At 45.1% G+C, this 72089-nt stretch overlaps 1 long non-coding RNA gene across 1 annotated transcript; it reads left to right on the forward strand.

Moving 5' to 3' along the window:
* The first annotated feature begins 13398 nt into the window (after positions 1-13398).
* On the forward strand, positions 13399-38092 carry LOC146350456 (uncharacterized). Its single transcript, XR_014788855.1, has 5 exons — positions 13399-13899; positions 18861-19028; positions 26777-26829; positions 36078-36125; positions 37618-38092. It is a non-coding gene; the product is annotated as an uncharacterized LOC146350456 (long non-coding RNA).
* The last annotated feature ends 33997 nt before the right edge of the window (positions 38093-72089 follow it).

Genomic DNA, 72089 nt, shown 5'->3' on the forward strand with positions numbered 1-72089 from the left:
TGAAGCTCAGTCCTGATAGGATAGAGGTACTGTTGCTCAGGGCGGAAGTGTTCAAGCTGTTTCAATGGGGTTGCATTCACCCTTAGGAATAAGTTTACACACTGGAGTTGCTTATACAGGCAGGCTATATATAAACATACCCAACTTTATTTTAAACATTGTTATGGAAATAGATCTTAGATAATGTGGAGCAGACACATGAAAAGGAAAGGAAAACCAGCATCTGTACTACCTTATATAAATAAAAATTGGGTCTCATTGTACTCTCTAATTTGTGATTTCTTGTGCTTCTCAATGCAAAAGAGAGAGAAAAGACCCACAGCTGAAGCCAAGCTGTGAATCAGAACTTTATCTCCCTTGTAGCTTAGTTCCCAAAGGCAGAGAAACTGCGAGCTTATGAAACCACTGGCATTTTCCTTTCACAGCCTTCAAAAGTTTGTGGAGCTGAGCACCAAATGTCCCTTCCTTTGTTAGAGGTCTTCTAAGTTCATTTCCACTGGTGCTTCATTTTGCTTGTACTAATCTTCATATATCTCCTCATATGTATGTCCATATGCTTCTTGGGTTTTGGTAAAGATACTGAGGGTGCGATCCTATAGTCCTATGCCTGGGAGGGCATTCCAGAGGCCATAGGAGTTTGGGGATGTCCTTCCTCCAGGATGGAGAGAGTGGTCTGCCCTCACAAGCCTCCTACCTGCAGCTGTGGAAAGATCTGCAGCTGCTGTTTCTTCGATGCTGGAGCTTTGACAGAAAAGAGTACAAGAAGGAGGAAAGCTGGGAGAGGCTGTAGATTCACAGAATCCAAAGCCCACCCATTCCCCCAACACAGCCCTGGAACAGGAGAAAACGATGCCAATTCTGGTGCAATAGAACTGGGGAATGCTCCATTGAGAGCAATAGGAGGGAAATGTGTTTAAAAACAAACAAAAATGAATGGCCATAAAACAGGGGTAGGCAACATGGTGCCCATGGCCAGCAATGTACCCCCAGATACCTTCCTTGGTGCCCGCCAAGGTGCCCTACCACTCCCACTTTTTAAAAACAATTAACATGGGCAGCTGGGATTGCTACGAAATAGGTTTCTGTTTGTGCTGAAAATTGTGGGTTCAAAGGAGTTGTTTAGTATGTTGGGGCTCAGACCCCACCTCTGCTTTGTACGCAGTATTTTGGGCAGGTTAGGTGTCCTTTGCCACAGTTCCCACGGAAGCCATTGTGTGGTGATGCCCAGGACAGTTTCTCAAATTGCTAAATATGCCCATGGCCCCAAAAGGTTGCCTAGAAGGACAAATAAAAAAGGAAAAAGACGGTGCCTGCCATCTTCTGTCCTGATGCTGCTAGCCAGCAGGGCATAGGAAAAAGTGGTGCCTCCACTTTGGTTTCTCCCTCTCCCTCCCTCATAGAATTGTTCCATAAGTCTGTTCAGCTAAGTCTGTAAATATTTCAAAATCTGTCAAATTCAGGGTTGCTGTTTTTTACTTCACATGTTAAAAATGTACCTCAAAAATTCAATTTTTGAATTCAGATTTTATCTCAAAACTTCAAAAATAAAACTGGAGTGCTCTAAACATGTTACGCAATCTCCTGATTCTGTGGTTTTAAGTTTCTTGAAATAATTTTATCTGGTCATGTCCCCCATCCAGAAATAAAACCTTCTTTTCTTCCCAGGTGTTCATGGGGTTGGGGGCAGTTGAATTTTCAAGCAGCTATTTGCCATTACTGTTACAGTGGGGTGGTTGCAGGACAGATGAAACCAAGCTACAATTCTTAGGGGAGAATTTATTCTGCACACATGTGCCAATATTATAACTCTCAGAATACATATACATTTTTTTCTGAAGCCTTGCTGAGAAAGTCCATAAATATGAGCCGATTCTGAATTGATCTCTTTGCCTATCAAATAATAAACAACAGTAAACAAACAAACAAACAACACGTTTTTAAAACTTAATATTCTCAGATGTCAAATACAGACATTGAGCTGGATCCATATCCAGTCATGCTTAGAGGAGAACCATTGAAATCAATGGGGCAAGTTACTCAAGCCATTGATTTCAATGTGTCTGTTTTACGCATGACTAAGTTTTGATCCCACCCAATGAATACAGAATATTCAGCAAATGTTTGAATATATACTACATCAAAATTCACAGTGCTGGATTTTAAGAAGAATTTATGGGGCATATTAGTTTCACTTCCTTACATTTAAAGCACTTGGAAACTCTGTAAAAGTGTGCAAATATCCATGCACCTTAGAACTTATATACTCTATTTACCAGTAATTAGTAAATAGAGTATATAGGTGGGAGGAAGGGGGAAAACTCTGAAAATGAAAGAGGGGTGAGGGAGACAGTGGCCAGAATGTGGGACATCCAAAGAGATATTTGTCCACACTTATGCTAGGAAGGTTGGTGCCTGAGGCACTTTTGAGATTTTCAGTCACAAATGGAATAAAATGACCTGGTTTGCATGTAACAACCCAGAGTATGGGTTATTGCCTTACCCAGAGTTTACCCCATGATTTTTCTACCAAATGACTGTGGAAAGCACAGGTTGTTTTTTTCAATTCCTGGGTTGTTTAATTCCCTCTTCCTTCACCCCTCCCTCCCTGTATCCCAAAGGTGGTGCTGTAGTACTGGCATGTAGGTAGCCTTTTTTTTTTTTTTACCACTCTTCCCCTCCACCTCTGTAGGCTGGCAAAACAACCCATGAACGACCCATAGTTCTGGGTTCACATGTAACAACAACCCAGAGTTAAAACAACCCAGAGTTCACAACCCAACAACAACCATGAGTTCTCTTCCTGGGTTGTTCATGGTTAACAACCCATAGTTAACCCATAGTTCCAGGTTTGAATGTAAAGACAACCCAGGATTCAACAACTCATACTCAACCCACGCTCTGAGTTGTCATTACATTCAAACCAGTTCAATGAGTGGTGCAACACATGGTTAATTAAAATTTGTGAACTTCAAGACTTTACCATCAATACATAGCTTTACCAAAGCAGTGGAAATAGGATTTTGCATAGGGGTGTGCACCAACCACAGGCTTTGGTTTGGATCTTAATTTGATGATTCAGAAAACAGCCCAATTTACCTCAGACTGATTCAGAGTTTTCTCAGTTCAACTCAGGCACTCAGTCCAAATCTCAGTTGGGAAATCCAAAGCTTTCTGTCCCCCACTTCTCAGTGAAAATCAACAAATAAATATACCTTTTTTGCACGTTGACAGAATTGGATGAAATCTGCAGGCATAGTAGCCCCTGGTGAGCTGATGAATTATGGCAAACATCAGGCAAATTGGTGCAGGGAGAGAGGTTGCACTAGATGTCTTTAAATTTTGATTATTACTTAAAAAAAAAACTTACTGCCAATAGGGTTTTTTTTTTAAAATTCTTGGGTGAACTGAATTAAAATTGCAGGCATACTTACCACTTCTGAGGGAGAGGGACTCCTGCCAAATTTCAGATGAATAGGTGCAGCAGTTTCTGTGAAAGAGTAGTTGGGTGCGTTCCGAAAGAGGATGTGTATATCCTTCTATGTTCTTTATAAGCCTTTTTTATGAAAATGGCATACAACATAGAGGTGGCCCTAGCTAAGAAACCTGAAAAATTCAGAAGGCTAGGTGCAGTAGGTTTTGTGGAATGGGAGTCTTCAAATTTGGGGGGGGGGGGAGTAATTGTCCCGTGATTTTTTTTGGCAATTTGTATGAAAATGGCATACATCATAGAAGTTTCTCTAGGGATGAAATCTGCAACATTTCAGAAGGATAGCTGCAGTTGCTAGGGGGTTAAGATGAATAAAAAAACAATTTAAGGGTGTGTTTTTTGTTTTCCACTCAATTGCCATCAAAGTCACAGAAAGTGCAATAGACAAGGGGTGGATGATGGTCATGGAGCATACAGTGGCAGAGGCAGAAGGACTTGAATGTCTAGCATTTTCCAAACAAGAATCCAATGCTACACCTTCCCAGATCCTGCAAACTCCATCACACTTCTTTTAATGATCCTGCTCCTCAGAGGGAGAACAAGCAAAGAGCCCTGAGGACTGGACCAGTCCTGCAAGATATTACTTCAACATCCCTCCCCAAAGGCACTGGGATTGGAGAGAAGTGGTAAAACCATCCATGGTGATTAGAAGCTAGAGCTGTCCATCACAAAACTATCCCCCTCACGTCCCTCACCCCCAAGGCATTTTCCTTATATGAGACCTGGGGAGAAATGTATGAATTTTTGCAGACATGTTGTCTGGGTCCTTCCAAATCCAGATCACTAATTAAGCTTCAGGAAGGTTCAGATTTGGATTTGGTTAACTTCAGAGGAGCCCTGCTTCCGTTCGGACATTGCCTGAAGCTTTCCAAATAAGGATTCCATTCAGGATTTGACTGTATCTGAAGCTCACTTTACGTTTCAGCCAAGGATATTACTGTCAGTTTGCTACTGCATGCTTCTAATTCCATTCCTAATTTCGGAAAGGATCTTCTTCGGGAAACAAAAAGATTGTAACAATTTTTATGTGAACATCTTACATTTATTTTCCTTTTTCTGAGTACCCAACTGTCTCTTCATCTTTTCTTAATTAAAATGGTAATGACTAGCCAGCAGACTGCTGCCTTACCAAAAACACAGCCTGTAGGGTTACAACGGAGTTTTCTCAAATAGATCAGGGTGCCAGAGGCTTTGTCTGGATCCAAGAAACATTTCCACTATAGCAGGCTCTGATGGCTGTCATGTGCAGGATTAAGAGCTGGCTCCATTCAAATAACAGACAGCTGTTTGGAGTAAAACTCGTCTCTGTCAGTTTGCCCCAAGAAAAGCAGAGGCAAAGGCAAGGGGAAAATCCTTAGGCCTGTGAATCATTGTATCTTAATCCCTCCCTTGGCAGGAGATAAAACTAGGCCTTTCCAATGCTCTACAATTTCTTGCATTGACCTGGAAAGAGATTTCTCTATTCACTGGGCTGTAAAAATGTGTGTGTATGTGTGTAGATGTCGACATACACATACACGCTCATGCACGCACGCACGCACATGACGTACGAGAACTGTCTCTAACAGAAAATGTGGTTGGCTCTGCCAGGAGCCCAAGAAGAGATTTAGTCTCAGTTTAAATAACTATGTGAAACCAAGATATACAGTAGCTGGGGGGGAGGGGGTGGAGCAGGGGGAAAGACCAGGGCCATTTAAAATCACATAGATAGTTCTTTCTTTGCTTCTGGATGCAGACACTGAGAAATAATGGCAAGGGTTTTCCAAAGGATGGGTGGAGGATGGTGAATCAGATACCCACAAAGAAACTGTCAAAGTAATGGATTTAGTGTAGCCCAACTGCAAAGACTTCTCTTATGTTTTCAGCCTCAAAGCTAAGTTCTCATGGCAGTTTTGCAAATAAAATGGCTGACAACGAGAAGAAAGGGCCAGGAACAGAACGGTCAGAACAGACACACAAGACATGCCAAAGTATCAAACCTGATTATTTGAGATGATCATATCTACATTCCATCTACTCTGATTTACACTAAAGTCACCTTCTCAGAAATGTTGAAGAATACCCCAATATTCATGTCAATATTTATATTAATATGGTCTGGAAGTCTGAACTGCCATAATTGTAGCATAGCCCACAGACCTGGATTTTCCGGAAGGGTATCTTTAGAATTTTAGCTTTCATTTGAAAAGAAGTACATTTCTAGCTCTCATGGCTGATTGGAAAAATTATTATTCCTAGAGAGAAAAAAATAGACTATTGTCCTTGATGATAAGGTTGCAGTAGGTGCAAAACCTCCCGCAACCAGTCCTGGCACGGGAGCCCTTTTCAGACATCTGCCTGTTCTCTGTGTGTTCAAGGAACATGTATAGCATGGGGTCAGTGGCACTGAGGTAGCAGGCCCGGCTCCACTCTCTGTGCGTTCATGTGCGTGTCTGCCACGTGCCTATGCTTCCATGGGAACGTGTAGGCACTTTGCAGATACGTGAACAAGTGTTCTTACAGTAGAGGCAAACCCTGCTGCCCCCTCGCCCACTGAGCATGTGGAGGAGTCACCCATGTTTCTGAAAAGGATTTGGGTGGCCTGGCTGCTGTATTAGGCACAACAGGTTTGACTTTTCCAAGTGCTCCAAAAACAAAACAAAACAACCACCAGTAGCACATCCAGTATATATATATATATATATATATATATATATGTGTGTGTGTGTGTGTATATATGTGTGTGTGTATATATATATATATATATATATATAAATTCTTTTTATAGCTTTTGAAATTTTAATATATATATATAGAGAGAGAGAGACAGACAGACAGAGAGACAGAGAGAGAAACAGACATTTTAAACTGTGAAACTTTTCAGTATGAAACACCAGCTTCAGTCACAAGTAAAAGTATGTTATAATACCACTTATAAGCTGACCCAGAACCAATCAGGAACAGGCCAAACCTCAATGAGGGAACATGGATTAACAATCGACACTTCTATTCAACAGCCAATCAAGCCACATTAAAGAACATCATGGCTTGTTTCATTTCATCCTTTACACTGATGTCCGGTTTCAGCTTATCAATAAACATTGCCTCTTTAATCTTTTTCCTTTGGAGTCTCCGTTCAGCCGATAGCACAGAGATCTTCACTAACATCGTTCTACCAGCATGTTTCTCCCTCATACAAAGGGACCAAGGTCTAGCATGTGTTTCATTATGCTGGATCATAGAATCATAGAATAGTAGGGTTGGAAGGGGCCTACAAGACCAAGGAGTCCAACCCCCTGCTCATTGCAGGAATCCAAGTCAGATCATCCCTGACAGATGGCTGTCCAGCCTCATCTTGAATGTCTCCAGTGTGGGAGAGCCCACCACCTCCTTGGGTAATTGGTTCCATTGTCGTATTGCTCTAACAGTCAGGACGTTTTTCCTGATGTTCAGCCAGAATCTGGCTTCCTGTAACTTGAGCCCATGATTCCGTGTCCTGCACTCTGGGATGATCGAGAAGATATCCTAGCCTTCATCTCTGCGACACCCTTTCAAGTACTTGAAGAGCACTATCATATCTCCCCTCAGCCTTCTCAAGGCTAAATATACCCAGTTCTTTCAGTCTTTCTTCATAGGGCTTTGTTTCCAGTCCCATGATCATCTTCATTGCCCTCCTCTGAACCTTCTCCAGTTTGTCTGCATCCTTCTTAAAGTGCGGTGCCCAGAACTGGACACAGTACTCCAGATGAGGCCTAACCAGTGCTGAGTAGAGGGGAACTAGTACTTCCTGGGATTTGGAAGCTATGCTTCTATTAATGCAGCCCAAAATAGCATTGGCTTTTTTTGCAGCCACATCAAATTGTTGGCTCATATTCAGCTTGTGATCTACAACAGTTCCAAGATCCTTCTCTCTTGTAGTGTTGTTGAGCCAAGTATCCCCCATCTTGTAACTGTGCATTTGGTTTCTTTTTCCTAGGTGCAGAACTTGGCATTTATCCCTATTAAATTTCATTCTGTTATTTTCTGCCCAGCACTCCAGTCTATCAAGATCATTTTGAATTTTGTTTCTGTCTTACAAAGTATTAGCTATCCCGCCCAATTTTGTGTCAACTGCAAATGTGATCAGCATTCCCTGCACCTCCTCCTCCAAGTCATTAATACAAATGTTGAGGAGCACTGGGCCCAGGACTGAGCCCTGCGGTACCCCACTCGTTACCTCTCCCCAGTTGGAGAAGATCCCACTGATAAGCACTCTTTGAGTCCGATTCTGTAGCCAACTGTGGATCCACCGGATCGTTGATTCATCTAGCCCACTTTGAGCTAGTTTGCTCATCCGGATATCATGGGGCACTTTGTCGAAAGCTTTGCTGAAGTCGAGGTATATCAGCCAAGTGCTCTATATATCTTCTTAGAAGTGGTCTTCCAGTTTCCCCATGGTAAAAGGAGTTACATTCCAAACACTCAGTTTTATAAATAGCCCCCTTAACTGTACACTCCCCTTTACCATCCACACGGATAGGGCATTCCTGTGTCCAGCATTTGTTGTCAGACAGCCAAGACTTCACAAGATGTTGTTTCAATGTTGTTGGGGCAGTACAAACAACATTAGCCTTGATATGATGGTGATTAAGAATCTTTTGGGCTTCCAAAACAAATCTACCAGTCACAAATGGGATTTTCATGACAGGCAGCTTGAACTGGTAACCTGTAACCATTAACCTCTGCCAGTTTTACTGCTGTTTGTTTTGATTCCTTACTTAGCATAATTAATTGTAGATACCCCAACAGCAAGCTATGGTTTTCCCAGTAGTAACGTATGGCTGTGAGAGCTGGACTATAAGGAAGGCTTAGCGCCGAAGAATTGATGCCTTCGAACTGTGGTGATGGAGAAGACTCTTACGAGTCCCCTGGACTGCAAGGAGGTCAAAAATCAGTCAATCCTAAAGGAAATCAACCCTGAGTGCTCATTGGAAGGACAGATACTGAAGCTGAAGCTCACATATTTTGGCCACCTAATCCGAAGAGAAAACTCTCTGGAAAAGACCCTGATGCTGGGAAGGACTGAAGGCAAAAGGAGAAGGGGATGGCAGAGGATGAGATGGCTAGATAGCATCACTGATGCAATGAATATGGACTTGAGCATGCTCCGGGAGAGAGCGCAGGACGGGAAGGCCTGGCATGCTATGGTCCATGGGGTCATGAAGAGTCGGACACGACTGAACGACTGAACAACAACAACCCCAACAGCTTTCTTAGTCATGTTCTTTACCACCTGCCTTTTCACTAGCACAGGGTGGGCAGAGTTACAATTCCATAATAGATCCCTTTTCATAGGTTTCCTATACCACCTTATTTCAAACTGCCCATTACAGATCTTTAATTCCACATCCAAAAAGGGAAGCCAACCATCTACATTTGGCAGCTGCTGTGTTAATTTTATACGGCCCACCACGTTCATTGCATCAAACTCTTTATCCACTTCTATGCCTGTACATGCTATAATTATAATAGCATCTATATAACAGTGATACATGATCAATACAGTGTTTTTCAATTGAGTTCATATATTCAATGGCCAATAATGGTGCCAATCAATTTCCCATTGCTAAGCCACATTTCTGTGAAAAATATTCACCACTGAAGCGTAATATATTACACTGTAAACATGTAGCTATCAATCAATCAATAACAATCAAATGGTAATTTTCTTTTAAAAGTTCTATCAGACTGGATCTTGCGCCTTCATTATCCACATTGGTGTTCAGCGGTTCAATGTCAAAGCTCTCCATATGCATTGTGTCCACAAACTCCATCTGATGTAACTCATCTAATAGTTGCTTAGTGTTTTGCAAATGAGCCTGGATTCAATTTAACAGAGGGGTTAACATAGTTGTAATCAGCCAACTCACTTGGTCTGCTGGCCCATCACAGCCAGAAATAATAAGTCTTACTTTAATAATAGGTCTTACTTTAAAAGTCTTCACATCTGTGCTGTTTATCATGCATTTGATCTTATGTGTTTTTGACAGGAAATAGTTAACTAGGCAACAAGGATTATTATTGTCCAACAATTGCTTTAAATTATTATTAACCTTACACCTTTCACAAGGCTTTTCCAAACTGTCCTTTTATTTTCCCCACTCACTCGAAACTCATTCACCAATGCAGGAGTGTATGTAGTGTGGTCAGATAGGTGTAACAAAGCAATTTCTTTATCTAGCTCTTGACTCGTTATAATAAAATGTCCTCCTTTATCACTCACAGATATTTGTCTGGGCGGCGGGGCGGAGATCTTCATGAGAACAGAATGAGAAGCGTGTTGGAGTATTATCCGGATTTTCATGGAATCGGCTTTGGTCCGTCAGAGACACAGGCAGCAAGATAAGCTGAGTGTACCATACCTTTAAAATCTGTTTTTCAGGGGTTGCACAGAGCTTGAAAGGAACATACTCCCGGGTGGGGTGGAGGGAATAGAACTGAATGTCATCAGATTGGCAGGGGCTACTCAACCAATGAGACAGGTTTGTCCACCACCACCCCCGCCCACATGATTCCCGCTTGCTACTACATTATTACGAATGGAGAGCAACTAATTTTCCCCATCTGTGCAGATTTCTCTGAAGACACCAAAATCCCCAGTTCTTGAGTGCAGCATCTGAAGGGTCCCCCTGAGAGCTTCCCCCCACCCCCAATTTCACCCCCATTCCAGCAGTTTGCTACAGTTATTGCTCCCACCCCATTTTTCCCCATGTGCGCAGTTTTGCCTTGAGAAGCCAAATTTCCCGATTCTCCAGTGCAGCATCTGAAGCCTCCCCCCTGAGAGCAGCTCAGCCCTTCAATTTCGCCCCATTCCAGCACTCTGCCCCAGAGTTATTGCTTCCACACACACCCCTTCTCCCTTTCTCCTTCTCTCTGCTCGCAATGAGAAACTCCGATAAACCCAAAAGATCGTGATTGTGATAAAGCGGAGAAGGGACTTTACATGACAACAGAGAATCTACTTGAAACTCCAGAGCATCAAAGAAGCACAGCATCGCGATAGCAAAAGAATGCTTTAGGGTGCGTTACTAAAGTTAGCCCTTGTATAACCCTTTGCAGCACTCTTCTCTTACCCATTCACTATAAGTTGCAATCAGAATAATATAATCAGCTTTCTGAGTTTTGTTTTATGGTTCCATAATAGGAAGTGATAGTAGGAGGGGTTCACATGATCCCTAGCCCTAAAGTTAGCCCTAAAGTTAGCCCTAACCCTTTCAATGCAGAGGAGTGAGATTTATTTCTTACTTCTAAATAAACATGCACAAAAGTGCGGGGGGAATAGATTAAAGATTAAAAGCAAGCTAGCTAAGGTGAATGAGTGTCCCCACTACTGTGGTAACATGAGGGGTGCTGCTGCGCTTCTGGGGATTTTCTCAATAGGAAAAACTACTTCCACTGGGGAAACAAGAAGGAATGAGGTGTCCCATCTCCTTGACCATGTCACTGCCAGGTCACAGAGGCATGCCCAGGATTTGATGCAGGGGGACAAGGGACACTGTGGTGAAACTGCAAGAGAACCACTTTCAGTAAAAAAAAAAAAAAAAAAAGTCATAAAAGGAATTTCAGAAAATGTGGCTTTTCAAGAGGGAAGTGGCTGGTTGGCAGTGGATTGGTGATGACGTCATCTGTCACAAAGGAACTCAGACTGTTCTCATTTTGCACTAAATTGCTCATGAAGACTGCTCCGGGAGTGCTTTTAATTGCCTTAATTATTTCATCTTTTAACAAATTATCTGTCTGAGATGTTTTCTCAGCATCAAATAATTTGTTCATTGTGTCAGCTACCACAATCATGAGATGATCAATATCTCAAGATACTGGGGGTGCCATAGTTCAAACTTTCTGAAAAGAACAGAACTTTTCCAGTTGTTTCTGAGACTGTCTTCCTCAGCAGGAACAACCTCCCTCCATTTCAGCTGATTAGCTAAGCAGTGCAACCCTGTTTGCAGCTCCATTCTAATCTGTGCATTTGCTTTTAAGCTCAAAACAATTGATGGTCCTAAATCAAGTAAGTGCCTGATATTATCTTTCACCACCACATCTCCAACCACTGTACATGGTGCTTCCCCCACTTTACCTTGTGGTTACAGCCTGTTCCAAAGATCTGCTCAGTCTTACAACTCATTGTCCTGTGGGTCAATGCAACCCAGGTCTTTATTATGTGGAACTCACTAACCTCCAGGTGACACAATCCAGCAGGACAGAAGGTTAACCTTTTCTAGTACAGCCACCGTCAGTGAGGGCTGGGTGCATGGGAGGGACAAGGATTTCATTCAAATGTGCTGTGCAAAATGGTGGTGGCCAGGAAATTTTAGACCCTAGACCCTAAATTTTAGACCCTAGACCCTTAGACCCTAGACTTATAGGGGCTCCCTCCAGATGGCCATTTATGTTGCTTCCGTTGTGAAGCACTCAACTAACATTTATCCTCTCCCCTCACCCTCCAAAACATTTCATGTTTTCAAACTGCTTCTACATTTCTGATATCTTATAACAACAATGCAATAAAACTGTTTGCCAACCTGGTAATAATAATTTTAAAAAATACTCAGAGCACGTGCAGCTTTGCATTTTAAAGTCACTTAAGTCATAGCACCATCATGGCTACAGTAATAAAATGGAGCTTGCCTCTGATGCCCACATCACTTGCAGTTCTCTGGGTGGTCATTTGGGGCTCCCCTGGGCTGTGGGGCTCTGGACTTTGGCCCTGCAGCCCAGTCCAACCCTAGCTGCACCACAGGCTATACAAAAGTTACATCCAGATGTGCATACAGCCCCTTCACAGTGATGACAAACATGTGGCCAGCAAGGAGCGGCCGCCATTTGCGTTCCTTATTTTTCACCATCTTAGTCTCCGTAAATATTTATGTAGACTATTACAGTGAAAATAAAGGGGAATGCAAATAGCATAGTGGGCGCTATTTGTGTTCCTTTTTGATTCGCCGTTTTAGCCTACATAAATATTTACGTAGGCTAAAGCAGTGAATCAAAAAGGAATGCAAATAGCACCCACTATGCTATTTGCATTCCCCTTTATTTTCACCGTAATAACAGAAAACAGAACAGAATAACAGAATATTTACGTAGACTAAGACAACGAAAAATAAGGAATGCAAATGGTGGCTGCCGTAGCTGCTGCCATTTGCGTACGCTTTTTTTTTTTTAAACCCAGATGTGATAGGCTACGTAAATATTTACGTAGCCTATCATGTCTATGTAAAAAATAAAAACAAAGACCAGACTGCAAATGGCGGCGGTGGCAGCCGGTTGGAAGACCAGCCGAAGCCGCCGCTGGAGCCGCCGCTGTCCAAAACATCCGCCCCAGGTAAGTCTCGTCCCGGGCGGGGGTCCGCGGGGGGAGGGGGGCGGCAGGCCATTCCGCCATGGATTTCGGGGGGCCGAATGCCAGTGCATTCGGCCTCACTGAGATCCGTGGCGGAATTCTCCACCATCCCTATTTAGAAGTTCTTCTCCAGTTTGGAATGCTAAACAAGATTCTGCAAATGTACAGTCAGCACTCAGCATTTGGACTAATCACCCAAAGCCAGCTGCTCATTTGGCACATGTGCAGAAGTTCTTTAACGGTAACGTCTTGCTCTCAATGACACTCTCTATGAACAATGTGCCCAGACCACCCAACCAAGCAGCCTTTTGTCTGGTGAGACTCTCCTCTATCGGGGTCAACTCTCTTGATCACTTCTTGCAAACATTTTATGTGATTGTTGTCCCTCATCCGGAGCTAAAGCCCTCTTTTTCTGGGGTTTGTTTGTTTCAAGGTTGAATGTCCTAGTGGCTCACTGCCATGGCTGGTGCTTTTTGCAGGGCAGGTGAAACCAAGCTACAACTCTCCGGGGCCAATAAAATAATGTGAATCTATGTGGCACCATCAGCATATATTGCCAACTTCAAGAGCCAGGAAGGAACTCATGGAATACAGATGAGGTTTTTAAGAATGCTTGCCGAGGAAGCTTGCAAATACTGAGCCAATTCTAAGTTGCAGGGTCTCCTTACCAGCCAATTCTTTGGCTGCAGGTTGTGAGCTTTTGGCAAAAAAGGAAGTGGCTAAACAACAGATCTTTTCGAACTGGAGGACTGTAGGCTGAGGGGCCATGGAGGCACAGGGCTGCCAGGTGTGGAGCTCAAGAAGGCATTTTTATTTTCAGGAGTTGCAGAGGAGGGGAAATTCTATCAGGAGTAATTTCTTCCACGGTTGCAGCACTCTTATAGGGAAAAGCCACACCTCGTGGTGAAATTCTCCCTTCCGTGTAACTCATAAAAATACAAAAGCTACCTAAGAGACTAGACATCGAGACTCCATAGGGACAGGCTGGGATAAATTAAAGAAGGCCTGTTCAAGACTTGAGAAGAGACTGGAAAGAAACTGATAATGTCCGGTAAGGCCTTTGGAGGCATTATTATAATTCTTAGTGTTTCTGTAGTGCTTTTCCTTACAAGAGGGAAACCTTTCATATACATTATCTCAAAACCCAGCCCTGTAATGTAGGCCAGTGTTATTTCCTCACGTTATAGATGTAAAAGTGATGCTTTGAGACAGTGGGTTACTAAGGTTGCCCTTAAGTGAGGGGAGATTGCCTCAGCTCACAGCTTTTTCTCTTACTCATGGCACTACATGATTCTTTACCAGCAACAAACCCAGTAATAATAGAATGGCACCAGACGGAAATTTTTTAACTGAAATGGGACTGGGACCTACACTCAGATGCATTCTGCTTTATGCCTAAACATGAAGGAGTTCTAAGCATGGAGCTACCGATGATGAGAAGAGAAAGATACACCAAAATTACACTGCTCATTTCTTAAATTATTTTCCTATCTTATTTTGATTGGAAGCTTTTTCTTCCCAGCCTGCTAAATGACCCTCTGATGGCTTGAAAATCATGCCGAGCGCATTCCTGAGGCTGCTTGAAGGCTGCCTCAAGTGCCTCTGCTGATGCCAGTCTGCTCAGTGGCTGCTCACAGGAAAGGAAGACCTTGTTCTGAAGGGGAGGAAGGTTGTCGAGGAGCCAGAGGGATTTCGTTTGGGATTTCGTTTGAGGGCTTACCACTCTTTCTGGGTGGCCTTCAACTAATCACCCTATAAAAAATATTTCCATTCCCGCATCTGAGAAAATAACACTTCTGTGCTTTGAACAGCAGAACTGAAAACCAATTTAACTGATAACAGGATCTGTTTCACAAACATTGCTGCTGTAGTTTTCAAAATGCTTCGTAATATCCAGCCTTACTGGCTGTAATCAATACCCTTTTGTACCCATATCCACAGGAAGTGATGGCAATGTCAGAAGCATGTTAGAATTCAAACTCTTCCAAACAAGGTAGCTTTCATTCAATCGCATCACATATTTGTCAAAAACAAAATTCTTTATAGTGAAGTCACTATGTATACAATGCTGGAAGAAATGGATGTCCCTTATACGTAAAAAAGGAATGTTCCTTGATAGAGAACACCAGGAAAATTTCCATCAGAGGATGATGGAGCAGAGAGCAGGCTTGTGTATTGCAGGAAACCAACAAGAAGGAAAGGCACAAATTAGGTCAGAAGGTGAGAGAGAAGATATTCCCAAGTGCTTAGAAATGCTTAATAAAAGGCAACCATTCTTTTATAGGGGAGAATGTGTAAAGGGACGCCATTGTGGTTGAGGCGGAACCTACCCATGATGAACCTTGTTTCTGTGGTGGGAGGCAGATCCTCCACCAACAGTCTTGCTGATTGGAACCCACTTACTTTGTCCCTTGTGGGATGTTTTGGCTTATATTGAATAAGTGAGAGGCTGAAATTGGATGGGAAGGAAATCTCTCCCAGTCTCAACCTGAAGTCACAGGGGGCAAGTTTTCCCACCCTGCCCTTCAACTGTGCTCCAGATTACACCCCATTTGCTTCATCCCACAGAGCTCAGTGAGGCCTCAGTGAGAACTCAATTACCTCTTTCAGAATGCCCCTGCCAAGCGTTCCATTTTTAAGCTTCTATTGATTATGAGGGTACAAATGCTGCATCCATCAGTAACTTCAGTTCAAAACCACTTGAACACTCCTTGCTTGTATTCTCTGTTTTCATACAGTAAAAAATGGTTAATTAGTACACTGTTGTCCATATCCATTGTTTATCCTTTGATCATTTCTGCTGTTATCAAGGGATTCAACTGTTTTCTCTAATAAGTGGAAACCATAAACAAGGACCAAAATCTTCTGTAGTCTTTATGCTGCAAAGACAGGCCTTCTTAGTCTTGAGCCTGGATATTTTGCCTGAGGCTGAATCTACACATAGCAGTTATACCATTATCATGCCGTTATCATAACTATTGGTGCCCATTGGTGTCATGTGTACCAGTAGTTATGATAACGGTATGATAACGGTATAACTGCTATGTGTAGATTCAGCCCAATCAGGGCTGCTGATGCAATCTGAGATAATGTTAATTGTGCAATAGCTTCCCTCTGACTACATGGTCGCCTGACTATATAAATGATGTTGGGGGATTGGAAAACTCCAGTCCATTTACCAGCCCCACTCATTCAACTTTTTCTCCCACCCACCACAAAAGTCTGTTCTCTCCGCCACACTGGCATTGCTGGTAATGAAACTGAGCAGAAGGCAGGGTTGGGTTTGCATAAGCAAGCCTGATGCTGGTTTTTCCTCCAATTGCTACAATGGCAACAGCCTCCATGATGAATAATGAGACATAAGAGGGCAAGAAGAGGGGCTTGAAAGGTCTTCTCACACCCTGCCCACCAATCATCCATCATACCACATCTTCCAAACCCTGAGAAGGAGATAAGGAACAATTCACTCTATCCCCATCTCCAGCACAAGAGCTGTGCTCAGGATGGGAGGGAGTGAAGCATCAGAGACCTTTAGGAAGTGGAAGGGGCAAGACTTCTCTGACTTGAGGCAAACATGGACTGTTCAAAAGTTAAAGAGGAGAAGAATCTGAGTTGACAGCTGGGGTACTAATTGGGAATCAGAATGCACTGAGGAGATGGAAACTGGAAACCTTCCCGAAACCAACAGAGTTGCGGTCTTCCACAGTTCTTTCAACTAACAATTGTCCATGAACTTGTGCTAACATAGGATTTAGCAATGGCATGGATGGATGGGGTTTTTCTACAAGTATTGCCAACATGCAATTCTGTAGTAAAGTACACTGAAAACTTGATCATACAATGATAGAAAAACAACATTCCATGATAAGCTGATATCCGCTTCTTATTAAGCAACTCCAAAGCCATTTAACTTAACAAGATGAGCTTTTGACATGGTTCAGACAAACGTGAGTAGGAACACTTCTTTTAAAAGAGTTCACCCTGGCACATAGATAAACAGCAATTGTCCAGTGAAATCAGACAGACTCAAAAGAGTTTGATGCCAGGGCTTCAGGGCAATGCTCCTCTTTTGACCTATTGCGCCCCCACGAGTAAGCATTAGTTTAATCATTGAAAGGGGTTGGGGTAGTTTTCATTACTAGTTTTGGATACCAAATAGATTTCTCAAATTGAGTGAAGTGAAAAAAAATTGGGGAGCCTGTTTTCAATTTAGATCTTGTTTCATTAATTTTCTTGTCATTTAAAGGCAGCCCACAATGACTGCAAGGTTGGAACAAATATGCAAGCAACTAAACATTATAAATCAAGTTGCTAACTTTCAGATGAAATTGGTCCAGCACTCTCAGTGCTATTTGGATACTTGGCAGAATTAGACCCAAACTAGATGGTACAAACAGATGCATGTAACATTCCCTCGATGTACTTTTTCTTGTTATTTCTTACTGAAGTTCATGAGTTCCACATCAAGTCAGCCCTTTCTTCTCCCACCCCCTTATTTCTGTAATTCCTTCTTGCCTAATTAAGAAATCTGGAGATCTCGAAAGCTTGCCCACAGTTTTGTGCACTTTTGCTTGGTCCTAATATAAAGGTATTGCCTGAGAGTGGATTTTGAAATTCAACATTTAAGACACTCAGTCTTGGAGCAACTCGTCTTGATTCCCATTATCCCATTTGAAATAATAGAATTCAGGTATGGATGACCAGAAATGGCCATGTAGATCAGCCCAGCCCCCCCCCGCCCCCCCCTGTATAGCAGCCGGCCCCTGCTCCTCACAGATCACTGCCATGGGCAGAAAGCAGGTGCACTTAAGAACAAGTGCTTGCAGAATAAAAGTTTAAGCAAAACCTGTATACGTCAGGATCTGAACTGTGATTTTGATCCAGTACAGGAATGCCCTATGAAAGCCTGCTTCTGCCCATGGATGCCCCTTGTTGCTGGGCGACTTTCCTGTGAGTGGCAATCAGAGTGCAGACCCTGGAAACAGTATTGATGCTCTAAAACAGAAAAAGCAGAAGCACTCCTTTACTCAATGCATGTCTAGTAGACAACCTACATTGCAATGGGTCCTTTTGTTAACCATTGTCATTGTGTGATGACACTGGAAACTAACTGATAGCTAGCTGAAAATGTTGACAGTATTGTATTGATCCAGTGTGGATCAGTGACCTAATATGTCATGGCAGTTCCAGAGTGTCTGGGTATACCAGAAGTCAGAACAAAGTCTGGCATCTCAGAGCAGCTAGATAAACAGTGTACCAATATAAGCCCGTCTATGGAGCATGTAGTTTTAATCTGAGACAAAGCCAGTGCTTCTGTCTGTTCCATAGACAGTAAGTAATGTGTTCCCACAGTGTTCAGTGCTCTCATGAGATGTGAGAAAATTATTCCCCCCAGTCTTACCACCAACAATCTGATTAATACAGAAATTAACAAATGGCACAAGATCTGTGATGACGAATTCCAAGTACTTGATAAATACTTGAGTCTCTGAAACTTTGCAGTGACACAGTGTCGCTATATCCATGCCCCTTCAGAGAAGATTCAGATGTGTTCTTTGGGGTAGCATGTGAACTCCTCGTGAGCCACATACCCTTATGCAGTCAGGGAATATGGATTTTTTTACAGTGTGGGAGTCATCTCAGCCACATAACTAGAAGAGATGGGATTCCTGCTTGCACCCGGATAAATACTCCTAGAGTAAAAGTAACAACAGAAAGGTAGATCTACCATATCACTTGATTTGCCAGCCTATTTTGTCAAGTAATGAAGTACGGTAAAAGCAAGGTTATCTTACCATGTTCAGGCAATGTAACTGTATAGAATCAGTGCATGGGTAGGGATGGGGGCAATACAGTGCCCTCCCTTGGCACGTGCCAGGCTCCCTGCCCCTCCTAATTTTTTTATTTAAAAATATATTTTATTTATTATTTATTGATTTATTGATTTAATAAATTTCTTAATCGCCCATCTGACCGGTCACCCATTTGACATTTTGCATTCTTTTAAAAAAGGTTTTGAACTGAGAGGCTTGCTACAAAAGTGATGCCAGCCTCCAGTGTCATCTTTATTTTCAAGAATGCCTCTGGATCTCAAGTGGGCCCCAGAGTCATGCTAAGACAATAGAAATGTCAGACAACTTCATTCTGAAGTGCGCCCAGCCACCCAGAACAAAGAAGGAGGTAAGCGGGGAAGTAGGAAACATCCTGGGTGGCCACAGGATGGGGAGCAAGAGGGGGGGTGGCTTGCCTGTGCTGTGCATGTGTGTTTTGCTTGTTTCTTTTTTTTGGGGGGGGTGAGGGAAGCAGGGAGAAAGAGAGATGGCTTTTGTTTACTTGTTTGTGATAATGGTGTATGTTTTGCATAGGGTATGTGTGTGTGTGGTGTATGTTTTGCCTGGGTTGGTCTTGTATGTGTGTTTCTCTGAGGTTATAAATGTGTTGTTATAAGATGGGAGGGAGGGACCCAGGAGGAAGTGGTGAGGCCACTACTGAAAAAAACATTGGTGGACCCAGAAGATCTGAATAATTACAGGCATCTTTGTAATTTGAGGCACAAAGGGATTCTGTGGCATGGAGTGCCTTTTCCTACTTTAGGTTGCTATGCCAGCCATGACTCTACCTGAATAGAGAGAGCCTGGCTTTAATGTTCCATTCCCTGGTAACTTCATATTTAGATGACTACAATTCACTGGATGTGTGGCTGCCCTTGAAGATGGTCCGGAAACTTCAGTTAGTACAAAATACGACAGCTAGGGCACTGACTGGAATTATGGCATTATGGCATTATGACCATATTATACCAGTACTGCATCATCTTCACTGGCTCCCACTTCATTTCTGGGCCCAGTTCCAAGTGCTGACGTTACCCTACAAAGCCTTTCACAGCTTAGGGCACAATATCTGAAGGAGCACCTTTTCCCTTATATTCCTACCCAAGCCCTAAGATCATAGCAGAGGACTTGCTCCGAGTGCTGTCACATGTAGAGGTACGACAGATACTGCCTGGGAACAGGTCCTTTCAGTAGCAGCCCCCAGTTATGGAATACTCTCCCCAAGAGGTCCGCGTGGTGCCTACTTTATTATCTTTTTGGCACCAGAAAAAGACCTTTTTACTTTCTCAGAACTTTGTACTCCTCTGTATCTCCCCTGTTAGGCTGTGTTTTAAGTAGTTTTTTTCTTTGATGTTTTTATTTTAGATATGCTTATAGCAGGGGTGGGCAACCTGGGTGGTCCAGGGGGCAAAAATGCCCTCTGGAGCTCCCCCCACAGGTGGCTGCACTATGCGGGGTGCCACGCAGTCCACAGGGTGCCCCTAAAAAACAGGGGGAAAGAAGCAAAAAACATTTGCTAGTTTGCCATTGGCATTTGGCAGGAAACTGCTCTGTGGTGCTAGAGTCCAGCATTGGGTACATGTAGCTTGTTTCCAAAGTAGATTTAACCCTTTTGGCACTCCGTAGTGGCTCTGGAGTAACAAAAGGGCCAAATGTAGCTTGCAAATGAGCTACATTTGGTCCTTTTGGAACTCCATAGCTGATAAGGATGGCTTTTGGGGGGTAGTAATTAAAAAAAAAAAAATTAGGGGGCAGCAGAGGGTGGCAGGGGCTGCACCAGGGTGGCGGGGCCCTGCGAGCCGTGTATGTTCCACCCCTGGCTTATAGGGTGACTAATAATTATTAATAAAAATATATAAATAAAATTAATACTTTTAAAATGCCTCTGTTTTCCCCACAGGATGGGGATGAATGCAAGTGGGGAGCAGCCTCTAAGAGGGAGGGAGGTGAGAGAGAAACTGGGAGAGATGGAAGGAGAGAGCTAGCAACGTGAGTGGTAGAGTGAGCTGAAGGAAGGCTGGGCATCACAAGGCTGGGAAAGCTCTGTGGCATGAGCCCTTCCCCAGCCCTCAGCAGAGGAGCCAGGCAGGTGCTTCAGAGCCCCTAAGCTCTTTCAAGCTGGTTCTGCTCCCCGTTGTCATGACCCCTGGCCCTCAGGCCTTCCAGGGTGCAGCAGATGATTCTGATGTGGGCGAGGCACAGGCTACTTCGTCAGGGGCAGGACAGTGAGTGCCTTATGCAGGGCCCTCCCAGCCAGCCAGCCAGCCAGCCAGCCTTGCCATCATCCTCTGGCTCAGAGGATCTGTGCCCAGCTGAACTTCCTTCTACCCAGCCTCACAGAAGCCTCAGGCAGGCTACAAAATGAGGTGAGGGCCCTTTAACAATCCCAGCTCTTCCAGGAGGGGCAGGGCTGACTGCACTACAGGTCTTGTTAGCCTACTTAAGGCTTCAGTTAGCTTTAGCTCCCTGCTGAGGCAACATCCTCCTGTTGTCCTAACAGAGGAGAGTTCCAGCCAGCAGGGCCCACTTGGAGCTCTCTGAGGTGTTATTTTCTTCCTGCCTTGATCTGCCTTCCTGCCTTGATCTTGCTACCAGCTTCCCCTGCGAGCCTCAAGGGACCACAGAACAAGAGACATGTGTCTTTTGGGGTGTTTTTGTGTTGAGACTCACTTACATTCCCATGATATAAGGTCCTCAGGTGACAAAGGCCATGGCCTCCTAGAACCCTGGAGCCAGATAGGAACCCATAGTGCCTGCCCTGATGGATAGGGTTGCCCATCCCATACTGAAGGTAAGTCTAAACAGGCTTCGATACCAAGGCAGATTTGAATTAAGACCTCTTAGGTACTGGACCCTTTGACTAAAGATTTAAGGCCAGTTCACCCCCCCACAGCATAGTCATTCTTCCAGAGCGATCACAGGAAAGTCAATACTGAGTTATCAGTTCATATGTAACAGAATGGGGGATGGGGACTGATCTGAGGGTTCTTCTATCAAGCGGCAGCCACCGCCTCGCCAAGGAAATCAGGTTCCCCTCACACACACAAGCCAATAGGCTCCTGAGCAATTGCGGGGCAGTGGTGGAGAGCGGAGGTGGAAAAGATGGATCTGGCCAAATGAAGTTGACCAAAGCTGAGAAATCCATCGCAGCCAGCCTTCCCATGGTGGCCTGTCACTGATGAGCCTTTGAACGGCTAGGCTCACGCCTGCCCCTGCCTGCTGGACTGCGTAGATATACTGAAGCAGGCACCACTGCTCCAACTCATGAGGAAGAGATCTTCCCCCAGCCACACCAAACTGCACAGCGCTGACACAGTTCCAGACATGCGAGCCAGGCATGCCCACAGTCTGGCTGAGGTTTAGAGCAAAAGAATATGTTGCTGTGACATAAAGGACAGGCACTTCTGAGGACCTTATTCCTTCTCAAGTTACTTGAATGAAAAGGTGGTCTGAATGCCTTTGTAACTGACAAATGTTCCATTTCCTGCTATGGCTGCCAACTTGGCACCTCAGTTCCAAGCATAGGACTGTAGTCTATAAACTTTCACACACTTAAGTTGTTGCTTTGGTATGCAGTAAAATATGTTATACAGATGTGTCCACTTTGATGAAATAATAACAAATGCTATGAAACAAAACATACAAAAACACACTTTTGAGTTAAGATTAAAACCATCACGTCTACCCTGGCATCTGCGTTGGACCCTAAGGATGGACTGGTTTCCAGGACTTCATCTGAGTCCACTGCCTCTTCTGAAATTCATCAGAAGCAGAAAGTTGCTTACATGTACCTGAAGAAGGCTGCTTTAAAAACAAGCAGCAGCAGCAGAACACTCTTATATACCAATTAAGCTGGGGAGAGGAGATATGCTGCCACTGTGCTGGTGGAATGACCACCATATGCTGTATCCACCCAGCCAGGAGGGCAGGGGAAAACACCCAGCTCAGACAAACGCAAAATGGCACAAAAGTAAGAGCCACGCCCCCAGCATCCCTGGAAACAACACCAAAGTCCACCAATCAGGGACTGCACTAGCAATTCCGCACACGCAAGGAGGGAGCCAGTGAGCTCACAAGGATGAGGACCTGGCCGCAGCACATTGTCCTGCATCACAAAACATGCAAAAAGACATCACTGCGCCCTGCTCCATCAGCCAAAGAGGCACAGCCACCAACAACCCTGCTGCTGCTAGTATCTAGGCATTCCTTACAGTAGGAGTGGGGAACCTTGAGGCCAGGGGTCAAATCCAGCCTGCCTGGGGTCCAATCCTGCCCTTTGGAGTTCCCCAGATAGCCACCACCACCCTTTCCCCCAACCACTGACTGGTGACTTCCCAGGTTTTGCACAGTCCCTCCACCCCCCCAGTTCTAAAAGGTTGAAATGCCTCTCCTAAGGCAGTAAGAGGTTTGCATGTTTGTTTGTTTCATTTCTATACTGCCCAATAGCTAAAGCATTCTGGGAGGTTCACAAAAATTAACACCAGAAGCTACAGCATAAAACAATATAAAATATGAAAGCTTGTAGCTACAATATAACAGTACAACCAGAAAAAAACCTAGCAGCAATGCAGAGATTTAAAATACAGATTTAAAACAGCAGGGCTAAAAGACTAGAATGCTAAAATGCTGGGAAAATAAAGAAGATCTTCACCTGGCGCTGGAAGGAGTGCAATGTAGGTGGCTGGCGAACCTCTCTAGGGAGCTCATTCCACAATCAGGGTGCCACAGCAGAAAAGGCCCTCTCAGATATGCTGGCAGTAAAAGTTTAAGCTCAGATATGCTGGTATTTTGCCCCCATTTCCTTTGGCCCTGCCCACCACTGGAATGCACCCCCCTCCCCCCAGCCCCTGAAAGCTTCTCTAAAATGGAATTTGGTCACTGGGCTGAAAGCGGTTCACCGCTCCCAGTCAGTTGTTTTGTTTCTAACATTTTTTATTGTGAGCTGTCTTGTGAAGGCTTGTGGAAATACAGTAAATAAATTAAATAAAAATGTTTTGAATATGAATGTAGATTAATCATTGCAGACAACTACGTAAGAAAGGTACCACAGTGAAGTACCATAAGTAAGGTCTGGAAACAATCCAAAGCTTTTGGATTATTTGCTAGATGTCTGCCACACATCCAGAAATTTCCAGTTCAGTCTAGACTGTTTCAAACTCGTGCCTGATCGCTAGGCCCAGGCCAGCACTGGACCCCTGTTGCTGTTTCCTCCACAGAGGAGGCAAGGCCTCCTTCGTAGCACACCAGTCCTCATCAGGCTCGGGCCAAGCCTGAAGCACCAATGTGGTTTGGTGGCACTGTTGATTCATATCTGGGCACCATGCCTCCGTCTTGCTTCCACTGGACTAAAAAAAAAAAATCCACATCCCAAATCTGGGTAATTCCAGATTTCCTTGGCAGCATCTCTAAGTTGTTTGAAAAGTGATGAAAGACTCAGACATATGCAGAAGGAACCAAACTACTTCTTTGCACCGCTTTAGAACACATTTTGAATTTGTTCCTGCAAAATAGCCAGTTTCTTTGTGAATGTACTGTGGGTGGGGGATATCCTCTAGCTGTAGGACTCTGTTTGACCTTAGGTAACTTCAATAGAAATTTGTTCTCTAGAAGGAAGCTAGCTGCTTACCTGCATTTTTGTTGTCAGACTGTGATTTCTAAGCAAAGATGCCACGGGTTACAGTGCTAGCTCTAAAGAAAGTAAATGTATCACCAGAGGAGTGTATACATTTAATAAAACAAATGAATAAATAAGCAAACAATGGCAGTTGGCCTCAGGGTAGTTTACAGTAATAAAAAAATGCAAAACAGTAATACCCTTGTTCCCACCAACCGCATGTCTGCTGGTGGTAGGACATGCAGAATGGCTTCTTCAACTGACTTCAGGGCAGGTAGGATAGAATAGGGGGAGACAGTCCTTAAGACATGGCCCTAAACCATTTAGAGTAGGGTAGGTGTTGAACCTCTTTCAGCCTCAGGCAAATTCCATTTCAGAGAACCTCTCAATCCAGTGGTGGGTGTGGCCAAGGGCAAAACAAGAGGGGCAAAAGTAAAAAAAATTCAACCTTGCAGAAATTCTGCATTTCACCCTTGCAAAATTGGGTGAGACAAGGGGACTGCACAAAAGCCAGACAGCCACCAGGCAATTGGCGGTCAGGAGAAAGGGGATGGGGCCAGGGCGTGGACATCTGGGAACCCCAGCGGGCCTCATTGGGACCCCAGGCAGACCACATTGTTTGAGACCCCGGATTTAGAGCTTTACAGGTAATTACCAGCATTTCTGAATTATGCCCAGAAATAAATCAGCCGGCCAAATGGGCTTTAGCTAGCAATGCAGTGGCATTTTATATCAGCAGTGGTTTCTTTTCAAGGTCAGTTCCACATGCATGAAACACTTTTCAAGGTCAGTTCCACATGCAGTACAATATTGTATTTTTTGTTTATATGGTGCCATCAGTGTGCATGCTGCTTTACAGAGTACAGGAGGATCCCTGTCCCAAAGAGCTGACACTCCAAAATTGGACTTAAAGGAAACAACAGATGAAATCTTAGACTTATTAACCAAGTGGTTAATAATGTATGCATGACACTGTGTATCTAACTTTGTGACCAACTTATGCCTAGTATGTAGTGCAAATTTTAAATACTGACTTTGATCCCATTCAGAGGTTCTAAATATGTCAAATGGCCATCACCAAAGGACTTAGAGGCACATAGACCAAAACATCACTTTGGACTTCCTTTGAATTTGTTACAGTCAAATAAAGAGAGCAGCTTTGGCAAAAGAATTCTGCTTTCTTTCAAGTTAAATAATTTCAAGCGGACGATATCAGACGATGATGCAAAATCATCAGAAAAGATGGAATTTATTTTACTGGGCCAACTAGTTCAGAAGTTTTGCAAGCACAGAAAACTCTTAGAGAAAGTTCACACTGCTCTAAAGCTTATGCAAATGGTAATGTTTCTAGAAACTGGATTGTTTGTTCTAAAAACCCCTAATAGTTTATGAGATGTAGGTGTTTATGAAATAGAATGTTAAACTGTGGACATAGCATGCTTTTTATAAGGATTTTCAGTGGCAAGGGTGCGTCTACCAATGTTTTTTAAAGACCTCAAATTTCTTTTTTAAAGTGATACTTTTTGAGGCTTTCACTCATTCCTGCAAATCATACACACATGAGACCACACATCTAGCCTCAGCAAAAAGGTATGCATGTGACCTGGAGCTTATTGTACCTACCCTGGTGTGAAACGACTTTACAACAGTCCAGCCACGATGTAACTAAGGCATGACTATCCACAGCCCAGTCCACTTGCTCCTGGTGCAGAAGCTCAAGCTGGGCAAAAGCCCCCCTGGCTGCGGCTGCCACCACCTGAGAAACCAGCAGCAGTGTCGGATCCAGAAACAGCCCCAGAATGTGAACATCACTCGTCAAGGGGAGTGCTACCCCATCCAAAACAGGCCGATGCCCTTCTCCTGGATCAGCTGACTTACTGACTAAATGTACTTCTGTTTTGTCTGGATCCATTAATGATCCTAGGCCCTGGTTCAGAAGTTCCTTGGCCTCCTTGGCTAGAGATGGAAAGGAGAGATAGAGGTCAGGGATGAAGGGAGTTGCGATCCAACAATATCTGGAGAGTTGGAGGATTCCCTTCCTTGCCATAGGCCGAGGCACTGAGCAGGAATCCCCTAGTAGCACCTTCTGGAATTCTGGAACACAGTGCCTCTTAGCTCCAGCCCAGAAAGCTGCTCCGCAAGGATACCATGGCTGGTGATATCCACAGAAATAAAGAGGTCAAATGTAATGCCCACCGACAAGATTTCATGACTGTAGTGTTGAATATTATGCTGATGCCCCAGGACAAAAAAGTGGAAATGAAAAAAATGTTCCATGAGAGGACCTGATGGAGGCGCCTTAGAACTTGGGGTGGGGAATAAGTAGGGAGATAAGCACTGGAAGGACATGGGATAGGACCAGGGGGAGATAGGCAAGACATCCCTGTCAAGCTGATAGGTCAGCAGTTCAGAGGATAGAAAATGTATGTGTGTGTTCATTTATTTCATTGATTCATTACATGTTGAACCTTCTCTTCCTTCAGGGAGCTCAGCACTGTGCTATTCCCCCATCTTAGCCTCATAACAACTGAGTAAGGTAGGTAACTTAGGCTGAAAGAGAGTGACCGGTGTAAGGTCCAGTGAATTTCATGGCTGAAAGCAGATTCGATCAACTGGATAAAAGTTTATTCAACTGAAAATGTCGAGATGTGTCTTGCACTCTCACCCATAAATGCATTTGGGGAGGGAAGGGTTAAGAGACTTGTGAGCCCATGAAGCACATTGGGAGCTCTTCTTGGTCACACGCAACCAAAAAAAAGTACCCTTTTTGCCAGGTCCAGGGACCTGGCTTAATTGCACATTGACTTTCAATCTGTGGATCCACGAAAGCATTTGACAGTATTTGCATCCCCTGCGGCTTGCTCAGGACAATTTCCTGCATATGTGTCATTTTCACTGTAGGAATGGAAAACAAGATATCTGTTTAACCCCGATTATAAACAATCTACCACAACAGAATCATAGAATGGGTGAAAGGGAGCCGCATGGTATAGGTGCTTGCTTACGATTTGCGAGTTCTGGCTTTGGCCTCTGTCCAAGTACTTCACAATGGCTTCAACACACTGCTCCTCTGAAACCCCGTCATGAGGATGCCTTTCTTTTGGGATATGTTTTCTCTTTAAATAATTACATACAGAAAAAGAAAGGCTAACAGAAACAGTCTGTGCTGCTTCAGTGGGGGCTTTCCTTTTGCTTTCTTACCAAGAACAACCTATAATTACTTGTTACAAAATGCTTTCCACTGGAAATCATGTAGGCACCAAGCAATCTTCCTTGAGTTGCTGCATTTGTCAACCAAGGTATAAGGAAAGGTTAAACCCAAGACTCTGGCGACTGTAACAAATAAGTAAATAACACTGTGGTTTTCTTTGTGGGGCCAGTAGAGTCAGGATGGCCAGAGTTCTTTCCAAATTAGAGTTCTCAGGGGGGTCTTGAAGGCTTGAGGATATCAGAAATGTAACATTAGCTCTCCATATGGCAACACCAAATAATGCACTCTCCCACATCAGGCAGAAAAGTTTCTCCCTCTTCAGAAACCCCACCATTAAGGCAATCTTGTCTTGAACTTAGGGAGGGAGCCCAACTTGAGGTCTTAACCAGAGAACTTCGATCTACTTTCCTCACTTTTAAAAATAACTGGTAAATATATCCAGAGTTTTCCATGGAAAGACTTCTAAGCAAAGCTGGCCTAGATGAAAAAGAAAATGAAGAATAACTTCATACCATATTTTAGAGAATAACTGCAAAGGAAAATACGTGGGCATACTGTGGGACATTATAGTAATTCTGCTAATCATGCATTTGAGTCAGAATTCACAACTCTAAAAGACACCTCAATAAACCTGTGCTGTCGGGGTTTTCATGTCTCCTTGTAAGGAATTTTAAATGGGAGTTAATGGAGTTACATCATCCAGCTACATTATTCTATTTTTATTTGATGTTTGAACAAACCTTGCTAAGGAGCTTTTTTAAACTACTGGTTACAGATAAACAAATATGTTTTACAGATTGATTAGATTGCACTGTTCCATTTGCCATTTAAATCGCTGAAAAGTCTTTGACCCCCAAACCAATGTGCGATGTTATGTATTGCATCTTCCAGAGACCCAGAAGTCCCTGTGTGGCTGGCATGAAGGTTAGGGATGGTGTCATATCAGGCCCAATAGCTGACATCATTAGTGACAACTCCAGTGCTCTGCCATGATGAAATAGAAATGTAGATTAAAAAAAAAAAATCAGTTCATTGATCCCCCCCCCCCCCACACACACACGTCTGTATCCAGCAGGGCCGCTCCATCTCCACTGGTTCTGTTGTGCTCGTGGGACCCACCACTTGTGCAACGGGGCTTTGGTGCTTCTAAAAATAACCCTGCTCAATTGGGGCACATTAGGATACTGCCCAGAGACTCCATTCAAAACCTTAGCAGCTCTAAGGCAAATATAGCAAATACTAGCACATTATTTCATACAGTATCTTCATCCTCATCTTTGCAAGAGCAACTGGTGCAGCTGGTTAGTATTCTTTCATTCTTCACTCTATTCACTGCTTTTATGGCATGGCATGCTGAGCATGGTATAGCATGGTATACTCCCCCTCCCCCTTGCTCATTTATTTATTACATTTATATCTCACCTTTCCTCCAAGGAACTGAAGGCTGCACACATGCTTCTTCCCCCCTCCCCATTTTATCCTCACAACAATCCTGTCAGGTAACTTAGGCTGAAAGGCAGTGAGCGGCCCAAGGTCATTTGGTGAATTTAATGGCTAAGCGGGGATTTGAAATGGCTCTCCCCAATCCTAGACCAACATGGGGCTCAAGCATGGGGAACCTGTGGCTCTCCAGGAGTTGTTCAGCTACAACTCTCTGACCATTGGCCCTGCTGTCTAGAGCTGATGAAAGTTAGATTCCAGCAACATCTGGTCCTGGAGAGACACCAGTTCCCCATCCCAGCCCTCACCATCACTCCACACACTTGCTATCAGTGTTACCCTCTCACTGCCTCCCTAGTTTTGTCGCTGTAGTTTCTTAACTGCCACTACACGCTACCACTGTACCCACGATGTCTGTGAATACAGGTCTGCGTACAAGGCCTTGAGCAACGGAGTGTTAGCAAAGCAATCCTAACTGCAGATCCTAATTTCAGTGTATGTCCAGATTGTCGCTCTGCACACATGTAGCGTTAAGCCCTATGGAGGCGTTTGCTTGCACCATGAATATAGCTAAAATGGGGGCAGGACATGTATGAGGCCTCAAGCCCTGCCCCCACTCATCCCAGACTCCCCGGCTGTGTTAACACTGAACACATGAAAAGGGGCCTATAAGCACATTCAGCTCAATGCACTTACAAAGCTTCTGCGGTCAGGAACCCTGAGCTCCCACAGTTAGAGGAGGCACTCTGCTTCCTAATGTTCCCCTCCACATAAAGAGTGCAACACGAATTAGGACGACAAGCACACTCCCTGTTCTTACACATTTGCTTTACTCAGTTTTAGAATGTCTGAACAGAGTTATTCTCGCCATCTGCTTTCTGCCCATCGTGCATAATTGCGTAAGTCTTTATCATGCCCTTCCTTAGTTATCCGTTTATATGCTAAAACAATGGGGTGGGAACAGAAAGGGGGAAATAATTCCCAAGTCCATCCACACCCTTCTTTCCTAGCCATGTCTCCCCCTCCTCCTCCCCCTCCTCCTGGCTTTTAAGCAAGAGCATGTGACAGGAGATCTTGGCAGGGAGGGGGAAATAGTGCCCGAACTCTGGGGTGTCCAACATGGTGCCTGTGAGCACCAGTGTGCCTGCGGACACCTCTCTTGTCACTCACCAGGCTCCCTGCCCCTCCAGCTTGTTATTTTATTTTATTATTTTAAAAAAAAATGTTTTGCTTTTTTTTTTACCAGTGGGATGGGATGCTGCAAAGCAAAGAGTTGCCATCCAGTGCCACCTTCATTTTCAAAAATGCCTCTGTGCCCACATAGGCCCCAGAGGCATTCTTAGAAAATAAAAATGGCGGGTGGTTGCAGCCCAATGCTTTGTTTTGAAGGGTGCCCAGAGAGCTAGAATAAAGAAAAAGGTAAGCTAGGGGTCGCACAGAGCATCCTGGGGGGCTAGAGAGGGTGGCAGGCAACGACAGGTGACTAACTAAATGTGTTAGCTTGCATTTGGAGTACTGTGCCTAGTTCTGGGCACCACATTTTGAGCATTTCTACACCAGCCTAAAACCCCGCATTTACAACAGGGTTTTCTGCTTCTGTTTTATATGCAGGATCACAACGGACTCCCTTTACACGCACTTCCTCCCCCCCTTCCCCCTCCTTTCCCCCCTCATCTGCCATATGTCTTCCATATGTTTCAGTGGGCTAGCTCCTCTTCTTGCCGCTTTTCCTTTTTCATGTGGGGAACACAAGCGGGGTAATTTGATAGCTCATTATCTCCGATCTGTTTATAAATGGAATAAAGGTCCTTTAGTGCAGGAGACGCCCTGGAGGTTCACGACGACATCTAAAGGGCCTGCAAACTTCCGTGAGTGAGCAATCTCAATAGCAGGATAAAAGCTCCGTGTGAAGAAGCCCTTTAAGAAGTTCATTGATAAACTGGATTGTGTCCACACTGAGGGGTCTGGAAACCAAGTCCTGTGAGGAACAGTTGAAAAAGCTTAGTATGTTTAGCCTGGAGAAGATAAAATTAAGGAGAAGCGTAAAAGCAGTTTCAAATATCTGAAATGTTGTCATGCCAAAAGATGGATCAGAGTTATTCTTGGGTGTTCCAGAGGGAAGGATTAGAACCAATGCGTGCAATTGCAGAGAAGCAGGTTTCGGCTAAACATTAGGAGAAACATCCTAACAATGAGGGCAGTTTGGCAGTGGAACAGATGGCAGGGAGCGGGGGGCTTTGCTGCTGCAGGTACTTAGGCAGCAGCTGGACAGCCATCTGTCAAGAATGCTGTATCTGCATCCTGCATTGTAGAGCAGCAGGGTGGACTAGATGATCGCCAAGGTCCCTTCCAACTTCATGATTTATGTTTCTGAAGAGCTAGAGAGGGCGTGGTGTGTGTGTGTGTGCACACATGCGCGTGCAGTGTTAGCTGGTATGGGTGTTTTTCTCTGAGCATCACCAGTTTGCCTTCTGTGAAATTAGTATTTTGTTGTGTTTTGTGAGGGCAAATAAATATATGATCTGTTATTTGGGGAGTCAGTCCCCATCTCTGCCTTGTACTCAGTTTCTTGGCCAAGTTACTTGCCTCCAAGCCTCACCGGTTTGCCTCCTGCAAAATGGGTGTCAGAGTGGGAAACTGTGGGCTCAAAAGGGTGGTCTTGTATCTTGAAACTCAGACTCCACCTCTGCCTTGTCCTTAGGTTCATGGCTAAATTACCTTTCTTTTAGTCTCACAAGTTTGCCTTCTGGAAAACTGGTGTTTTGCTATTTTGAGAATGGACAAGCCCCCGTGGCAGCCTTTTTGTGACACTCTATCAAAATTCCAAATGTGTCCAACACCCAAAAAGGTTGGGAACCACTGCCCTAATTCATCTGCTCTCTTCCCAAGCCATGCCCTGGTTTTGACCACTGGAATCTGGATAGCAGAAATCTGTCTAAGTGAAAAATAGATTGGTGGTGGTACTGGCAATCCCAGCTCATGCAGCCTTTGGGCTGCTGATATGAGTGAAGGCTGGAGTTGAGTGAGAGCTTGGCATGGGCATTGTTAGACAGAGGCACACGGGGGCACATGCACCAACTCTTCTGAGTTGTGCCCTGAATCTTTTAAATTGCCCCAATGAATTCTCTGCCTTACTACAACCCTACCTTTTCCCTCTGAGCTCTGTAACCTTGCGGTGTCTAGGATACCTTAGTCCTCATTCCTTTAGCAGACCAATAGGGGGTGCAGCATGAAGGCAACAGCCTTTTAAACTGTAGGAGACACTGCCACCTTTCCTTTCACAGTCTGCTCATTTTTTTCTTTTCTCTCCCTACCTTTCTACACTTACATGCCCACTGCTGGGAGCTTGCTTCCAATGCAAGTTTGAAGGGAGGAAGGGCAGGAAGAGTTCCCTGTGAAAATACTGGTATTTCATACAGCATCTGGTTTTACTGCCTCAAACTAGAACTTTTCACTTCTGCAGAAGCTCAGTGGCTTCAGCACAGCAAACAATTTAATTAGCCTCCGCAAACTTGTTTTTTCCCCTCCACCTTTCACTTCTGCCACAGAGCTACAGGAGCAGGTTATATCAAAATGAGGGTTAGGACTATGTGACATCATGTTCCAGGAAGTGCTGGGATGCCTCATGGTGCTAACAGCAGGCATGGGGCTTTTAAGTAAGTTTTACAGTTTTTAAAAAAGCAAGGAAAAAGCCCTCAGCCACATTAACTCATAAAGTTAATTAAGGTATATACAATCCTCCCACACCCTCCACCCTGCCCCAATTCCTCTGAAATGCTACCATTCTGCAAGAACTCTCTTGAGGAATTCTCTTTCTCTCCCCCTCCATTTCCAATCACCATTGTTCTTTTCCTCTTCTTCACTCCCCTATTCTGGTCTTTCTCTTCTTTATTCCATTCAGAACAAGTCTTGAGGAATTCTTAAAATGAGAGGGTGGTGGGTAAGAAAAGTTGTGAACTATATTTGACTTTATACAAACAGACAAAAGGATTGGGGGGGTTGCTTCTCACACAACTCTTTGGGGGAAATGGGTTCACATAGCTGCAGAGGAAGAAATGGGGGCTATTTTGTTTGTCAATTGCCATTGTCCAGCAAAGGAATAACAAGACTTAAAAGAATAGGAGCTAATTGTGAGGTGGGGTGGGAGAAAGATAAATACTATTCACTTACAAAGTCCTATGTATGTCTACTCAGAAGTCCCATTATGTTCAATCAGGATTACTCCCAGGAAAATGTACATAGGATTGCAGCCCAAGTTACTTTTGCAGAGAGGTTTGCAGCCCGATCCTCTCAATGTTTACTGAGAAATAAGTCCTGAGTTGTGAGCATGGGACTGTAGGCTTAATAAACTTCCCACCGCATTCTGCTCCACTGACTTAGCTATCCTGTCAGCCCAGTCCTATGCATGTTTTGTCATTTTTGTCTTTCCTTTTTGCATGGACTCTTAACTTCAGTGGTGAGGGAAAAGCTCTTGGTACCGGATCAGAGGTACTTTGTCCACAATTTAGTCATAATATTAAAACAGACTCCTTGGCTGAATCCTGGTGAGGTTTTGTCACAAATTGAGTTATGGGGAGCAGGAGAAAATGAGAGCTTCCACATAACAGGAAGGAGGTAGAGGAGTTACAAAAAACAAACCACAAAGTGTCTGTTTTTATAAAGCGTTACGGGGGATGGGAAAATGAGGGACTGTTGTGCAAAGGGGAACAGAATGTATATGATTGGTTTAGAGCTGTGGGCAAATGGCCTCTTGAAATTCTCCTCCCTATTTGTGGCCAGAGAAATGGGTGGGTACCATTTCAGTGAATTTCTCCAAGGGGAGGAGAAATTCTCCATCAGTTTCTCACAACCATTGATAGTGGTTGTAACACAGCTTCTTTCTTTTTACGTAAGGATATTTGTTTTTTGCCCTCCCCTACAAGTGGCAACAGCAGCAATGATGTCCTAGCCCCCATTTTGCACCCTCCACAATGCCCCATACCTAGCATCATTCCGGGGCATTGGGCGGGGGGGAAGATGCCACACACACAAAAAGTGAAGAAAATTTGGAGAAAAATCTGCAAAGTAACCATTTATTTCTACGTGGGTAAGAAAAGAAAAATCTCTGAACTTTTCTGAGAAAAATATCTTCTGAGAAATTTTGGCTCAGCTCTACTTGTCATTTTTCAGGGTTCAACATCCTCCCCAGTACTGACCAACCCAGGATTTAGATAGGCGGTGTGGGGTGGGGGCTTTACTTATGTTGCCTTTGAGGAACATGGCTCATGGAGCTACCACACATGGCAGAGCCTTCTTGATGGTAGCACCCCAACTGTGGAACTTCCTTCTAGTAGGGATTCAGCTGTCCCTACAGCTGTTGTCATTCAGATGCCTATTAAAGTTTTACTATTTGTACAAGCTTTGGGGGTATAGATAAGAGTTTTATCTGTTTTCTGCTGCTGTAGTGATGGTTTTGTTGAATTTTATATTGTGTATTTGTATTTTTAGAGTTATGATTTTAATGGTGTTCATGTGTCGTATTGTTTTATATGGGTTGTTTGCCACCATAGAGCCTTGTGTGGCGCAGAGTGGTAGGTGGCAGTATTGCAACTGAAACTCTCCCCACGACCTGAGTTCAATCCCAGCGGAAGCCGGGTCTCGGGTAGCCGGCTGAGGTTGACTCAGCCTTCCATCCTTCCGAGGTCGGTAAAATGAGTACCCAGCTTGCTGGGGGAAAGGTAGTCATGACTGGGGAAGGCAATGGCAAACCACCCCGCTACAGTCTTCTGTGAAAACGCCAGTGAGAGCGGCGTCCCTTTTTGCCACCATAGGCTCCTTTCATGGAAGGGTAGGATATAAATATAAATAAAGGTGTGGGGAGGAGGAGGCTGTAATTGCTCAGAAGTGTGAGAAAAGCATTCTGCATGTCCTCAGAGGCACTATTTATTTCATATTTTTGCTAACATTGGTAAATACATCTGAAATTTGTGTCATGGGCCTGTGCCTCAGATCTCTTAAGCACCTAGCAATGGTCTTGCACAGCGGCAACCACATGAGCCCCACTTCCCATAAAGATTTGGATGCCACTCACAGTTCTCTGAAGGCGCTCTTCTGCTATTTTCACAGGCGCTGCTTAAACTAGTCCAGCATTCCTGCATCTGTGGTTTGAATGCAAAACCTCCACTGGCTGGAATGCCCTTTCTGCTCAGAAAGGCTTCTCCTCTTGCTTTCCAGCTTACACTTACAGCGGTTTGTAGCAAATACAGTCCAGACGAAAAGGGTGTAGTTAGCATCCCTTGTGACAATGCCCTTAGAGTGCTGTCATGACTAACAGGCTGGGTGCCAACTTTATTCAGGTGCATGGAAATGTTTTCGGCGGCTGTTTTCTGAAGGGCTGGGATGTGCAGCTCCTAATTATTCTTCCTCCCAGCGACCATTGGTGCTGACTAACTCAGTTTACTCCATCCCACTTTGGTAGGCTAGAAGCTGCCCCCTCCCCCATGAGGGCTGATTAGCACTTCATTTGACAAACAGGAAGTCGGGAAGAAAAGCATCACTTTTAGAATTCGGGGCGCAGAATGGGCCGAAGAAAGAGAAAACCTACACACTTCCCTAATTGCTCATTAGGACAAGTAATCTTTGTGAATTCTTCCTCCTGTGTCTTCTTTTGCATGAGACGTTGCCATTGTATGCTAGACAGCTCCAGGGGAGGACAAATGAACTAATTGATTTGAAGTTAGGTTGCCCGAATCAGGCAGATTCTTTTGGAGTAGTGATTAATAATTTATACTCCTTGGCCCAGGGAGCCTGAATAGCTTCTTTTTCATGTAAAACTGGGCCATTTCATTCTCTCCGCCGCATTGTGAGGCAAGGCAAAGGAGGGCCAAGCTCAGGGTTAGGTTCTGAGTAGCAGCACCTGGAATGATGTCTTGTTCAACGACTTTCAGCAGAAGATGATTTGGGGACAACTCGGGAAGCTGCCGCAATGTCCTTTACAGCTTGCCAGTTCACAGCAGAGTCTCCCATTAAATCTGGTGCTCTTAAGAGATGGAAAAGTTGCGCTCCTACACTAGGAATATTAAAAGGAATTTAGACGTGGATTTTAAATGCGTCAAATCTCTCAAACATTTTGTAATTGAGGATTGTCTTTGCAGGAGCTGTGGAAGCAAGACCCCGCTTTTATCAACATAGCCATAGAAAGGGTAACAAATGTCATCATTTATTCTCAGGACTGATGCACCCAATATTGCTGGTTTGGGGGGGGGGTCTATGATTATTTTGCCCCAGTGGTGGTAGGGAGTCCAGGGCTGAGCCTTGAAAAAAGAACCTCTTTCTTTTCATTCAGTGTGAGGGCACTGAATATGCAATATGTGCAAGCAGTAATAAAGAACAGGCTACCACTGAACATGTTTAGAGTATAGTATTTATTTCTTCAGCCATACCTCACCTTAGTCCTGGAATTTGTATTCAATACCAGATCTCAGGGCCAAACTAGATGTTATCGTAAACACATGGCTGGGTTTCAAAAAGCCTTTGCGCACAGAATCCCCACCCTGTATTATCTAGTAAAATTTATCAAAACCTGGGACCCACCTTGAATCTCAACCTGCAATGGATTAGGGATGTACGAAAGTCACTTACCTTTTCGACGGGGTGATTCGCGGTGGGGGAGAGGTGCTCCGCACCTCCCCCCGAAATCCTGATCTGTCTGGCTCCGCTCCGTGGAGATTCCGCAGAGCCGCCAGCCGGGGCCGCCCGCAGCCAGACATCTGGCCGCTGGGCAGCCTTCCGGAAAACCCCCCCACCGCATATGCAAATGGCGGTGGCTATGGCGGCGGCCATTTGCATTCCCTTTTTTCCGCTGTTTTAGCCTATGTAAATATTTACGTAAGCTATTACGGCGAAAAAAAAGGGAATGCAAATGGCGTAGTGGGTGCTATTCACGTTCCTTTTTTTCCGCCGTTTTAGCCTACGTAAATATTTACGTAAGCTATTACAGCGAAAAAAAGGGGAATGCAAATAGCGACCACTACGCTATTTGCGTTCCCTTTTTTTTCACCATAATAGCTTACGTAAATATTTACGTAGGCTAAAACAGCAAAAAAAAGGGAATGCAAATGGCTGCTGTAGCCACTGCCATTTGTGTACGCTGTTTTTTGTTGTTGTTGTTGCCGTGATAGGCTATGTAAGTATTTACGTAGCCTATCACGGCAAAGGCAGCTATGCAAATGGCATGGTGGCCGCCATTTGCGTGGCTGCCTTTGCCATGATAGGCTACGTAAATACTTATGTAGCCTATCACGGCAGCCTGGCCAGATGCAAATGGCAGCCGCTACGGCGGCTGCCATTTGAGTCCGCAGCAGGGGGCCGAGAGGCCAGCTGCCACTGCCGGAACATCTGCCCCAGGTAAGCTTCTTTCCAGGGGGGATTCCGCAGGGGGGCGGGGGGTGGGAGTCTGTTCCACCACGGGTTTCGGGGTGCTGAATGCCAGTGCATTTGGCCTCACTGAAATCCATGGCGGAATTCTCCGCCATCCCTACAATGGATCCACTTTCAAGTTTTTAACCTCTTCTGCAAAACAACACAAGACATTTTCTTCTTAAAATCTGAGGCAGTGATTAGGAGAAGCCAGCATGGATTTGTCAAGAAGAAGTACTCCCAGACTAAATTTCTCTTTTTTTTTCTTTTTTGTAGCCCATTACTAGCACAGAGGACTGTGGGGAAGCTGCAGATGTAATTTGTCTTGATTTCAGCAAAGCCTCTGACAAAGGCTGTCTTCACACCTTTTGATTCATGATCCTTTCCGGGATTTAGACTGGCCCTGTATTCAAGCATCTCTCATACCATGTCCCTCCTCATCATATCTTTTAATGGCTGGGCCGAGCTGCACAGAACAATCAGGACAGAAAGGGGCTGCTGGCTCCATACCCCCTCCCCCAATCATTGGTTCCTGTAACATGACTGATGGCTCTGCCCCATCCCTCCACCCCTCCACAGCAGGAGGGAAGTCGGAAGTGATCTGGATAGCAGGCTATGGGAGCTGATCCCCTCCTTCCTCCGAGGGAGAGAGTCTTCTCGGTGGCCTACCCTGAGGTTGCTGGCGCTGCTAGTCCTCCTCTGCTAAATATGTCAGTGTGTGATGGAATTAAATGCAGTATATTGCTTGCACTACTGAGTTTGAAGGCTATACTGATTTCCAGGTTCCCAACTACAGAAGTAAGAAATCCACAAATGGACTTGTATACAGTCAATGCACCAAGCCATCCCTCGCAGCTCCCTCCCCACCCAGGCGACCGCTTCATGGGGGACACCTTCATTAAACCCAGCTTGCTTTCCCCCCCTCATGCTGTTGTTGCTCTTCCCCCTTATTCTGGCTTCCCAACAACCCTGCAAGGTGGGCTAGGAGAAGAGATAGTGGCTGGCTAGGTGGGAGGGAGTACTATGGAAAACCACCTCAGTATTACTGCCTTATCTACAACAACTCCACACCCCAAAAGGAAACTATTAAAATGACCATTCCAAACTCTGCAAAATGAATTTATTCAGGGGAGGAGAAAAGGCAGTTTCAATACCCATTGAAATCCTAACTGTCAAGCCTTTCTCCTGTGTGGCTGAGAAGGGAGACTTCCCCATCCACCCTGGAAGGAAAAAAGCCCATCAAACTGGTGAGCAAAAGGGAGAAGAAGCAGTCAGTGAAGTCAATGGGAGGGGGAAGTTCTAAGTAAATGCATTGAAGGTGATGCACCCCTATGCATGCCTACTCATAAGCAAGCCACACAGATTTCAATGGCACTTACTCCCAGAAAGGAAAGCCTTACAGCCAATGAGTATACTCAGAAGTAAACATTGCTGTGATCAAGGGGAACTTGGAGCCCGTAGTGGAATGGGAAAGAGGTAAAAACAGACACTGGAAGTGTGGTCAGTGACCTGCCCCCCCTTCCCACCAATTTGTTGTCATGACAATGTTATTCAACACCACCCAGCAACACCCCCTAGCACAAAGCGGACAGAGCACCAAAGGGGAAATACACAGCAGGGAGGAAATGGCGATTTCAGTTGCAAGCACAGAAAATGGCAGGTTTTCCCCATTCTCAGATAACACAGAAAGAGGTAGTGGAAGTTGTGAGACAGCAGCAGGAGAGCAGCATCGTCATCTAAAGCTCCCATGAAAACCAGTGATTAAAGAACAATCTTGCTAAAAAAAACTCAGGTGTGAAAAGAGCCAAAGGATTCCATGATATTTTGGTTAGCAAACTGGTGAAATGCAAGCTACATTATAATACCTGTCAGACATATTCACTGCTGGTTGAAAAATTGTACTCAAAGAGATCTAATCATTAGCCCTATTCAGGCATTCTGCATTTAGGAATAATGAACACATGAGGGGGGAGAGTGAATATGAGCAGTAGCTCCACCCCCACATCACTGTCCTAGGCACCCTCTTCATGTTGATGGTGAACTTCTGCACTGGAGAGCCTTTTGCATCTGAGGGCCAAAGATGTAGCAAGGAGCTACGCATTTTGTTCTTTATTACTCTAGTGTAAGTGCAGGGGCCCAATCCAGATTGGGACCATAGCATGGAGGGTAGGAAGGCTTTAACTTTCCCCCCCCAGATGTGGTGCTGATCCAGATGGGGGGCACACTTGCAACTTATAGGGCCAGATAGTGATCCATTTGCCTGTTGTGAAACTCCTGCTCCATAGAGTTGCGACTGGGACTACCTTTTCAGCACCTGGTTAAAACTTTTTTGTTTGGCCAGTCTTTTTAGCTCGTTAGTTTGAACTTTTATATTTGATTGCTTTTAAAATTGATTTATGTCTAGTATTCCATTTTGTTTTTATTGCATTTTAGGGTGACCACTTTGGAGTCTTGTTTTGTACCATGCCCTGATACCTTTGGATGAAGAGCAGTTTAGGAATCTCTCCTCCTCCTCCTTGCTTGTATGTGGTCTTGAACTAGGGAGCTTCTTTAACAGAATGGAATTTACACCTCAGTGGAAGCCAATGTAAGAATAAGCGGGGGGGGGGGCAACACCCTCACTTCCAAATGAAGCAGTGTCACTACTGCACACTTGAGACAGATTTTTTAGCAGAGCAGCTGAAAATTATATGCCATTTCCAGTCCACCAAGGCTGCCTCCTCTTCAGTCATTTGAGATACATTCCATTCTTTTTCTGTTTGCTTTACATATCCTCATCTTCATTAATCATTCCACACACACACACACACCCTCATGCCCCTTGGCCACTATTCAGATCTGTGAGTTTTAAAATTGCACAGCCCATTCTAATTACCACAGGAGAAATAAGTTTCATTCACTTTATTCTGCTGCTGCCTTTCTACAACAGTTCAGTGCCATTATGGGGAGAATCTAATTAAGCTAATTATGCTCATTGGTTTGTTTAATCAGTGGTTTGGTTTAATTGGGCCTTGCTAATGTGGAACTCTGTAGTTCGTGGTGTGTAATGTGAGAACCAGGAGACCTTGTTGCTCCAACGGTGACATCGTTGCAGAAGCAGGCTGCGTTCTCAGACTAACAAGTGAATTTTAATAAGTGGGTGCCTCAGCCCTCAGTCAAAAGCCCAACGGAAGACTGCTGATGGGGGACAGAGGGCTTCGCTGATAATTAAAGTGGCTAGCCAAAAGGGGAGGATCTCATGCTCGACATTCCTGATGGGATATGGGAGAGGCACAAAATCCTTCATCCCATCCAAATCTCCTGCAGCATCAGAAGTCCTTTTCAGCACCTCCAGATGGCACTTCAGGGTGCAATAGGTTGGGGGAATAGGGAGCTATTTGCTCCTCAAAACATTGCTTAATTTGAATGAAACTACATTTAGTAAATACATAAACAGAAAGATAATGTCTTACATATGGTTCATATGTTCTGGCAGTGCAATCACATGGCGGAGGATGGATTTTTTATTTTATTTTTACAATTTCTTTCTTTAGTTCTTTTTCACAATTCTTATCCAGCTCCTCGGCCCAAGGACTCTCAGAGCAGCCAACAATAATTAAAATCAAAAACTATGTAAAATACAGTAAAAAGGGAACTGGGAGAGAGATGCCAAAGTTAAGACACACAGTCAAAAAAGTATTCACCTGGCGATGAAAAGACATCAGACTTGATCTCAAGTAGGTCTCCTTTGGGAGAGCCTTCCAGAGCCTGGGTGCCACAACAGAGAAGGCCCTTTTCCCCATTCACCACTATTCAGAAGGTGACTAGATGTAGGCTAGATCTACACTACTGCTTTATAGCAGTATTGAAGTGCATTGATAACTGCTGGGGCACATTACACATGCTGTATACTGCTATTGTAGTGTTATTTCCTGCTTTTTATTCCACATTATCCAACATGCCACAACAAATGTCATTGTGCGTCCTACAAGGTATAAATGTGCAAGAGGGATATAGCATTACCATGATGGGATCGTAATGATATGACACAAGGTGTAGATCTGGCCCTAATGTAAGGCCTTTGAAGATCCTCTTACTATCCAGGCAATTTCATGTGGGAGAAGGCAGCCCTAAAGGTACCCTCAGCCCAGGCTATTTAGGGATTCAAAAGTTAAAGCCAGCACTTTGAATTATTCCCAGAAAAGGAAACCAGTACAATTGTCTTAAGAGTGGGATGAGTTCCATTTCCCCAGTCCCAGTCAGCAACGTAGATTCCATGCAGTTTTCATACGGAGCCCCATGTACAAAGCTATACACTAATACCAGTGAGGGAATGACTGGCTAGGCTCTCTCTGTTCAAAATTGGCTGCAGCTGGCAACTAGCCTCAGCTGGTAAAAGGTGCTTCATGCCTTGGATGGCCTTCCAAAGACAGGGCCAAGACAAATAGCATGTCCCACCCAAGCTGGAACTGAACATGGTCCTTTAGGGCAGGGATGGGCAAAAGGTAGGCAGAAGGTAGATCAGGATCCTGGTAGATCTCTGGTGATTTGCAAAAGATTGGCAAGGATTTCTAACTCCCAATTATTTAACAATAGAAACAACTAAATTACCTGCCCTAGATTATACTGATAAAATTAATTAAGTTGGGGGCGGGGTATATGTGTGGAAGAACTGTGACCTTAGGTCAGCTCTGATACACAAAAGCAAATTCCTGACTTTAGAATTCTTTAATTATAAATATGTCTTTTGTATCCTCTAGTTCAGGGGTCCCCAACCCCCGGGCTGGTACCGGTCCGTGGCCTGTTAGGAACCGGGCCACAGTAGGGGTGTGCAAAACCCCCTTACCTTGGGTCCGCGGGGGTCCATGGGGGGGGAGGCGATCCATCCCTCCCCCCAGGAATCCTCGCCTGCCCTGGCCAACTCTGCTCCGCTGTGAGTCCACGGAGCTGCCAGCCGGCTCCAGCTGCTAGCGGACGTCCGGCTGCTGGGACGCAAATGGCGTCCGCATAGCAGACACCATTTGTGTCCCTGTTCTTCAAGTAATAGGCTACCGTACGTAAATAGGCTACGTAATAGTAATAGACTACGTAAATCTTTTTACGGTAATAGGCTACGTAATAGTAATAGGCTACGTAAATCTTTTTCCGCCCACAAAACCACCACCACCCTGGTCCGTGGAAAAATTGTCTTCCACAAGACCGGTCCCTGGTGCAAAAAAGGTTGGGGACCGCTGCTCTAGTTGGTTGATCTTGAGGTTCTAATAAAAAACAAAGTAGTTCCTGCAACCTTGAAGTTTGCCTGCTTTAGGGGGAGTGCAGCTCCATCCAGAACAGGCTGAACAGCACCTCCCAAATAAGATGAATTGCCCACTAAAGGCACAACCCTATCCAGATAGTTGGCAGCCTCCAAACTCGGGGGGGGGGAGCGCGGTTTCCTGGCACCGAAGTCGGAAACCCTGGCTCCGAACTCGTAGCCAGGAAGCCGAACAATCCTATGCCCTCTCCCATAGGGCCATAGGAGTGCTCTCTAGTTGTCCATTCCTGAATTCAGACACTGCTTCAGAATTTCTACAGCTTCATGTGAACTTCATGAAAAAGAGATATAGGTTGTTCTCTGCATAATCTCCAGCAGTGGTGCAAGCTCCTCCCCTCCACCATGCAGATAACCTGCAATGTGCGCTGAGCCCTCTGTGTCAATGACCCATTAATCGCACAGAGACCCAGGCCATATAACCTTCTCCAAGTCTTTTTCTTCGGTTTGGTTTGGTTTCATTTTTTTGTATGGATGCATGAATTGGGTGTTACAACCACAATATGAATAAGATATGCATTGCAATAACAACTTCATAATAGCAACAGTTACCTGGAGGAGTGTCCTTACACAGTTTCCAAACAATATATGCTCCAGGGGAATGAGAGACAATGCATGATTTCATAAAGTGAAAATGTACACTCCCCATTTTAAAACAGAATGTATGGCTTCTGTCATTGTTGATATGGTGCTTGCTGTGTCCTTTCTACCTTCTTTGGCTAGAAAGACTCAGGGGGTGGGGGGGGGGTGTCTTCTGCTTGCTTTAATGAAACTTCCAGAAGAACTGAGACCACAAACTGGGGCTTGCCTGGATCTGTGTCAGGTCTGGGGCATGGGCAGCAGGCATCCTTGTCAAGAACACTGGGTCCAGGAAGGATGGAGGTGGGTGGACAGCAAAGGTTCCCTGGGCAAGGGTCAGAGCTAGGGATGTACGAAAGTCACTTACCTTGAACGAAATTTTATTCACGGTGGGGGGGAGGCGCTCCGTCCCTCCCCTCCGAAATTCTGGCCGGGGGGGGAGGCGCTCCGTCCCTCCACCCCCAAATCCTGGCAGGCCAGGACGCAAATGTAAATAAATCTTTACGTAGCCTATCACGTTTTTTTTTTTTTTTTTAACTGGAAATGGCGGCGGCAGCCGGTCGGAAGATCAGCCGCCACAGCCGCCGCCGCCGCACCGCTGCCAGAGCCGCCGCCGCCAGGAGGATTCACCCAAGGTAAGTCCCATCCTGGGGGGGGGGGCAGACCGTTTCACCACCAATTTCAGGGGGCCGAATGCGCTGGCATTCGGCCTCCCCAAGATTCGTGGCGAAATTCTCTGACATCCCTAGGTCAGACCCAAACAAGGCATGGCAGGGCCAGAGGCGAAAGCAGAGTCCAAACAGGCAGGGGTCAAGAACCAGCAAGGTGTAGCAAAGATCAGGAACAAGCAACTGGAACACAATGCTGCCACCACAATAGTTTGTGTTGCTGTGGCAAGGTTTGAAGGGAAAAGGAAGCTCTTTATAGGGCTCCCTGAGGCTCCCAGCTGGTCTGCTTTGCAGGACCTGGGAGCACCTGCAGGGCCAGGGCCTAATCCTGCAAATACTGAGCCAGGCTGTCTTCTATATCTGGCCCTCAGATGGCGCTGCAGAGCTTCCCAGACTGAACAGATCCTGACAATCTGTTTTCAGGCAGCCCTAAATAATCAAACGGAGAACAGTGGGTCACAGGCACACTCAGGCCTCATCTGCAGGGGCTTTTGCTCCCGTTCTACTCCACCCCCAGATCGAGAGTGTCAGATGACACATGCTGTTCTCCGTAGCTAGCCTGGTGTTTCTTGCCCTTGTTTATTGTTTATTCGGTCAGTCACTTCCAACTCTTCGTGACTTCATGGACCAGCCCACGCCAGAGCTTCCTGTCGGCTGTCGCCACCCCCAGCTCCCCCAAGGTCGAGTCCATCACCTCCAGAATATCATCCATCCATTTTGCCCTCGGTCGGCCCCTCTTCCTTTTGCCTTCCACTTTCCCTAGCATCAGCATCTTCTCTAGGGTATCCTGTCTTCTCATGATGTGGCCAAAGTACTTCAGTTTTGCCTTTAATATCCTTCCCTCAAGTGAGCAGTCTGGCTTTATTTCCTGGAGGATGGACTGGTTTGATATTCTTGCAGTCCAGAGCACTCTCAGAATTTTCCTCCAGCACCACAGTTCAAACGCATCTATCTTCCTTCGCTCAGCCTTCCTTATGGTCCAGCTCTCGCAGCCATAAGTTACTACGGGGAATACCATTGCTTTAACTATGCGGACCTTTGTTGTCAGCGCGATGTCTCTGCTCTTAACTATTTTATCAAGATTTGTCATTGCTCTCCTCCCAAGAAGTAAACGTCTTCTGATTTCCTGGCTGCAGTCAGCATCTGCAGTAATCTTTGCACCTAGAAAGACAAAGTCTGTCACTGCCTCCATGTTTTCTCCCTCTATTTGCCAGTTATCAACCAAGCTGGTTGCCATAATCTTGGTTTTTTTGAGGTTTAACTGCAACCCAGCTTTTGCACTTTCTTCTTTCATCGTCATGAGGTTCCTCAGCTCCTCCTCGCTTTCACCCATCAAAGTGGTATCATCTGTATATCTGAGATTGTTAATGTTTCTTCCAGCGATTTTAACTCCAGCCTTGGCTTCATCAAGCCCAGCACGTCGCATGATGTGTTCTGCATACAGGTTGAATAGGTAGGGTGAGAGTATACAACCCTGCCGTACTCCTTTCCCAATCTTAAACCAGTCCATTGTTCTGTGGTCTGTTCTTACCGTTGCTACTTGGTCGTTATACAGATTCTTCTGGAGGCAGACAAGATGACTTGGTATCCCCATACCACCAAGAACTTGCCACAATTTGTTATGATCCACACAGTCAAAGGCTTTAGAATAGTCAATAAAACAGAAATAGACCTTTTTCTGAAACTCCCTGGCTTTCTCCATTATCCAGCGGATATTGGCAATTTGGTCTCTAGTTCCTCTGCCTTTTCTAAACGCAGCTTGTACATCTGGCAATTCTCGTTCCATGAATTGCTGGAGTCTACCTTGCAAGATCATGCGCATTACGATAGTTTGAACATTCTTTGGTGCTTCCCTTTTTTGGTATGGGGATATAAGTTGATCTTTTCGAATCTGTTGGCCATTCTTGTGTTTTCCAAATTTGCTGGCATATGGCATGCATCACCTTGACAGCATCATCTTGCAAGATTTTAAACAGTTCAGCTGGGATACCATCATCTCCTGCTGCCTTGTTATTAGCAATGCTTCTTACGGCCCATTCAACTTCACTCTTCAGGATGTCTGGCTCTAGCTCACTGACCACACCATCAAATCTATCCCCGATATTATTATCCTTCCTATACAGATCTTCCGTATATTCTTGCCACCTTTTCTTGATCTCTTCTGCTTCTTTTAGGTCCTTGCCATCTTTGTTTTTGATCATACCCATTTTTGCCTGGAATTTACCTCCAGTGTTCCTAATTTTCTGGAAGAAGTCTCTTGTCCTTCCAATTCTATTATCTTCTTCCGCTTCCGCGCATTGCTTGTTTAAAAATAATTCCTTATCTCTTCTGGCTAACCTCTGGAATTTTGCATTTAATTGGGCATATCTCCCCCTATCACTGTTGCCTTTTTGCTTTCCTTCTTTCTTGGGCTGCTACCAGCAGACAGCCATCTTGCCTTCTTGGTTTTCTTTTTCTTTGGGACATTTTTTGTTGCCGCCTCCTGAACAATGTTGCGAACTTCTGTCCATAGTTCTTCCGGGACCTTATCTACTCAATCTAGTCCCTTAAATCTATTCTTCACCTCCACTGCATATTCATGAGGAATATTAGTGAGCTCAATTCTAACTGATCTGTGGGTCTTCCCTATTCTCTTTAGTCTGATTCTAAATTGTGCAATAAGAAGTTTGTGATCTGAACTACAATCAGCTCCAGGTCTTGTTTTTACCAACTGCATAGATGTACGCCACCTTTGGCTACAAAGGATGTAGTCAATCTGATTTCGGTGTCAACCGTCTGGTGAAGTCCATGTATAAAGTCATCTCTTAGGTTGTTGGAAGAGTGTTTGTTATGCACAGTGAGTTGTCTTGGCAAAATTCTATCAGCCTATGTCCTGCTTCATTTTGTTCTCCCAGAACATGCTTGCCTGTAATTCCAGGTGTCGTTTGACTACCCACCTTAGCATTCCAGTCTCCTGTAATGAAAATAACATCTTTGTTTGGCGTACTGGATCACTGTGATGTTAAATGGCTTACCCTGAATTCAAATTGAGATCATTCTGTCATTTTTTGGATTGTATCCAAGCACGCTTTAGCCACTTTATTATTAATTATGAAGGCTACTCCATTTCTTCTGTGATCCTCTTGTCCACAGTAGTAGATCTGGTGGTCATTTGATGTGAAGTGGCCCATTATCTCTGGTTGTACTGATCCATTTAGTTTTCATGACAAGAATACTGGGGTGAGTTGCCGTTTCCTTCCCCAGGGATCGTATTTAGTCTGACCTCTCTGCCATGACCTTCCCATCTTGGGTGTCCCTTCATGGTTTAGCTCATGACGTCATTGAGGTGCTCAAGTTCTAGCACCACGACAAGGTAACGATCTCCTCTCTTGCCCTAAATCCGGGTTATTTTCAAACTCATTTTGTGTCGGATTTTCCTGTCATGGCGGCTTCAACACCGTTCGGGAGTCCATGCGACCTCAGCTGGCTTCAGCACAGGCTGGTGGAAGCGGCACTGATTGGCGGAAGGAAAAGTGGCGGGGGCGTGGGGAGAGCAGAGGGGTAAACATGTCTACCCAGAAGTAACTCACTGCCTTCAGTTCCACTTTGCTGAGTACAGGAGCAGCCCTGCTGCTTTGAAACTGTGCTGTTGTGAACATGGGTTCAGTCTTTAAACTTTAAACAGGGAGTGAGGAGTCAGCCCTGCTGTTTTAAAACCGTGCAGCTAAAAAGGAGCACAGCTAAGAAAGGCTGGCTCATCACTGCCTCTCACTTTAAATAGTCATTGAGCTTGGGAGTGGAGACAGGAGCCAGCCCTGCTGTTTTGAAACTGCGCAGCTACGGAGGAGCACAGCTAAGAAACAGTGGACGCCTGTTATTCAAAGCTGCATAGCTAAGAAAGGGTGGATGCCAGGGCGGAATATTGTCATGAACGTGTACTCAGACGCACTTCAGTGAGCCCGTCGGGGGAGGGGAGCCTGTTGACTGGGCAGTTAATATACTTCATAGACAACATGCTAGTCGCCCTCCCTCCTGGCCCGCTCCACGCGCTCTGCTCTTAGGGTCTCTTGCAGTCCTGCTCATTCTGCTCAGTCTCCAGGTGGCAGCTGGCTGCTTGCCTGCCCGCCTCATAAATGTGTGTGTGTATGTGGGGTTTGTCGTGAATGTCTACTCCTAAGCAAGTCCTTCATTGCACTTCATTGAACATGAGGGAGGGGGAACAAGCCTCTGCTCATGGGCTGCCCCTCAGCTACACAATTGCTGACAGTAATTGCTGCTTGTGGCGGGACCCCCCCACCCCACCCCAACTAATGCAGCTGCAGTTCCCGTATACACCGCAAAAGCGGAGGAATACAGCACTGTGTGTACCATGGAAAGAGCGAATTCGATTCTGTGAAAAAGTAGGTTTTGGCCAAATGACTTCGCAAAGCATTTCCGTTTAGATTGGCCATCAATCAACTACAGTCACAACAACACTGACCAATACACTACAGTGCTGACCACTGCTAATCCATCTGGCATCTTGGGCCTCATCCACCTGGTGGATGAATGTGTGCATTCTATATTCAGGTGTCTATTTTAATTGATATTCTGTCCTTAAATTGCTATTTATTACATGGCAGATGGCCTAGTATGTTATACTTTATTTATATTTTATTTCTATTTTAGTACCTCCCCCAGTTTGTTAAAGGCAAATATATCAATGGCTAAGCACAGAGATTTTGTTCTATACTGACAAAGATTCAGGTGGTCTGAGACAGGGAGGTATGATTATGCCGCTTTTGTATTGGTCAAATCAGTACCTAGTTAGCTCTGATTGTCATGGTCCAGAATGCCTATGAAACTGGCTGCCCTATTAGCAATTCCTCCCACCCCCACACACAAACTTGGGGTAAGTTACTATTTGGTAGACACTTAGCAAACATGTTGCAGGAGTCTACAGATGACTCATCCTCTGGATGGGGGGGGAAACAGAGCTGTAACACCATACATTCCCACTTGGGCCAGTTATTACTGAGTGCCACTCCAATGCTACAATGGAGCAGAAACCACCATAGGCTTAGTGAAATAGAGCTCATTTTCCTGCATTTGTGCTCCATTCATCTACTCAGCTGTTTCATATATTTCACCTTCCCAGGGAGAAGGCAAAAACTAAAGAGATTTCTTCATGACATTCGCGGCATCCCCAAATGAAACTTCATCCAGTGGTTCCTTCAAGAAATGAACCATGTCTTTGTCCATCCCCTGACCAGGTAAAAGGGAAGGATTACCTGCCCTGGGATGAGTTTCGGAGTCCTTCTGCTTCTCCTACTCTTTTCCTCTTTCTTCTCTACTACCATAGGCTGTGTGGTTGAATGAGTCCTTAACAAGCCCAAGAGCCTCAGTCCTTGGCCCCATTCTCACAGGGACTGTGGGCAACTCCTCCCTCTACTTGGTCTCCATCTTTCTCTGCTCCATTCTTCTTCCCCTGCTTCCTGGCTTCATCACTCTCTCTTTTGTTCACCAACTCATCACCCATTATCACCCACTCCTCCTTATTTATTTATAGTATTTTTATCCCACTGCTCAGCCAAAAAAGGCACCTAGAGTGCCCTACATAAAATCAGTTTTTAAAAAAACAGTCCTTACCCACAGGCTTACAAATTAAAAAGACATGACACACAAGGAAATAGGAATAGAGAGAAGAGTGTGTGTGTGTGTGGGGGGGGGGGAATTAAGTCTTTCAGCAGGGCTGGTGGAGTGGCCCCACTTCCCTCTCTCATCTCCTCCAAGCCAGATGCCCAGAGGATTTATGGAGCTTAGGGCAAATTCCTGCCCCTGTCCTCTATAAGGAGCTATGTTGTGTGTGCAGGGATCTGGAGAGCAATATGGCAGGGCAGGATCCAGTGGCATGCACAGGAGCTGAGGCAGAAGGCCCCTTGGTTTGTGGGTGCCTGGGGCTAATTGCCTCAGTTGCCCAACTCCCCAGATAACCTCACCTAAAGCTCCACTCAATCTGTTCAGCCCACTCTGTCTACTGTCTTCCACTTCCTGTCTGCATCTCCTTGCTTCTCTCCACTGTCACACTTCCTCCTCCTCATTCCTCTTATCTCTCCTCCATTTGCTTTCCTCTACTGTTCTGTCTTTTGTGACCTGCCCCGATCAGGTCCTCCTCAACCGGCCCACATGAGGCTTTGTGCCAGCATGTGGGCCAACCCACAGCCAATCTGAACCACCTCTACCACAGCCAAGACGAAGGGGATTGGTGCCACAGACGCTCAATCCGAGATCACACTAGCCAGTGGTAGACAACCTGGTACCCAGATTTTTGAACTCCAAATCCCACAAGCCCCAGCAAGCATGGCTAAGGGTCAGGGATTATGGGAACTGTAATTCAAAACATCTGGAGGGGACCAGGTTGCCTACCCCTGCACTATGCCATCAAATAAGGAGGTGTTGACATCAGTGAACAAATCCCCCAGAGAATTCTGAAAATTCACTGGATCCACACAAGTCTGGGGTAGATTATCCTTATATGTCTGCTAGTCTTGCAGACATTCTGAACCAATCTCTAGTGGTTTGATCAATACAAAGGAGGCACAGCCACTCCTCCCCATGGAGGACATGCAATCACATGAGAAGCCAATAATCTGTAGACACTACCGGTGTGGTGAGAAGAACTGGGCCATGGCCCTGTGTTTCCCTGGATTTCTGATTGGCTGTAACTATATAACATTCTCCTTAGGCAAAGCAGATTAATAGCTACACACTGGTAAGTTACTACTTGGTTAATGGTTGCTTGTAGTCAGCTACTAGGTCTGTTTGGGTCTGAGCATACTCTTTCATAAGAACTTAAAAAAAGAGCTAAGGGTCCATATAGTCCAGCATTACCTTCACACAGTGGCCAACCAGCTGTCAACGGGAAACCCACAAGCAGAGTGAAACAGCACCCTCCCGCCCATTTTCATCCCACAATTTTCAAAGGAAATTGCTTTTAACAAAAGTATTTTACCTTAGGGAAAGCAGGATATGATTAACATTATCTGGCAGATAGCTGAGCCTAACAGCTTCTTAATGTAGCATAATCACCTAAGCCAACAAGTTCATACTCCATCTTTGTGCTGAGTTCTTGAATGTAAGAGCAAACTTGCCCTTGGCACTGTCACAGCCCACGCAGAGTGTGATCACATCTGTTGATGCGCAGTTGAAGATGATGAGGGGGAAGATGAGAAACAGGCCATCCATTTGCTCCTTGCTTGCATGTCAAAGTTTCCCCTTCAGGCATGGGTGGTGATAACACTGCTTTGAAGACCAGAAATACATGTCTGTCTTCCAAACAAGTCTAAAGGTCTGCTTAGCTCTCTTATGAAGGAATATGAAATATTTGTACAATACAAGAACTAGCCTTGAGCAAATATTCTGTGAATTTCTTTGATTAAAAATTATTTTCATATAAATCAGTCAAAATTTCTATGTGGGGTGTTTTCATCTGGTACCAAACAAGGAGGTGTGAAGGCCAAGAATCAGACATTAGTGGTTATATTTATTCTCAAACTAACTAGGTCAGAACTCATTAGAGCAGACACTCCTTCTAGGCATCAAGAGAAGCCACAAAAGACATTGTGTTTCACTTTGCTTTTATGTACGTTGCCCTGATAGCTTCAGTGATAGGGTGACTTAGAAGGTGAATAAACTAATAAAGAGCTAGTATATTTTTAGCGCAAAAGCAATGCTAATCTAATATGAACTTATCACAACGTTGAGTACCCATGACATAGACAGAAAGAAGCTCAGCTATTGAGGGAAAATAATTGTTTTGCAGTAGAGTCACCTGTTCCTTTAAAAATATATATAATGGATATTTTGTATTTTTTCCTTTATTTTAAATTTGCTATTCTGCATCTAAGCACACATGTGGGCTCCTGTGGAAATGTACAGTCATATATATCTACACAATACAAAATTAATATAAAAACTAATTTAAAAAAAAACAAAACAGCACAGTCCTCCAGTCTAGAATAGCATCCATCATTCTTTGTCACTCATCACAAATGCCTTCCAAAGCGGGAAGGGTTTTTACTTTTCCTAAAGTGACTCAATGGACTGGCCTCTGTGGTCCAACTCTAGTCCCTAGTCCCACTGGGAGCATGCCCGCAGCCATCCATTCACTGTGGGATGACCAGTGGTACACAAAGCAGAGCTTTTCCTGAAGATTGTGTACAGATTGTGTATCCCTACTGGTAGGGATAGGGAAGAAAATCATTCAGTCTGCATTTGAATGCGAACATACCTAATTTTGCACTTTCAAACCAATGAGCAAACCAAAACGCAGTTACCCTTCTCAGAATTTTGCAGTGGAGTTCTCCAACCAAAACAAATGTATAGACTAATTCCAATATTAGGGAAAGGTGCACACAAAAATGTATATATATATATATATTAGTGGAAATAATATTTAAAAATGCAGTGAATGAGGAAAACTGCTTGCAAAAAGTGGCTATATTAGGTGTCCTGTTCCAGCCTGAGCAGAAGCCCACGGGGCTCAATACCAGGCAGCAAGAGGAAGGGCAGCAGGGCACCCAGGAGAGCTCCTAGTGAGCAACACCTCCCACAAAGTCTGAGGCCAGACTGAAGCCTTTTGTGCTACAGTCCCAGGCTCCACCCTTTCCTTCAGAATGGAAGCCTTAAAGGGACAGGCCCCTGGCTTGTAGCCTAACACTTGTCCGTCTCTCCAAGAGTTTGTGCCTAGCACGCTGCTGGCGTTGGCAGTTGGCTCCCTGGAATGTGGGGCCCTTGTAGATGAGGGGTCTGGTCTGGTGCTGGGGCTAGGCTCAGGGGTCTCTGGAGGCTCAGGCGGCTCTGGCAGTTGTGCAGCAGCGCTCAAACCTGGAGCTTCCCCTGTTGGCAACACTGGATCCTCAGCTTCAGACTCCACATCACTGATGGATGCCTGGGTCATGACATTAGGCAAAACTGCAGACCAAAACACATGTGTTAGGAGAAATGCACACAATTTTTTTAAAGGAATATAAATGTGAACTTTAAAAAAATGTTCTTTGAAAATACTTTTTATTTTTTATTTTTGTCTTTATAAATGAAATAAACAGTACCAACAACCTAATCGGTAGCTACAGTTTCCCAACAATACAATATTCTTAAGAGGACACTGCAATAACAAAAAGGAGAAAAAAACAATTATTTAAAAGGATTGAATTTAAACTCCAATACACTGGCTTCAAATCCCATTCTACTTAAAAATTATACCTGTAACATTGGCAATATTACTATTCAATACAGCATGATTAATCATATCATGTCATCAGTCTTACAGCAAGGAAGCAGGCCTACAATTCATTTCCAGTAACTGTATTTTGCTCTTCAATTAACATATAATAATAAAGCTTAACAATTTAACCAGCCAAAAATCTTACTAGCCAGTCTCATAATAATGATAGTAATAATAATAAAAAGGAAGGAGATTAAAAAGGATAAATAATAATAACAAATCACTAATAAGTTTTATAATGTTATACGATAATAAATCTTAAAAACAACCTTACAACAATCAGTAATATATTTTATACTAGATGTATAAATGAGTGTGCACATTTCTATACACCCTCAAACAGTATATTTAGGTACAGTATGTCATCCATTTTAAAGAAAAAGGATTTAAAAGAGAAAAAGAGAGAGAGAGATGAGAGAAAGCAGACGGATATATAAATATAAGCAATTAACTCTGGCCTAGCCAACAAAAAGTTCTGAAAGACAAACCAAAATTAAGATTGGAAAAATGAAAAATAGGAAGAAACCAAAATGGACAAATCTGTCCATCTATACTTACAGGACCCAATGATGGGGGATTTTATTCCTACTGTGGAATGAGACAGGCACCTTGCTCCTGGTTTTGTCTCGCCTTCTCTCCATGGCTAAGGCATTGGGGGGTGGGGCGGGGGTGTTTATTCAGGCACCTAGAACGTTTGTCCAGTTAAATTCAGCACCATTTATCCAACTGATGTTTTAACTTGAAACATTACTCTGCAGGATGGGGTCAGAATGGCCCTCCCAGAAGGGCCATCCAACCTAGACAGCTTCTGCTGGAAACAGGAAGAATCCATTGTTCCTCACCTTGGCCCCATCTACACGGAGATAGTTTTTGAGGGGATTCTGTTTAAAAACGGATTTTCATGAATTCAAATTTGCTCCTTCCATGGCACATGTAGCCAGTAAAGTGGTATATCCATTGAAAAAGCTACTTACCCACAATTACTTCTTCAGTGGCCAAGTACTCCTGCACATCGATAATGGCCAGGTCATGGCTGAAAAGCTCCTTGGATCTTTCTGCAGCTGGGGGAAGCAGAGGAGCAACCACAGTCTGCTGTATTTTAATGCTATGGCTAACCCATGGGTTGAATCGTAGCATCACCCCTAAGGATCCTATGGAACTCCTTGTAGTAGGGGCATGTAGCCACATTATTTCCTGACCAGGAGTTGTGAATGACCACCTGCAGTATTCCAGACAAAGAGATTTTGTTTCTGTGCAGTATTCCACAGCACTTTGGTTGTGCTCCCGGTTTCTCATTTCATGTGAAATAAGTTCGTAAGAATCTATGACTTGAGTGAAGCTGATCTTGGATCTTCTGTTCCCCTCGTACTTCAAGGAGACAGAGGATTTCAACGTGTTTCTATGAAATCTCATGACCCTTGCTGACTAAATCTACTGCCACCATTGTACAAAACTGCGAAGGTGTGGTTGATGAGGGAGAAAGAGAACGCACCATCATATAGGCAGATCTGCGCAGCTGCATATAAGTGAGGGGGGGAAGAGTAGCCCACCTATGGTGATGCAACATCAACACACACCCCTCAGCAGGCCCACCAAGTCGCATTTTACTCGGCGGGATGGGGCACACTCCACCAGAACAGCGCAGAAGCCACATTAACCAAAAAACACCTTTGCAAAAATGCTATGGTGGCAGCCAGACTACACTAGTGGAACGCAAGATAGGCCACCACCATGACAGATATGCCAGCGGAACACCTCAAATATGCCGGTAGACCTCTGCCAATGCTGATGTTCCACCACTGAAGATAGGCTGGCAGAACAGCAAAATGGGGGTGAAGTCAGGGCAAGTACAGGGGAGGAGCACACTCACACCATATCCTAGAATACACCACCCCCAAACCTGGTGCCAGGAACTTGCCTCCCTGTCAGGTTTCCCGATCTTTCAAGCACACACACACTGGCCAACTGACACCAGACACCCAAATCAGTGAGACTTCTTTATTGCAAGAAATTTCATGGCAAAAGTTTAATGGTTACACTCTTCAGAAATCATATAGCTGATGGTCAGTAGCTATAAGCTCTATGTAATTCCAGAACAGTCCAAAGCTAAAACTACAACCATGGCAGAGATCCACACAATAGGTTTCCCCATGGAAATCTCTGAGGCTCAAAACATGGGGGAAGGGGCTCAGGATTCCTGGGATCATTCTTCCCAGGCAATCGAGAACAATTGTCAATAACCACAGTGATTCCTGGGGTCAACCTTCCCAGGCAATCAAAGACACGAATCTCCACAAACATCACAAGAAACTGGAATGATTCCTGGGCTCATCCTTCCCAGGCAATCTAAGGCAAGAGTTCTAGAAAAGGCCCAGACAAATCCATACACAGAAAGACTTCATCCAACCTTGAGCCTTCGTTGGGATCTCTGTGCTACATGGGCGAGGCCTATTAAGTCCAAGAGTAAGTCCACAAAAGCAGAGAGTTCCACACCATAGCTTTCACCTTGGTCACTCCACGCTGCATGAATCCAGACAAAGTCCAAGAGTCAGGATCAAACCCAGCCTGCAGTCACTCTGGGCTGGCAACAAGGAAGACACACAATCCACAGCAAAATGAGAGTTCAAAGTCTATGAAAAGCATCACAGTACTTCTCATGGCAAGTCCTTAGAAATCCGAAGTTCCAATTAGAAGGAGAGTCCAGGTGCAGATTCCCTCCAGAAGCCCAGATAATAATGATGGATCCGAACAGAGAAGGCTTCGGGCAATGAAGATGAGATCTTCCTAGCCAAGGCTCTTCGTCTTTGCGTCAGCTTAAAAGGGGAAGGTGTGACTATAAGACAACCCCTCCGGACCACTTGACTGACAAGGGCTTTTGGCCTTTCAGCAAGGCCTGTTTCCAAACAGGGTGTCACTGCTCAGCCCTCCAGTGTTGATGTTTCAACCTGGATGATCCTTCTGCAAACCCCACCCCACTTCTGTCAGGTTCTCACAGACAGCTCCCAGGCTTCCTGCCTGCCAAGGCCTGACCAGCAGGTGGACAGGGGTAGCAGTGACTCCCCCTGGTTCTGCTCTGAGAACACTGACAGAGATAAGCTTACACAGATTCTGATATTCCAGAGGCTGAATGGGCCCAAACCCTTCCAGACTACTTCTAATCAAATCCTGACTATAACCTACAACACCCACTGCAGTGCTGAAGCTGGGCCCTGACACTCCCATTGAATTCAATGGGTGTGAAAAATTAATTAAAAATAGCTGATCATGCAAACAGTGACTGTCCCTTCCACATGCCCATGACACAGTATAGCAGGGCAGAACACCGATTGCAATCTAGCAGTGGTCCCATGCTGGATTGGGGCTCCCATGCCTGCGATTTTCATTGCCAAAAAGGTTTAAGCCCCCCTATCCCCCATGCTAGGGTCCCAATCTGAATCAGGTCCCTGCACTTACTTTAGAGAAAGAAAGAAAGAAAGAAAGAAAGAAAGAGCTGCTAACTATGGCTACAAAGTGACATGTTCCTTTCCTGAGGGCTTCAGGCAAGGAGCTTAATGTGCTCAGTGCCAGTGGCCCCTCCCCTCTCTGGTCTGGAGTGGGGGGGACAGCCCTGTCAGGGTGCACAAGTGGGATGGGTGCTTCTCCCAGGGTGTATAAGGCTATTAACTGGAGTGGAGGTGCAATGAGCTATGTGGAAATGCTCCCTGGCAGGGCTGTCCTATCATCAGACAAGATAGCAAGGTGTGTATGTGTTGGTGACATAGGTTACACGGGGAAGGGGCAGGTCAAAAGGGCTGGCTGGCTCATGGAGGAGCCAGGCTATTGGCTCCTCCATGCAGCACTCTTGCTGATTGGCTCAGGTGTGCTTTGGCTTGTGTGGGTGTGTGTATGGGGGGGGTCTCTCCATCTTTCCTAATCTGGAGCTTTATATTGGCTTCACAACAGGGACCTCCAGATTGTAAAATATGAACTGTCTCACCAGGCCAGGGCTCTTCCTGCAGCGGCTGGCATTTTATGACTGAGTCTTGGGGCTGGATTCAAGGAGATGAAGACAAATGCCCCGTGATTCGGGATGTACGCGAATTTCATTCTTGTTTGCAGATCATGCAAGCATGTACCATTCACAACTGCACACACGAGTGTAATTCTCAGGAGATTTTTGCAATTTCCTACGCATAATGTACCTCATTGCTGTCTGCTGCTGTTAGGGGACTACTCTGTGGAGTTTGCAGTGTGGATCTGAGTCTCAAAAACTTTTTTTTTTTTTGCCCTTGACACAATTATTATTGGCCAACTACACAAACGGTGAGTGCAGCTGTGACAGAGCTGGAGAATACTCAAGCCCCTTTATGCAGCAACTCACCGCTCCCTGAGCCCATTTCAAATGCTTTGGTAGCATTTCTCAGTGGTTAGGCCACGTGGGGAGAGAAAACTCACTCCTTGGGGTCTGGTCAGAAACCTCAATCACAGGCTTCCCAAACAAATTAGAAGAAGAAAGAAAAAACATTTATTATCAAAAGAGCTTTTACAGAGACAGAAGCAAAACTGAAGATATATTAAACAAAAAAAAACAAACCTAAGGATTTACACTATCTAGCCTGCAGAAACTCCAAACTTACTCCCACACATCAATCACCTAGGAAAGCCTCATGAACCTCTGCCTCCTTGTCTGGAGGGGAGCCAGGGTCCAGAGCAATAACACATCCAGCTACCAACAGAGCCCCAGTCACAAAGGAGCAAAAATTCCACATCCTTTTATCCGGGCTGAGCAAAGAGTCACCCACGCCCCTTTTGTGACTTGCCAATCAAGTGGAAATCACGTACACAGCAAATGGCTTCTGATTAGGCTGGAACAAGAAAGGGGGCAGCTGTTAATTAGAACAGCAGTTGGCCCAGATCCAATAAGCCGGCTGTTTTAAGAGAGACTTGATAGAAGAAACCAGGTGTGGGAAGGGAACTTCATGCCACAGCAGTCATTTCCCTGCCTAATTTCTAGTTGGGCTCAAGCTCCTGCCTCTTAGCCCCATGCTCTGTTTGATAAGTTGGTGTCAGCATGTGGCTGTGGTGTCATGTGTCTTGGCCCCCTCCCTTTCTCAGCCTGGCAAAACAGTAATCCCCTTCTTCAGTGGGTGTTGACCCTTGCCCCAAAGAGGGCTGCGTAAGCTCTCCAAAGGCTTTCTGCCAAGGGAGCTATGTGAGTGCTGTATTGTGTGAGCTCTCCTACCTTCCCTTCAAATGTTGTTCTCCAAAACATCAGTTGTGAGTGGCATAAGGGGACTCTTGCCCCTGCTTCAGGGAATAAGAACATAAGAAGACCCCTGCTGAATCAGACCAAAATTGAGCATTCTGATCCCACAGCAGCCAACCAGATGCCTGTGGGAAGCTCACAAGCAGGACATGAGGACAATAGCACCCTTCCACTCGTGATCCCCAGCAACTGGCCTACAGAGGCATAGTGCCTCTGTTCCTGGAGGTGGCATATAGCTGTCATGACTGGTAGCCATTGATAGCTTTCTCCTCCATGAATTCATCTAATCCCCTTTTAAAGCCCTCCAAGTTGATGGCCATCACTATACCTTGTGGTAATGAATTCCACAGTTTGCTGCTTAGGGGCTGACAGGGTTACTGCTGCCTGTGCCACTGGAGCAAGAGCGCTGTGGCATCAGTGTGTGGTGATGCAGTGAGGAGTGCTGGGAGTATGTCCCTGTCATCATGAGTTCATTGGCTCCCCCCATGTGTGGGTGACATGTGAGCTTCATGACCACACTGTCTCTGGCAGTGTTTCCATGGACTATGGGGGCATGGCTGCCACTTTTGCACCCGTTTGGGATTTTCTGAGCTGTTTGCTTTCCTTGTCCCTTCAGGCTGAGTACTCCAACCATTCCACTGGGTTAGTAACAGTCTCCCTCCCTCCCTCCCTCCCAGCGTGATTATGGGATAGTCTTGATATGCTGGTAAATGTTATACTGCCTGTTCATTCATTTAACCCATCAGGAATCAGCCTCTTAACTTTCAGTTTCAAAATTTGAATGTCAATTTTAATATGGATCCTACAATCCACTCAGGCATGTTAGATGCTTGTGGCTAAGAAAGGCTGAAATAAAGGGACTAGGACATCTTCTTCATATGATCTGCTATTGAGCTGGAGCTCATTCGCTAGCCAAACCAAATGTGTCCACTACTACAGTTCACATCAACCAAAGTTTCCATCATATGCTTTGCTTCAACAGTTTGTGGAAGCTGTGGTATTCTATTTCCCATAAAACTCTATCAAGCAAAATTGGTAATGTAGATTTTTATGAGCAACTATAAAGTGCCTTTCTAAGCAATAAACTGGACTGTGGCCAGAAGCCTCAAATTCCCTAATATACGGTGTGACCCTTCCCCCATGTCAGGAGGTTTTGCACATCCTTCGACTATAGTAAAGCCAAAAGGCATCAGGCTGTACATCCCATGTTGGCCTATCTTTTGCAGCCTACAAATCAGTCTTCAAACAAGAAACAGCCTTTGTGGAGAAAAGTGAGACTGTCCAGATTTGACTAAAATGTCTGCCTTGGAAAGCATAAAGGTGTGCTTCTGAATGGATGAAGTTGCTCCTTTCTTGTGTGGTGAAGACCCTTCCTCTGATATTTTGGGAATTCTGGGTATTCTAAAGTAAGAGAGACTTAGATCACACCTTTCTTCTCTGGTTCTGGTTTGTCTCAGTGCCTCATATCTGAGCAGTTATATTTCCTGTAGGAAATAAATCCTATATTACGTATTCCATTACAACGTTTCTTCAAGAGTCACAAACAATATTAGAATTAATCCTAACAGTATGGATGTCAGGACTCAGTTCTGTTCTACCACATTTTGTTTCTGTCCTCATATTTATTGTTATGTTTTCTAATTTCTATTATATCTGTTAAAATTGTGATGATAAAACAATTAATGATATAATAGTATGTTATGTTTGCATAGAGACAAGTATATATGTTCTATCCTATTAGAAAAAAACTTCCTGGAGACAATCAAAGGCAGTTCATAAATGTCATCTTTTGAAGTACAAAATTCGTAGTCTCTCTTTAGATCAGTTTTAATTATGAATAGTATACACTGTGTATTACTTTTAGAATCATAAAACAACTTTACAGACTTTTAGACTATACTTCTAAAATCATGTAACCCAGCCTTCCCCAACCTAAGGCCCACCAGATGTTTTGTACTACAACTCCTATCAGCCGCAGCCAATAGTTCAGGAAGATGTAGTTATAAGCACATCGTGGTAAGTTGCCACTCTGCAAATGACATCTAAAAGGTGTCAAACATGTTTATGAAATACATTTCAACAGTAACTGAAGCCTTTCTGGAAGACTGTCTCTCTTGCTGTGCAAAAGTGAGGCCCCCAATGGGCCCTTGGCTCAGAACCAGAAAAGGCCTCTATTTCGTGGTTTTGTCAGTTTGGGATGACAGATATCTATAGCAAACCATTAACGTTTATAAACATGCCAGATATAAAACAAACACCCTTTGAAGGAGAACAGGCAGTTGGGAAGGCCTGGGCTACATGGTGTTGCTGCTGCAACTGGAAGAAGCAGCGTGAGGTCTGCAGGGCTTTTGTTCTGCAGCAGATATCCCTTTATGTCCATCCACTGCCAGCTGTTAAGATAGCATTAAATTCATTGTTACAATCCCACAATCCTGGAGCTTCTGGTGCCAATCCACACACACAGACACATATGCACACACATGCACAATTTTATTTTGTCCTTGCGATATCCCTGGCCAAGGCAAACCAAACTACTGAATTTAGGAGGGGTGAAAAGCCTGCCCTGCCTCGCCCCTTCCGATGGGAACACTCTGGGTGCGCCCATATGGAGGCTAACTTACCAGTCAAAAGGCATTGTGCAGCTATTCTGCCTTTTCCTCCTAAATAGATTTTCTGTGGTAAGAAAGAAAGATGGAAAAGGCAGCGAGGAAACACGGGAGGGTTATAAATGGTGGGTGGTGGTGGGGGTGGGGGTGGGGCTTAAATTCTGTGAATGAGGAAGGGCAAGGGCATCAGAAAAGCTTTGCCTGGAAGCACCCTGAGTCCGAGCTGCGGACCTCATGGCTGCAACGTCTGGCCTAATCTTTGTAGTTTAATCAATAAAAGCCTCAGCTGGAAATGCCTTCCATCTATGTTTTCACTCACACACAGTTGCACTGCAGCACAAACACCCAAACAAAACAAAAATCAAGCTCCAGTCCTCTCCCTTCAAGCTAGCAAATCAGATTCGATTCGAGGCAGATCATCTGGTGCTGGAGCTTTTCCTTGGCAAGTGCTGTCCTGAGCTTCTGCCTCCCTCCCCTGCAAATCAGAAGCAGTTCCCCAAACACACAACCAACCCAGCCTGGTGCCAGTTGCACTTTTCCACTTCTACACCCCAACCTCTTCCTTCATGGCACTTGCCTGCCATTCCCCTCCCTGGCATGATTCAGGGGTGTTGCGTCCCTGGAGGCAGAGGATGATCAAAGGAGGAAAAGGAATGCAGGCAAGCAAGAGGAGGGAGCCCGAGGCAGCATGGCTGAGGGTGAGTAGCGGAGGTGCGGAGGTGCGGCTGCGGAGGAAGCCAGCAGGGTCCCGCAACTAGGCGGAGGGGTGGGGAGTGGGGCAGTAGCTTTCCTCCTCTCTGTTACCCATCCACTCCATTCCCTCTGCCTCTTCCATAGTTGCTGTTCTGAGGAGGAGAGATACTATTTCCTAATGTCATTCATGCCATTAGGAATATTAACTTTTTCAGCCCTGAGGGCCAGGAGGTGCACATGTACACACTTGCACGCACACGTGCGCACACGTGCGCACACACGCGCATGCACACGCACACACATACATTCAGAGAGAGAGAGATGCGCACACGTGCACACGTACACACACATGGGATGGCTCCTTTGGGTTTACTGGGGGAGCAGTGACGCGAAGCAGAAAATTTTCCAGCACTTTATTTTTCTGCGGAACATTTTCTGTTCGATAAGTTCATTAGTAACCATGAATGGATGCCAACTACACATACAATATTAGGCAAGTTTGGCAGGTTCAAAGTTGTGGTTAATGTTTTCCCGGTGATTATCCCTAGCAAATATGTGAGAGAAATAAATCACTGAAATAAATGTATGTCTCAGAGTGAAACGGAGCTAATATGCAGTGAAGGTGCCCCAACAGCCATAGCTGAAGTGTGAGACAACCATAGTGGAATTGGACTCTGTTGAAATAGACGAGTGGTTGTCAGCATATCATGCATGGTTCTTTGGGTTGCTAAAATTAAATAGTGTGTCAAAACGAAGCAGTCTTCGTTTGCTGCTCTGCAATGCCAGGTCTGTTACCCAGAAAACATTTCTCATCCATTTACGTAGCCTATCACGGCTAGGTTTAAAAAAAAAAAAAGTGATAGGCTACGTAAATGTTTACGTAGCCTATCACGTCTGACTTTAAAAAACAAACAAACGCGTGTACGCAAATGGCGGCGGCTATGGCCACCATTTGCGTTCCTTATTTTGGCATGTCTTAGTCTACGTCAAGATTTACGTAGACTAAGACGGCGAAAATAAGGGGAACGCAAATAGCGTAGCAGAGCCGGCTGGCGAGGATTCCGGCGGGAGGGACGGAACGCCTCCCCCCCACCATCAACATAATCCGCGTACAGGTAAGTGACTTTCGTACATCCCTAATTCTAACTGGGCCCACCTATGGTAGCCGGTCATGCACTAGACCTTGTGTTTGTTTCAGGAGAAGCGGGGCGTGATCTGAAAGTCGGGGGTATATCCACCACCCCCTTGTCATGGTCAGATCACTGATAATGACCACTGATCATGACAAGGTGATGTTGGACTTCTCGGTTCCACAACCCCTCTGCAGGGGTGGAGGACCCATTAAAATGGTCTGCCCCAGGCGTCTTATTGATCCGAATGGATTCCTGAATGCACTTGTGGATTCTCTGGAGCATGCAAACAGCCACTCGGTCGAGACCCCGGGGGGTGGCTGGAATGCCGCAATCACTGGGACATTAGATCGGGTGGCTCCAAAACGCCCTCTCCCCCGGAACAGGGCTTGGACTGCACCATGGTTCAATCCGCAGTTATGAGCTCTGAAACAAGAGGTGAGACGGCTAAAGCGCCGGTGGCGGAAGTCTCGCTCCAAAGACTATCAGACACAGGCTAGAGCTGTATCTTCAGCCTATCACGTGGCAGTGAAGGCAGCAAAAAAGGAATATTATGTTGCCTCTATCACATCCACAGAGTGCTGTCTAGGGATGGCGGAGAATTTCTCCACGACTCTCCGGGCGGCCAAATGCCGACGCATTCGGCCCCCTGAAATTGGTGGGGAAATTCTCTGCCAGCCCCCCGCCGCCCCCCCCGGGATAGGACTTACCGTGGCCGAATGTCCCTCTCGGCGGCGGGTCCCGGCGGCGGTGGGGGTGGCGGCCGGTCTCCCGACCGGCTGCCGCCGCCGCCATTCCAAAAAAAAAAGTAAAGTTAAAAAAACACACACACACCCGTGATAGACTACGTAACGATTTACGTAGCCTATCATGGCTAGATTTTCAGTCAGCTGTGATAGGCTACGTAAATCGTCACATAGCCTATCACGGGTGACTTTGGAAAAAAAAATGCACATACGCAAATGGCGGCGCCCATGGGCGCCGCCATTTGCATTCCTTATTTTGGCACGTCTAGTCTATGTAAACATTTACGTAGACTAAGGCGAAAATAAGGGAACGCTATTTGCGTTGCCCTTATTTTCGCCGTAGTCTACGTAAATCTTTACGTAGACTAGACGTGTCAAAATAAGGAACGCAAATGGCGGTCCCCATGGGAGCCGCCATTTGCGTACACGCTTTTTTTTTTTTTCCAAAGTCACCCGTGATAGGCTACGTGACGATTTACATAGCCTATCACGGCTGACTTTGGAAATCTAGCCGTGATAGGCTACGTAAATCGTTACGTAGCCTATCACGGGTGCGTGTGTGTGTGTGTTTACTTTTTTTTTGCAGCCGGGTAGACGGGGCGCTCCTACCCGGCCTGAATTTCGCTGGCGAGGGATGGGGCGCTTCCCCCCCGGCCTGAATTTCGGCCAGGCGAGGCGGGGCGCCTCCCTCCCCTCACCTGAACTTCGGGGGGAGAACCGAAGCACCTCCCCCCCCCGCGAAGCAAGCTTCGAGAACAGGTAAGGGACTTTCGTCCATCCCTAGTGCTGTCCCAGGGGGCTGTTCCAAGTGGTCCGGAGCCCAGTCGGTCCAGTTGTTCCAGAACCACTGGAGCATTCTAAGGCCTCCTGTGGGGCCTTGGCAAGGCACTTTGCAGATAAAATTGATTGGATTAGGAGTGTTATTCCGTGCACCATGGATACAGTTAGTGAGCTAGAGGCGGTCTGTGGCAAACTGGTTTTGTGGTATTGGTTCCAGCTTCTTCCTTCTGATGAAGTGGACAAGGTGCTTTCATCTGTAAAGCCGACCACCTACTTACTTGATCCCTGCCCATCTTGGCTCATTATGAGCTGCAGAGAGAGGCTGGGTGAGGGGATCAGGGTGGTGGTGAACACCTCCCTTGAGGAGGGAGTGATGCCATCAGCTGTCAAGGAGGCAGTGATAAGACTGCTCTTTAAAAAGCCCTCCTTGGATCCCCAAGTCCTGAACAACTTTCACCCAGTTTCGAATCTGCCATTTTGGGGCAAGGTGATTGAGCAGGTGGTAGTGATGCAGTTGAAGGCACACTTGGAAGAAGCCAATTATCTAGATCCATTTCAATCAGGCTCCAGGCCTGGGCATGGGACAGAAACGGCCTTCGTGGATGATATGAGGAAGGCTCTGGATAGGGGTGAACGCTCCTTCCTTGTTCTCCTCAATCTCTCAGCGGCTTTTGATACCGTTGACCACAGTATCCTCCTGGACTGCCTGGAGGAGTTGGGCATTGCATTGGAGACACCGTAGTATGGTGGTTCTGGTCCTTCCTCTCCGGCAGGTACCAGAGGGCAGCACTGGGAGAGGAGGTTTTGGACCCATGGCCGCTCACTTGTGGGGTGCCACAGGGTTCCATCCTCTCCCCGATGCTATTTAACATCTATGTGAAGCCGCTGGGGGCTGTCATCAGGAGGTTTGGGGTGCGGTGTCATCAATATGCGGATGACACGCAGCTCTACCTCTTGTTCAAATCTTCACCAAGGTTGGCCATAGAATCCCTGTCCAAATGTCTGGAGACGGTGAGTGGCTGGATGGGGAGGAATAAGCTGAAGCTGAACCCTGACAAGACCAAGGTACTTTTGGTGGGAGACAAGAGGAGGTTGGGGGATATTGACCTGGTGTTGAATGGGGTACGGCTACCCTTGAAAGACCAGGTCCGCAGCCTGGGGATCATTTTAGACTCCCAGCTGTCCATGGAGGCTCAGGTGTCAGTTCCCATGAACTCTAGGCAGCATAACAAATGATGAGGGATGATAGGAGTTGTAGGCCAAAACATCAGGAGAGTCACAAGTTGCCCACCCTTGCTCTAAGCCATCAGAACATTTTCTAAAACAAACTGAACATTTTCCTATGGAAATGGCGCTGTGCAAATTAACGTAATTTGCATTGGATTGGGGGGGGGGGCGATTTTCCAATTCAAAATTTTCCAGAAAACCCACATCACTGTGGGGAAGGGAGGGAGCTAAAGCCTCCTCATTCCCTCAGTGACCTGGATCAGGATCGCTGCTTTCCCACCACTATTAGCTGTGGGACGGCAGCAATCCCAGCTTCCTTGGGATTGCTAGGGAAGGGATGAGGTTCTTAATCCCCAATTGTGGACATTGTAGGGATGTCAGAGAATTTCGCCATGAATCTTGGGGAGGCCGAATGCCAGCACATTCGGACCCCCGAAATCAGTGGCGAAACGGTCTGTCCCCCAAGGACGGGACTTATGTTTGGCGAATCTTCCTGGCGGCAGCGGCGGTGCAGCGGTGGCGGCTGCGGCGGCCGGTCTTCTGACCGGCCGCCGCCACTGCCATTTCCAGTTAAAGAAAAAAAAAACCAAAAAAAACGTGATAGGCTACGTAAAGATTTACGTAGCCTATCACGGCTAGATTTTTAAAAAACACCGTGATAGGCTACGTAAATGTTTACGTAGCCTATCACGGCTGATTTAAAAGAAAAAAAAAACTGCGTGTATGCAAATGGCGGCGCCCATTTACGTAGACTAAGACGATGAAAATAAGGGGAACGCAAATAGCGTAGACGCTACGCTATTTGCGTTCCCCTTATTTTCGCCGCCTTAGTCTACGTAAACATTTACGTACGCGCAGGTTTTTTTTTCTTTTAAATCAGCCGTGATAGGCTACGTAAACATTTACGTAGTCTATCACGGCTGATTGCAGGGACGCAAACGGCGGCGGCTACAGCCGCCGCCATTTGCGGAGCCAGCCGGCCATGATTCGGGGGGGGAGGGATGGAGCGCCTCCCCCCTGGCCAGAATTTCGGGGGGGAGGGACCGAGCGACCCCCCGGCCAGAATTTCTGGGAGGGGGATGGAGTGCCTCCCCCCCCGGCCAGAATTTCGGGGGGAGGGACGGAGCGCCTCCCCCCCACCGCGAATGTCACCCTTCGAAACGGTGACTTTTGTACATCCCTAGGACATTGTGGCCTTTTCCCTGCAGCTCAGCTGACAAAACAGTTCACTTCTAAAAGATCTAAATATTTCCTGTAACATTGTCACGGTGAACTCTATAAAGAGGACATTTACATTGAGTCATATATATCTCAATAAAAGTTGAGTAGACTCATGTCAGGTTGAGGTAGCTTGAAACCAGAACTCTGCATTTCAACTTTATCCAAATTGCTTTTTGTCTGCAATGCAACTGATGCTTAAAAATTCTACGGAAGGCATCACTCATGAAGCAAGCACTGATCCTCTAGATGGGGTTAAGAATCCCAATTTGGGTGTGGGTGGGGGATCAGAAAGGACAGGGATAAGAAAAATCAGAAACAATCTTTTAATATAGAGAGATACAGGAGATTCAAATGCCATGGTTTAACAAAGGTATGGTCTGAATATTAATTCCCTTCAACTCAAACCTAAATAATGATTGTTTAACAACTGAGATGAATATATTATTGTATTTTCTGTCTTTTTCTATCTTCCTATTTATATTTTCTATCTAAATTATATTTAAAAGACCTGGCATTATTTTTTGTAATTTTTGTTTGCTAAAGTCAGTGGGAGCTGAATGAAGTCACTGAGGGCCATTTTCAAGCATTCTGCCAACCTACCCCTTGGGTGGCAGAAGCTGAAATAGCTGCAGGATCACTGGCAACCTCTGTCCTTTCAGAGAATGGAAGGTATGATGCGGTCATTTACTGAGCAATCCTGTACTTAAGACACGCTGGCTGAAGGGTGATTGGATCTGGCAAACTACGCCAGCACAACACAAGATACACGGCCACCATGACAGAGACCTTAGGGGGACATCTCAGATACGCTGGTGGAACCCTCTGCCAGCATTGTTTCATGTGTTGGTTTTATTCTTTGCTGCTGGTTTTATCTTGGTTTTATTCTGCACTGGTTTTACTCTTTGTTTTAATGTTTGCATTTTATGTTTTTAATGTATCGTTCGCTGTCCAGAGAACTTCAGTTCTTGGGCAGTTTAAAAGTACAATCAATCAATCAATCAATCAATCAAACAGTTGTTCCACTGGCTGGAGAGGGAGCACAGGACCAGTTCTCATGGAATGGGGCAGCACAGTCAATCACAGAGGCAAGGGGCAGGGAACAGCTAGTTCCTAACGAAGGGAAGGGTCAGCACACGATCGTCAGGCCACCAGCCAGCAAGTGCAGCCACAGTCCAGATAATACTGCCCCTGTAATGGACTCCTAGGAAAGTCATTCCTGATGGCAATTTCCATTGGAAGATTAGAAGACAAGATATGGCTGGCTCACTGGAAAGCCCACAAGCAGGAGATGAGTGCAATAGCACCCTCCCATTTGTGTTCCACAGCAGCTGGTAAGGCACCATCCAGTAATGAACTGATATATAAATACAGATACCCTTGCAATTGGCCGCACAGTTAATTGCCACTCAGGGGAACTTTGGGAGCAGGCTCCAATGCAGCATGAAGACCTGCAGTCAAGGAAAACATCTGAGAAGGCCTCCATCTATTGGAGGCGCTTGCTATTAGCTGGCATTTTGAGAAGGCATACACAGGGGAGAACACTGTGCAGTGGGAGTTTCTTTTCGTAGCCACAGTTCCCATTCCCAGAGAGACAAGCTGTTCATTTTTTTTAAGTGGCTTGCCTCTATGACCGTGGGGACTACTTCACTTAATGCATCCAACAAAGCCCTGGCTACATGTGCAGCTCCCCTTCATTATTTGAATGCTGGCGCTAATGATTAGCTATAGCTGAGGCTTTTTCTCATCCTCCTTTTGTCATCATCTCCATGCACAGAGTGTTAGATGCTGAAGGTCTCCATGAATTAGCTGTAGGCCCCACAGCAAATTTAGATAGAAAGGGGTTCCTTCTGCAGTTGCTGTCCACATTCCTTTGCAGAGAATAACATTTTGGAAGCAGGGAAAGGGAGCCTAAAGAAAGAAACTCTGCTCTCATTTTGTTCTCAGTGAAAGTGTTTGTGGCTAGAGTGGAACAGACCGCCTCAAAGTGTTTGTCTTTTTGCTGAACATCTTCAGCAGAGGCTGGACATCCACCTTTGAAGGATGCTGCAGCAGTGGATTCCCTGCATTGGCAGGGAGGTGGATTATATGACCTTTGAGACCCCTTCCAATTCTATGATCCAGTCCCTGCCTCCAAATAATTTCTGATTTGACATTTAAAAAAATCAGACCTAGGGCATGTTTAAAGATGAAGTTGACTTTGATGTTGTGGACCTTTCCTATTTAACATTTTGCCATTTGCTCCGGTGTATACTTATGCCAATAGTGTTTATTTTTTAACTCTACAGACACTATTCAAAGCTGTACTGGAGAGTTCTGAACTCGAATAACCACCCGCTGTGTTTCACAGTCATTTCTACTACTGTAAACTACTGATATTATGCAGGAAAATGACATTTTCCTACACGTAAGCATACGCTGTGACATAGGACAAGAGAACTGTGGTGTGTGTAAGAGGAGCATGCTGAACACATCAATGCTGGATGGTGAATCAAATTTTAAGCAAATCTATAGCCTAATATGGATGGCATGCCTAGAAGTGAAATAAATCCAGCTATCCAGAAAAAGAAAGATGATTTATACAGCAATGTTTTCACATTTTATTGAAAAGTATATAATGTATCACTTTTGCCAATGAGGTCCTTTTTCAAATTTGGATTGACTCACATCCCAGCCCACAAGCTGCTTAAAATAGAATACTTGAATCTAAAACCAGGCCACACTGAAGTCAATAGAGCTGAAATGGCTTCAGCCAATTCTTTCACCTTTATTGACCTTAATAGGGTCAATAAAATAACTATTTCATTCTATATACTTCAAAAGAGTATTGATGGATAGAATAAAATATATATTTATTAATACACAGCTGACACTTGGCAATGTGAAACAGCAGCACTATCTCACCAGAAATTGCTGGACACACATGCTTTTGATGTGTGTGCATGGCAAACACTGTCCAAAGAGACTCCCCCAAAGTGAAATCTTCTGATATCAATAGGGTGGGCCAGGCAATCCTATGGTCCAACTACACTGGCAAATTACTAGTGTCAAGGCAACGTCAACATAACTTAACCAATATGCCATCTACTCCTAGCACAAACTTCTAGATAAAAAAATGCCACTCCAAACAGCACAGAATGGAGCAATACTGCCAGCCAAATCCCTAGTGACCATGGCAACACCACTAACTCCCACCAGTCACTGGTCAGCACATCAACCCCCATGGGAAACTGCCACAGAAGTTCACGTTCATTCATTGGGAAACAGCTCCATGATGGTCTCCCACCCCACACAGAATACACAACCCACCACAGCGCTCTCTATTGCATGAACTATAGAGATAGTTCATGCAATAAACATCCACAGACTCCTGAGCTTGCCTGACAAGCAAGCTCGGAGCTCCAGCCAAGCTCACCGGGCAAGCTTGCAGCATCCCACGAGCCGCCATTTTGTGGAAAATTCTGGGTAAGCTATATATATATGTAAATCATGATTTTGCACATAAAGCAGCTGTAAATAGTGCCATTTATGCAACATTAGCCTGAAACGTTGCATAAATTGTGCTATTTACAGCCGCCATTATGTGCAAAATCACGATTTACATGTATAGCTCACCCACAATTTTCCACAGATGGCTAGTTATGGGGCAGCGGGATGCCACGCCCCACTTGTCTGGTGCTCATGGACCATACAGCAGCTTGCCCTGTGCACTGAACATGGTTGGGCAGCTAGAGGGGATCTGGCAAGCGGGGTGTGAGGCAGTGGCGGGTGAGTTCAGCCATCCCTATGGGAAAGGAGAAACACCACTACCGGCGCTATTCTGGCCTCCACAGCCCATGAAACTTTTTCCCCCTCTTCACTCAATGGAGTGCCAGGAAGGAGACGGAAAATTTGATAGCGTTGGGTGGGGTGGGGGGCACAGAATAGCATAGGTGGCAGTGCTTCTCCTCTGTGACCAGTTGCCACCCTTCTGGCTCACAGTAGCTCAGGCTGCAGCAGCTCCTCCCCTCTTGCCTATTAAGCTTACGGAGGGAGAAGCAGGATCATGGACAAGGGAGCCAGTTAGGGCCCTCTCAGACCTGAAGCCAGTCCTCCTGCCAGAACTGTAGGATTGTTCTGGTTTTTTTAATCTTGTCACATGACAACTGCCAGCACGGGAAGCCAAGCTATTCATCAAATCTCGTTCACTCTTTCCAAAACACTCCAGCTTGATATGGCAAGACAACAATAGTTAAAAGAGAATGTATGAAGTCCTAAGCGCTCTTTATTTAACTTATCCTGTCATGAAAAAAGCAAGGGGGGGGGGAGAATGTGTCTGTCATCACTTTATTATTGTCTGGCTTTTGGCTTCTTCTTTTCAGCTATTTAAACTCTGATTAAAAACGGAATAGGGATTTATCCTACAAATCTGCTGCCTTGTATTTTCCACTGTAATGCATGCAACAGTGAAACTTTCTGGGAACTACCTTTCACCCCCCGCTCTAGCTTTGTGGAGATAATTGCACTTAAAGTATAGTGCATTCTTTGTGAACTATGTGGTTTTCAGTGGTTCTTGTAGATTACCAGAATATAGTAGAATCAAAACAACTGCTCTACCATTTCTTACAACCGTTGATGTTCACAATTAAAGTTATTCTATGCCAACACTGTCAAAGATATTAAAATCACAAGCAAGCTGCAAAGAGGCCCAAAAGGATCTCTCCTGGATGTAAAGAAAGATAAGCAGTTATTGGGAATCTAAACAAGCATAGCATAACTTTATGCAACATACAATGCATGGTTTGCAATGGGGAAAAATTAGTTGGACAGACATCATGATCAGATTGAAATAAGTCTGTGGAAACCATTTTTGAAAATGGCCACTGGCCATCCTCTTTCAGCACTTATCTCGTGAACCATGGCACCTACAATACATCCATACAATTTATGTCCAACTGTAGGGGTTTGAGTAAAGCTGAACCTTGTGAGGTTATACAGAAGAGTATTTAAGTAAATGTGAAATAAAGGCTTTTTAAATAAAGTCTGATTCCTTAGCACCTTCACAAGTGGTTTGTTTATTCTGCAGCGCGCTTATGAAATGGCAAATATGAAACCCATGGTGCAGCTACGTAATTTTAGACCCTGGACTTAATTGTCTTATGGGGCTCCACCTTAGATGGCCATGTATATTACTGTAGTTCTGATGCCCACAATTAACATTTCTCTTCTCTCTTTCTCTCTCCCCCCCCCCCCCCAATTCTGTGCTTTACAACTGCTTGTACATTCCTGGTATGTTAGAGAAAAAAATATCAACAACCTGTCAACCAACTCTGATTAAGAAAC

Source organism: Heloderma suspectum, chromosome 3 (genome assembly GCF_057233095.1).
Source record: "Heloderma suspectum isolate Gila_16-S chromosome 3, 16-S_ref, whole genome shotgun sequence".
NCBI classification, from domain to species: domain Eukaryota; kingdom Metazoa; phylum Chordata; class Lepidosauria; order Squamata; family Helodermatidae; genus Heloderma; species Heloderma suspectum.